Source organism: Staurois parvus, unplaced genomic scaffold, assembly GCF_062004578.1.
Source record: "Staurois parvus isolate SC_StPar_1 unplaced genomic scaffold, SC_StPar_1.0 ptg000001l, whole genome shotgun sequence".
NCBI lineage: Eukaryota > Metazoa > Chordata > Amphibia > Anura > Ranidae > Staurois > Staurois parvus.
In genome coordinates, this window is record NW_028317797.1 from 2,355,790 (window position 1) to 2,427,878 (window position 72,089).

Here is a 72,089-nt window from a genome sequence, read left to right on the forward strand (position 1 = left end):
TAGATACACGAGGATCAACAAGGTATTTATCCAAATATATAAGATGGAGAAAGAGAAGGTGCACAATATATTTATTTGTTTATTTATTACAGGTATTTATATAGCGCTGTCAATTTATGCAGCACTTTACATATATATTATACATTCACATCAGTCCCTAACCCTCAAGGAGCGTATAAATATATAAATAAATAGATAAAGGACACCATTATAAATATAAATACCAAGAGAAAAGTTTTGGGTTTTAATGAAAATTTTAAAAAATGACCTCCAGGGTACTATTTTTTAAAATACTTTCTGTGCCACAAGACAAACCAGAGAAGTACTGCATTGAAAAATAAGCAGTAAAGCACCACCACTATGTAGCACCATAAAGCCTGCATATGTAATGAGGAAATATTGCTGCTCCCATGTACAGTACATATGTAACTATATACAGAACAATGTTTTTTTTTTTTTCAAACATTGACACCATTATTTACATCAAGCGTATCTCTTTTACATGTACTTCTATAAAAGGATTCAAAATATAGCATGTTCCCTTTAAATGCTTATATTTTATTTATTCATACAATCTAAATGTAATTTACTACAAACATTTTTTTCCCAACAATATAAATAATCTAAAAACTTACAGACTTGTTTCCAGAAAGAAAATCCAATATTGTTTTAACTAATTAGGTAATAGGAAATGATAGTCTAGTCGGAAGAATGTTTGGAAAAATAAGCCAATTGCATACAGTATAAGTGAAATAAAGTTTGAGTTAAATCAGCTGCATGTTGTTGGTTGATGAAAAACATTTTGGCACTGATCATCTTCATTTGTTTAACAAAATGTCCCAAGATGTTGTAAAAACATTACTTCTTAACTTTGGGAAATCAGTTAATAATATGCAAGAAATTGGATATAAACTGACTACAAAAATAACTCCCTCAGCTCTGATCGCAGGTGGCAAGTCAATTAAAAGATACTGTTCCTGTTTACTCTAGCTGGTAAACTGAAGATCACATTTCACTGTTACTTATCTTCAATTCCTTTATGTATTATATGAAAAATTATTTGTAAAAGCAAATATTATTTTTTCAGTTTGGTATTTCTTCCTTCTTCAAAAGGTTGTTTGCAACTTTTGTTATAAAACGCATACTACATCTTAAGGCAAAAGTAAAAGGCAAAAGTAAAAATTGCAGGCATGTGTAAAATGGGGAAAAATAGAAAAGGCGCAAAAGGGATAATCACTTCCAAGATAATTAGTCCAATGTATTAATCCCAAAGGTGTAAGTATAATCCATCCAAAGTTAGAATTGTAAAAATGATTGTCCATCCACTAAGGGCAGCTTCTTGTAGGAGTAGAAGCAACTTCCAAGGGATGCAGGGTCCCTTTTAAGGACAGAATGGGGTTTATTTACTAAAGCTGGAGAGTCCAAAATCAGACTCCCTTCTGCATAGAAACCAATCAGCTTCTAACCTCAGCTTGTTCAATGAAGCTTTGGCAATGAAACCTGGAAGCTGATTGGTTTCTATGCAGAAGGGAGTCTGATTTTGGACTCTCCAGCTTTAGTAAATAAACCCCAATATGTCTCTCTATCAGAGAGCTTTTACATAACTTCCTTCCTTGTTTTTTATTGAAGCTTGCGTAAACAAGTACCAGGGGTGGACTGACCATTCGAGAACTCGGGCACTGCCCGAGGGCCCAGGGTCAGTAGGAGGCCCCATGAAATGCTCCTGGTACCTTTTATAGGCTTTTTTTGAGTGTGGGCAAGGACACAGGGGCCCCATGATCCCCTATTGCCCGGGGGCCCCATGAGTTGTCATTCCGCCCCTGATAAGTACATAGATAGACATCTTAAGTTCCATATTAGAAATGGTAAGAGGATATACTTGTCATATATAGTATTGAAGTATACAATCTAGAATAATCTGTACTTGTGTAAAATGCATCTCTTCATCAGTAAAGTTTAACCACCTGCCCTCCAGAGGATTTACTCCCCCCCCCCCTCCTGACCAGGCCATTTTTTGTGATACAGCGCTGCGTTACTTTAACTGACAATTGCATGGAAATAGAGCTTTCTTTCAGTGGTATTTGATCACATGTGGATTTTTTACATTTTTGCACTATAAACAAAAAAAGACCTACAATTTTGAAAAAAATATATATATATACAGTCATGGCCGAAATTGTTGGCACCCTTGATATTTTTCCTGAAAATCAAGTATTTCACACAAAAAAGGTATTGCATTAACACATGTTTTGCTATACACATGTTTATTCCCTTTGTATGTATTGGAACAAATATAAAACAGAGGCAGAAAAGCAAATATGACATAATGTCACACAAAACCCCAAAAATGGGCTGGACAAAAGTATTGGCACCCTTAACTTAATATTTGGTTGCACACCCTTTGGAAAACATAACTGAAATCAGTCGCTTCCTATAACCATCAATAAGCTTCTGACACCTCTCACCCGGAATTTTGGACCACTCTTCCTTTGCAAACAGCTCCAGGTCTCTCTTATTGGAAGGACACCTTTTCCCAACAGCAATTTTAAGATCTCTCCACAGGTGTTCAATGGGATTTAGATCTGGGCTCATTGCTGGCCACTTCAGAACTCTCCAGCGCTTCTTTGCCATCCATTTCTGAGTGCTTTTTGACGTATGTTTGGGGTCATTGTCCTGCTGGAAGACCCAGGATCTTGGACGCAAACCCAGCTTTCTGACACTGGGCCCTACAGTGCGACCCAAAATCCTTTGGTAATCCTCAGATTTCATGATGCCTTGCACACAGTCAAGGCACCCAGTGCCAGAGGCAGCAAAACAACCCCAAAACATCATTGAACCTCCACCATATTTTACCGTAGGTACTGTGTTTTGTTCTTTGTAGGCCTCATTCCGTTTTCGGTAAACAGTAGAATGATGTGCTTTACCGAAAAGCTCTATCTTGGTCTCATCTGTCCACAAGACGTTTTCCCAGAAGGCTTTTGGCTTACTCAAGTACATTTTGGCAAACTGTAGTCTTGCTTTTTTATGTCTCTGTGTCAGCAGTGGGGTCCTCCTGGGTCTCCTGCCATAGCGTTTCATTTCATTTAAATGTCGACGGATAGTTCGCGCTGACACTGATGCTCCCTGAGCCTGCAGGACAGCTTGAATGTCTTTGGAACATGTTTGGGGCTGCTTATCCACCATCCGGACTATTCTGCGTTGCAATCTTTCATCAATTTTCCTCATCCGTCCACGACCAGGGAGATTAGCTACAGTGCCATGGGTTGCAAACTTCTTGATAATGTTGCGCACTGTGGACAAAGGCAAATCTAGTTCTCTGGAGATGGACTTGTAACCTTGAGATTGTTGATATTTTGCCACAATTTTGGTTCTCAGGTCCTCAGACAGTTCTCGTCTCCTCTTTCTGTTGTCCATGCTTAGTGTGGCACAGACAGACACACAATGCAAAGGTTAAGTGAACGTCTCTCCTTTTTATCTGCTTTCAGGTGTGATTTCTATATTGCCCACACCTGTTACTTGCCCCAGGTGAGTTTACAGGAGCATCACATGCTTGTAACATTCTTATTTATCCGCAGTTGTGAAAGGGTGCCAATACTTTTGTCCAGCCCATTTTTGGAGGTTTGTGTGACATTATGTCGAATTTGCTTTCTTTCCTCCCTTTTTTTGTTTTGTCCCAATACACACAAAGGGAATAAACATGTGTATAGCAAAACATGTGTTAATGCAATACGTTTCGTGAGAAATACATGATTTCCTGGAGAAATATCAAGGGTGCCAACAATTTCGGCCATGACTGTATATTTTCGACTTTTTGCTATAAAATATAGCCAGTAAAAAAATTTTAAAAATCAAATTTCATAATAAATTTAGGCCAAAATGTATGCTGCTACATGTCTTTGCTTAAAAAAATCTCAATACGTGTAAATTAATTGGTTTACGTGAAAGTTATAATGTCTAAAAATGGTGGAACACTGGAATGTTTGAAAAACAATGTTAATACTAGTAATGGCAATGATCGGCGACTTATAGCGGGACTGCTGGACTGCGGCGGGCATTCTGACATTGGGTGGGAACTGACTAACTGTCACTGACATCCCCAGTGACACTAATACAGTGATCAGTGCTAATAAAAAGCACTGACAATAAACTAATGACACTGGGAAGGAAGGGGTTAACATCTGGGGCAATCAAAGGGTTACATGTGTGCTGTGTGCTATTTAACATAATGTGCTGTTTGTGTTTTTGTGTGCAGAGAAATACACAGCAACATGTTACTGCTGGCAGGAGAGAGACCTGTGTTGTTTACGCACAGGTCTCTCCCCTGTCACTGTTTCTCGGCAATCGCTGGGTGTCGGCTGGGAATCTATGGCCAGGACCCGGTGATCGACATCTGTAGCCGCTAATGGCACGCCCCCTACCCGGAAATGCAAATCACATATATAAATGTGATTTTGAGCAACCCTGATCAGTATTTCAGCCATAGGGCAGCGGAGAAGCAGTTAAACAGATGTCTGTAAATCCAACATTAAGAAACATAAAACAGTGAAATAATTATAAAGAAAGAAAAGAAGAAGATAGAAACTAATACCACCATCCAGATTGTTAAGAATTGTTGCTCCGAATCTTTTAAAGTAAAATACTGTTTTAAGGAGAAGTGTCTGGAACTTTTGTAACCCATGACTGCCATCTGTCTCTAAATTCAGTAATGGAGTGTATAGTACATGCAAAATATCTTTCATATAAATATTGGGATTTAACCCTATGTGTCACTTTTGATATATTAGGTGTATTAGAAGTTTTCCACTTTAGCCACTTGCCCTCCTGAGGATTTACCCCCCTTAATGACCAGGCCTCTTTTTGCTACTCTGCGCTGCAACTAATTCAACTGATAATTGCGCGGTCATGCAATGCTGCACCCAAACGAAATTTACGTCCTTTTTTCACACAAATAGAGGTTTCTTTCGGAGGTATTTGATCACCTGTTCGCTTTTTATTTTTCACACTATAAACAAAAAAAAGACTGAAAATTTTGAAGAAAAACGATATTTTTTACTTTCCGCTATAAAAAATATATAGTGAATTCAAAGTTAGTTATCATGCTTAGGATGAGTTTTCATTGGCATAAGAAGTAAAACATTTAGAAAATATGCAAAACATTTCCAAAACATTAGGAAAATGCACCAAATGAAAATGATAACAACTTTACCAGTTAAAGATATAGATTGTCTAAACTTATTTGAACTTATTTTATTTTACATGTTTTTATTCTGAGTGAGTTTTTAATAAACACCTTTGGTTTTAAATACAGAGAGCACTCTACTTTTCCTTTTTTTTCCTTGAGTTGCATTGCTGGATGTTTCCTTGCGCTGGCCACTTTAAAGCAGTGAATTCAACTCTCCATTAAGCTCATATTGGCTGTTCAAAGAACCACGCCTTTTTGATCTTATAAATATTTTAAAGTGTTACTAAACTCACAACAGTCAAATCAATCTGTATATGCAGTAAAGCATGCTTCTTATACGCACTGTGGAACCTAAGGGGTTAATCCTCTGCATTGTGTAGAAATGCAGTTTGATCCTGACTTCTACGATTCTCCCGTTCTTCCAGTGCCCCCCTCTTATCTCCTGATAAGACATATATTGTGTGGCGACACTCTGCAGAAACAGTGTGTATTTCTAGAAAGGTTTTTATTTTTCAAACCAATTATTAGCTAATATATTGACCTCCAGGCTAAAATTGTTTTTTGCCTCCCTATTCCATAGGGATCAGGCTGACTTTGTCCCTAATATCAAGCCAGACAATACACATAAAGTAATACATTTAATACATCTTCTTTAACACAAAAAACGGCAAGGCATGTTGTTGTCACTTGACATACACAAAGCTTTTGATACTATCTCCTGGAACTACCTATATTATATGCTGAACAGATGGGGTTTTGGTAGGAATGTTTTATAAATGATTAGATAACTGCTGTGGCCTTAGTCTGTGTTAAATATCTAAACCATCTCTCAACCCCATTTTCCACTGAGAGAGGGGCCTTGTCCTCACACTTGAAGCCCTGGTACACCTTATTAGACTAAACCCTAACATACATGGCATACTCTCTGGCCGTCGCAACCACAAAATGAGCCTCTTTGCTGACAATTTATTGTTAACTCTGACCCAACCTCTCTTCTCCCTACCCATCTTATTGTCTACTCTACGTTCATTTGCTCAAGTTTCAAACCTGCATGTCAACAAGGATATATCTCTGGCCCTCAACATTTCCCAGCCAAATTCCATCCTTCAAATTTATCTGGAACACTAAAGAGATAGGATATCTAGATATCCAACTATCTCCTCATTACTCTGAATTATATTTTGAAAAAATATTCGGTGATGCCCTGCGCAAAAGTATTGTGAACACAAACTCAGAGAGGTGCTGCTCTGTACATGTGAAACCACATTTGACAAATCAAAAAATTAATTAGAGATGCTCTTATCCATTCTATAAATCCAAAATTAAATATAAAGTGCTGAACATTACAATCAAAAGTGCATAGTGCCAAAAGGTGCAAATAATAGTATATAATAGTGTGACGGAACGGCTGTCACCCCAACTGGGTGATTCCGTCAGAGAACTGCTTCCTCACCACTGGGACACAGGACCAAGGTATTATAGCTGGGCATTGCACCCAAGACTAGATGAGACTAGCTTAGATGCCAAACAGGAGCTCTTTATTGAACAGAAAACACAGGTTTTTATACACTCCAGAAATAGGGCCCATTCCCTCATGAACAATTAAAAAAATATTGCACTTTGGGATGAACATCCTACACTGATTTAAATAATGATGTGAAGCTGACATCAATCTAATCCTATCATGTAGGCACCTCCAGAAGGACTTGCCAACAATTGATTTATGAACTCCATTAACATCGGGAATGCACACCTGGGAGGCACACAATGGGAGAAGATAGTAAACACATAACACCTTAATAAACAGATTAGTGCAAGAGTCCTCAGCATGAGGTTGCTTTGCTGATTATATCAACATCTTGTTGGAGTCTCTGAGTCTTGGAAGGAGGGGTTTGAAGCAGTCAATGCTAGTTTGGGCACAGAGCCCAAATTTGTATCTTGGTCTTCCAGTTTTCCAAGTCTGTGTGTTTTGGGGAGACAGGGACTTTTATCCAAAGTAAACTACTCCAAAGGTCCCCCCCCCAAGGCACACACCAAAGAATAGAGCCTCCCCACACGCCATGGCCATGATCAGTAGGCAAGAGGCTAGCCTGCAATCCCCTTCAAAAGCTCCTGTTCCAGTTGGGTCTGTCACAAATAGCTATTGCTGTCCTCTTTAAGAAAAGTGCAAACCATACGGTTCCAGCTTCATGTTCGCGTAGCATAATCATCATGCAAGATCTTTAGTAGACTGTTACCGCACATGATATCACCTGGAACCTTATAGGTGTGTTTAGTGTTCAGACCACAACAACAGCCGGAAGTCCGCAGATTATAGCCCAATAGCTGGAGGACTGTACTTTGATTTCGTAGGACGTTTCCATTCATTACCACATGATATCCTTGTTGAAATAGTGACAGCTTCAAATGAATGAGGAATCGTAAACTGTCCTTACCAGGGGCGGGCTGACAACTCATGGGGCCCCCGAGCAATAGGCGATCATGGGGCCCCTGTGTCCTTGCCCACACTCAAAAAAGCCTATGAAAAAGGTACCAGGGGCATCTCATGGGCCCCACTACTGACCCCGGGCCCTCGGGCAGTGCCCAAGTTTCCAAATGGTCAGTCTGCCACTGGTCCTTACATTCATTTATTTACAATATCTCTGTCACCAGCTACAGGATGGCATGCATCTTATTTCATCAGTCTTATATCCAGTCTCCCCATAGTTATGATAGAGGAACTGACAAATTTAGTGTTTATACACATTCTTGTCTGTCCTCTATAATTGTGGCCATCTTGTGTGTGTTGGTGCTTATTTGTTGTAAGACAACGTTGTCTAAGGGAGGGTCTGGCTGTGTGTTCACAATTTGTATAAATTTAATTAGTGACATCTTGTTGTTGGACAAGTGCTTTTAGAGATTTTGTATTTCAATAAATATTATTATTTTTTAATATTTTGGGTATATGCCTATTAGTTCATTAAGTAAGTTATTTCTCTTGGTGGGCACACATGTTGCCACCCTAATCAATTTCTTAGTTGTCTTTGTGGTTACAGTGAACTACACTTTAGTGGAGTTATGGCGGCCCAAAGAATATTATGTTATGCCTCTTTTCTGCCTCTCTTTTTCTAAAGAGGAACATATTCTTCTTAAATGGAGTGTATCAGTACTTGGAGGGCTTGATGAATTAGCACCAGACATGTTCATTTTGATAATACTGGGGAAGTTGAACTTTGCGTATTTACGGACTGGCAAAAATTTCAGCGCAGCTGCTTTAGTTTTAACAAACTAGCTTCATTGAGTCAAAATCTGAAAAGTTATGGTTCGTTTTCCCAAAAGAACCTACCTATCAAAGTTTGAAAAACGCTGTGCAAATCTACCTAGGAGAATTGATGCTGTTTTAAAGGGTTGTTTTTATGATTGTATTTTAACCTTCATGCTATTGTGTTGAGCATTAGCACCTGTTTGATATAATTGTTTAATCTTGCACTGGATCTTATGCTTGCAAAATATTTAACTGTGTGCAAGTGCACTTAGGGGAATTGATGCTGTTTTAAAGGCAAAGAGTGATTGATTTTATTTAGTTTATTTCTGTTTATGTACTTTGTAGGTTATTAAATTGATGGATAAAAATATGCATTGCATTATTTTCTAAGCATTTTTATTTTACAGCAATTGTTCACAAGCGCTTCAAACTTTTGATATATACAGTAGATATATCTACTATGATTATACAGGATTTATATAGCACCAACAGTTTGCAAAGTGCTTTACAATGTGAGGGCAAACAGTACAGTTACAATACAATTGAACACAGGAGAGATTAGAGGGCCCTGCTCGTTAGAGCTTATTTACATATATATATATATATATATATATATATATATAATTTTTTTTTTCTAATACACAGTTTTTCTTGTGCAATATTTCTCTCTTTTATCAGTGATAATATAAATTTGAATCATTGGGGTAGATTTACTAAAACTGGAGAGTGCAAAATTTGGTGCAGTTGTGCATGTTAGCTTCTAACTTCAGATTGTTCAATGAAGCTTTGCTAAACAAAAATGGAAGCCGGTTTCTATGCAGAACTGCCCCAGATTTAGCACTCTCCAGTTTTAGTAAATCAACTCCATTAAGTCCACTGCTTATTTTGAGGGGGGAGTGCTTTTGGGTTTATTGCCAGTAATGCAAACAAATATTACTAAAAATCAATTCAAGTAAGTGTATTTTAGTCCAAAATACCTAATATCAGAAAAATACATTGCAATATGTTTACACATAAATTTAAAGCATACCTATTTCCCTAAAACAGCTGTATTTTTAATAATTGCTGTATTTTTTTAATCTTGGGTTTTAATATCCTTTAATATTTAATACAGTAGTTTATATAAACAAATATGGGATAAGTTAGATACACGTGTAATAATGTTATGGATAGCTGTTTTTCATAAAGGACTTGATCTTTACTTTTATGCTCAGGTTTATGTGGATTGATTAGGAAAGGGCTGCCAGAGCAACGTATTTATTTATGCTGTAACCTATAGTATCTATGAAAGCACCTCTTGTAACAGTCACTCCCTCTTCACATGATTTTACAGTGAGCAAGTGGAAGGATTTACATTTTTTCAGGAGAACCTAAGAATGCATTTGCTACGATGCCTTATAACAGCAGTCTAAACAGATCCTACCCTATTCCTAATTATGTTCTGTATTTGGTATTCAAACTTTACTGCATAGCTTTAAATATTTGAATGAGTAAAGCTGTATTAATGTGTCATGAATTATTGCATTGCCAAGCCACCTGATTAAATCCATTTTGCTGCACATGGCAAAAATTTATTCACTAAGACATTTATGACACCATGTTTTAGCTGTGCCAATGGAAAATGCATTGGATGAACGCACATTCTATAATTATTCACTGAAAACTCAAGAAAACTTAGTAGCTAAATTTTATCTTCAAATACTTTATAGAACTAGAGACCCTGAAAGATAATAAATTGTTTTGATGAAAACAGGAAGTTTGGCCAAGTTACAAGAGCACAGCTAAATGTTGGCTACAGAGCTCATAACATCGTGTTCCACTCTGAAAGTCTTTTCATAAGTTGAACAGAAATACTGAGGCACAAAAATACATCTGGAGAATTTACTAATTGTGAAATGCATGGTTACTATCTCACTGTTGGAGTGATTTAACAAATTACATTAATTTGTGTTTTTCACAGGTACAACGATGAGGGAAAATCTTCGTATGTTTTCTTTATACCTACAGGATTTCTTCAGGATTAATGTACTTAAAGCTTTTTCTCCATGGCATTATCCAAAATGAGCTACATGCATGCATCAATACTTTCTAAGACTTTAAATAGTCCAGTACTGCTGACGGTGTTCCTTAGTATTCTTCAGTCAGCTATACTAATATATTTGCAAATATGACCATATTATTTATATCCTGTACACAATTAAAACATACATGCATTATTTTAAAGTTTTTTTTACTACAAAAGTAGGGAAAAAACTCCCTATTGTTCCCCACAAATATCACTATCTAGGATATAAACATACATATGCAACGGTTTGCATATAAAATATTATACTGTGAAGTGTTTTTTGCTTAGTATGCCTATCAAATTACCACTAGTAATGCCTATTGTGACTAGTAATTTTTCTGCCAGTTGTAGCTATGAATAAGCCAATACTTTTATGTTTTTAATTTAGAGAACCAGTTGGGTAGGACCATCAGCATAAATTGGTCAGCCTAATATGAAAAAAGCAGTTTATTTCCTTCTACAATTTTTTTTCCAGGATACAAAAGCACAGTTGCAGTAAACCTAAGGAGACAAGGAGGGAGACTGAAAAAGAAGACAAAAATATATTTTTTTGTTATTGGCAGAGGTCAGCAACACCACAACTGGATAGTTTGCCTAGACAAGAAAGGAAATTTTATTATGAAGACACAAAGACATTTTTTTCATTTTTTCCAAAGAGAAGTGTCCAAATCTTGGAACAACAAGGGAGTTCTATGATAAAGAAAAATACAAAAAATAATTTTAAAATGAAACAGCAGTTTTGTTTGCACCATTATCAAAAGATATAAGTCTGGTCTACAAGGCTATTGCTTATTCTTTGCCTAAATATATAGCCTGTCATCAACACTCCATATATTACTATATCCATAACATTTCCTGAGTATAAGAGCCAAAAGTGCAGCATTATTTAAGCTTAAGGGCCACGATATTTACTTCAGACCATGTAGTCAATTTATTGGGATGTTTGGACGGATGTTTTTGGTGTACAGGGTTGTTAGACTATATACTCCCACCTTGTCCCTATATGAAAACTAATTTCACTCTCTAACTTCGACCCCTAGTTATAACAGTGGCCCTGATTTACTAAATAATTAGAGTATTGCAACTTTACAAAGTTTTAGTCAAGTGTCTTATTTCTAGTAAGAATGAATGTACCATTAATAGTAACTAGTCTGAAAACTTTAATTTTCTGCACTTATAAAATAATATTTGACTTTGGGGTTTATGTATAATGCTTCTGCTAATGGTGAAGAACAAAAGATTCATTCTGTGTGTGTTGATGAAACCTTTCTGACTTTGCTGATTCAAGGAGACGGGTAATTCATATTGAGGGGATGTGATTACAGTTGGGAATGCCTGGGGAAAAAAACAAAAAAATTGCGGAACAAGATTTTTTTTCCATTTTTTTCAAAGCTGTTTTTTTTTGGGGGGGGGGGGGTTCTGGAAAAAATGGTTTAAAAAAAAAAGAAGTGTGGAAAATGTTAATTTACAATAAATCGTTTATATATGACATGGTATTCAAACTATGTAACATAAAGCCCATAATGAAAGATTTCTGAGACTTTATGTAAAGTTCTAAATTATTGCAAGTTCTCTCAGCTGAAGACAAGCAAACCCTGGAATACAATTCAAGTAACTCTGTACTTCCTTATGCAGTTCTCAAACAAGAGAAATATGCACATCTGCCACTAAGGAGCACTGCATGGGGAAAGGCTCCAGTTGAATTTGCTTGTGGACTCCATATTGTAAATCCTACAGTTGGCTGATTGTTGGGATACCATAGATTATTATTTCTGTCCTCTCAGATCCTAATTGACAGGTAAGAGGGTGAATTTTTGACAAATTATTTTATCTTTATAACCTTTAAATCAGGCATGTCCAAAGTCCGGCCCGCGGGCCATTTACGGCCCGGGGTCGGTTTAATACGGCCCTCCAACAGCCCTCCCTGCTCTGTGTAATGTGGCCCTCCCACGGCCCTCCCTTCTATGGTAGACAGTCTTCTGCTTGAGAGCAGAGGGCAGTGCGCATGCCTGACTGCGACGCGTTCTCCCTGGTCTGTGTAAATGCGGCTGTCGCACGGCCCTCCCTTCTGTGGCAGACAGTCTTCTGCTTGAGAGCAGTGCGCATGCGTGACTGTGCCGCGCTGGGAGCGACAGAGGGCGGTGACGTCAGGGCCGGGCTTCCAGCGTGAAGTGTGTTTCTCTTCCCCTCCCGGCTGCCGAGCAGAGACTTCAGCTCCAGCTACCTTTTTCACCCTTCACATTAGTGCAAGTAAGTTTTTTTTTTATTTATTTTCAATACATTGTGAAAACTCAGCTGTCAGTTGATCTTAATGTTATGAAATGAAAAGTATGTCGTTTGCAATTAACTTGGCATAAAATAATTTATTTGCATTTAATTGTAATGGTTCAAAGAATGTTTGGAAAAATGTTCGGCCCTCCACCATGTTCACTTCATCCAATCTGGCCCTCTTTGAAAAAAGTTTGGACACCCCTGCTTTAAATGATTCCTATTAATGTATTCCACCATCAAAGCATAGTGTTTCCCTATAGTCTGCACAGTAAATTGGTTTTTCTTTTCCTCCTCGCAGTAAAATGGTGAGACCAACGTCTAAGGTTTGGAAACATTTCCACAGTGCTATTTCTGCTGAGAGCAAAGCTGCATTTGCAAATATTGTGAATATTAATTTCCAAATGCTACAAGGATAACAAAACACATCCTTTCATGCTACAGGTGTGCTAAATACATTAACATATACTTTATGGAATGAAATGATAAGGACCAGAAAGAAAGTGCAAGTGGCTTTTCCCTCTAGAGTTCACATTCCAGAAACACTCTTTCTGCTGCTTCTGGATCATCACAAATTGTTTCTTCACTAGCAGCATCTTCATGGAAGGAAGTGTTCAAATAATGGCCTCCCAAAAAATACACAATCCCTTTATTTATAGATAAAATGATACCTGAAAATAAGGAGGACATTGTTCAAGCTCTTCATAGATCATTATATGCTTCTGGATCAGCATTGTCAATAACTGAAAATGAATATTGGCAGGAAGCTTTTGAATTATTGCAAGGGAAAGGGGGGTGGTTACCTGTTCTCGTGTATAGATGAAATGTTCTTGACATATACAATCCTTGTTATTCTGTTTGTAATAAAAAATAAAACTTTAAAAAGCAAGTTTAGTTTTGTTTATTGAATAAGCTATACTTTTTTTTTCAAGCATAATACTTTTATGTACAATGCATTTCACATTGCCAGTGTAAACAAACAACTTTTAATTTGTAAAACTACTCCACAATGATTTTTTTTTTAATTGTTCTAAAATTTCCATTTTTCTCCAGAAAAAAAACGTTTTTTTTTTCCCATGGCTTCAAAATTTCCAGAAATTTTACATCTCTAGATGTGATAAAATATATAATGAAAACACAAGCATTTGCACTTTTGTTATATTATTAATGTTACATAAAAATATGTATTTGTCTCTATCTATCTATCTATCTATCTATCTATCTATCTATCTATCTATCTATCTATCTATCCATTCTTTCATTCATATTTCTATCCATTGTAAAGTTGGAATTAAAATTATTTGTGTTTATTATTCATGGCAAAATATGTAATAGGAAACTTGGTAAAATTACTTTAAAATAAATACAAATGTCTTTTTTGACCATGTAAGAATGTTTTGTAGTTGAAAGTTTACTCTTCTAAACAGTATAATGCATATATACAAGAACAGGAAAAGATCTTACACCTGTTTTGAGCACTATGGAAGAAAAAACATACACATCTTTCTAGTGTTAGCATTGCTAGAAGAAAATATAGTCTAGCCACTTGAGCCCCAGAGGATTTACCCCCCTTAATGACCAGGCCTTTTTTTGCTGTTTGGCGCTGCACTAATTCAAATAATAATTGCGCGGTCATGCAATGCTGTACCCAAACAAAATTTACGTCCTTTTTTTCACACAAATAGAGCTTTCTTTTGGTGGTATTTGATCACCTGTGCGCTTTTTATTTTTTGCGCTATAAACAAAAAAACCACGAAAATTTTGAAAAAAAACAATATTTTCTACTTTCAGCTGTAAAAAATATATCGTAAACTCAAAGTTAGTCATAAATTTAAGCCAAAATGTATTCTGCTACATGTTTTTGGTAAAAAAAATCCCAATAAGTGTATATTGATTGCTTTGTGTGAAAGTTATAGCGTCTACAAACTATGGTATAGATACTGTAATTTATGCCTTTTTTTGCTATACAGCGCTGCACTAACTCAAATGATAATTGCGCGGTCATGCAATGCTGCACCCAAACGAAAATTACGTCCTTTTTTTCACACAAATAGAGCTTTCTTTTGGTGGTATTTGTTCACCTGTGCGCTTTTTATTTTTTGCGCTATAAACAAAAAAACCACAAAAATTTTGAAAAAAAACAATATTTTCTACTTTCAGCTATAAAAAATATATCGTAAACTCAAAGTTAGTCATAAATTTAAGCCAAAATGTATTCTGCTACATGTTTTTGGTAAAAAAAATCCCAATAAGTGTATATTGATTGCTTTGTGTGAAAGTTATAGCGTCTACAAACTATGGTATAGATACTGTAATTTATGCCTTTTTTTGCTATACAGCGCTGCACTAACTCAAATGATAATTGCGCGGTCATGCAATGCTGCACCCAAACGAAAATTACGTCCTTTTTTTCACACAAATAGAGCTTTCTTTTGGTGGTATTTGTTCACCTGTGCGCTTTTTATTTTTTGCGCTATAAACAAAAAAACCACAAAAATTTTGAAAAAAAACAATATTTTCTACTTTCAGCTATAAAAAATATATCGTAAACTCAAAGTTAGTCATAAATTTAAGCCAAAATGTATTCTGCTACATGTTTTTGGTAAAAAAAATCCCATGCATTAGCGGGCAAACTGGCGCTATCTAGGAGGGGCGCTAACACTATCGGAAGTCACCAGTGACACTAATACAGTGATCAGTAAAAATCTGTTCACTGTAATCAATGACACTGGTGACAGGGCAGTGAAGGGGTTAACTGGGGGGGGAGGGGGGCGATCAAGGGGTTAAATGGGATTTCTGGTGCACTAGCGGGCAAACTGGCACTATCTGGGAGGGGCGCTAACACTATCGGAAGTCGCCAGCGACACTGATACAGTGATCAGTAAAAATTGGTTCACTGATCAGTGACACTGGTGACAGGGCAGTGAAGGGGTTAACTGGAGGGGGGGGTGATCAAGGGGTTAAACAGGATTACTGGTGTACTGGCGGGCAATCTGGCGCTATCTGGGAGGGGCGCTAACACTATCGGAAGTCGCCAGCGACACTGATACAGTGATCAGTAAAAATCGGTTCACTGATCAGTGACACTGGTGACAGGGCAGTGAATGGGTTAACTGGGGGGGGAGATTAAGGGGTTAAATGGGATTACTGGTGTACTAGCGGGCAATCTGGCGCTATCTGGGAGGGGCGCTAACACTATCGGAAGTCGCCAGCGACACTGATACAGTGATCAGTAAAAATTGGTTCACTGATCAGTGACACTGGTGACAGGGCAGTGAAGGGGTTAACTGGGGGGGCGATCAAGGGGTTAAACGGGATTACTGGTGTACTGGCGGGCAAGCTGGCGCTATCTGGGAGGGGCGCTAACTCTATCGGAAGTCGCCAGCGACACTGATACAGTGATCAGTAAAAATTGGTTCACTGATCAGTGACACTGGTGACAGGGCAGTGCAGGGGTTAACTGGGGGGGGGCAATCAAGGGGTTAAACGGGATTACTGGTGTACTGGCGGGCAAACTAGCGCTATCTGGGAGGGGCGCTAACTCTATCGGAAGTCGCCAGCGACACTGATACAGTGATCAGTAAAAATTGGTTCACTGATCAGTGACACTGGTGACAGGGCAGTGAAGGGGTTAACTGGAGGGGGGGTGATCAAGGGGTTAAACGGGATTACTGGTGTACTGGCGGGCAATCTGGCGCTATCTGGGAGGGGCGCTAACTCTATCGGAAGTCGCCAGCGACACTGATACAGTGATCAGTAAAAATTGGTTCACTGATCAGTGACACTGGTGACAGGGCAGTAAAGGGTTTAACTGGAGGGGGGGGGGGCGATCAAGGAGTTAAACGGGATTACTGGTGTACTGGCGGGCAATCTGGCGCTATCTGGGAGGGGCGCTAACTCTATCGGAAGTCGCCAGCGACACTGATACAGTGATCAGTAAAAATTGGTTCACTGATCAGTGACACTGGGTGACAGGGCAGTTAGGGGTTAACTGGAGGGGGGGGGCGATCAAGGGGTTAAACGGGACTACTGGTGTACTGGCGGGCAAACTGGCGCTATCTGGGAGGGGCGCTAACTCTATCGGAAGTCGCCAGCGACACTGATACAGTGATCAGTAAAAATTGGTTCACTGATCAGTGACACTGGGTGACAGGGCAGTGAAGGGTTTAACTGGAGGGGGGAGGGCGATCAAGGGGTTAAACGGGATTACTGGTGTACTGGCGGGCAATCTGGCGCTATCTGGGAGGGGCGCTAACTCTATCGGAAGTCGCCAGCGACACTGATACAGTGATCTGTAAAAATTGGTTCACTGATCAGTGACACTGGGTGACAGGGCAGTGAAGGGGTTAACTGGAGGGGGGGGCGATCAAGGGGTTAAACGGGATTACTGGTGTACTGGCGGGCAAACTGGCGCTATCTGGGAGGGGCGCTAACTCTATCGGAAGTCGCCAGCGACACTGATACAGTGATCAGTAAAAATTGGTTCACTGATCAGTGACACTGGGTGACAGGGCAGTGAAGGGGTTAACTGGAGGGGGGGGGGCGATCAAGGGGTTAAACAGGATTACTGATGTACTGGCGGGCAATCTGGCGCTATCTGGGAGGGGCGCTAACTCTATCGGAAGTCGCCAGCGACACTGATCAGTAAAAATCGCTTCACTGATCAGTAACACTGGTGACAGGGCAGTGAAGGGTTAACTGGAGGGGGGGGGCGATCAGGGGGTTAAATGTGTCCTAGAGTGTTCTAACTGTAGTGTAGTGCTTGTGTACTCACTTTTTGGATGTCTTCTTCTCTGTCTGGAACGGAATGTGTCCAGGCAGAGAAGAATGACATGATATCCTGCCCTGTGTATGTCAACACAGGACAGGATAGGACAGGGACCGATCATCTGATTTCAGCCAGAAATCACTGGCTGAAATCTAATGATTGATCCCTCCTGGATCAAATAGTGTCACCCACGGGTCGGCGGGAGCGCGCGCGCGCGCCCCCTGCCGGCGAAAGTGTCGGGAGCGCGGAACCCGTTTTAAAACGTGGTTTTGCGCTCCACTGCCGCCCTGCACACGTATATACACAGTGGCAGGGCGGCAAGCGGCTAGAGAAACCCTTTAATATTTGGTATTTAACACATTTTACAAAGACTTTTAAACGACTTTGAGCTTTTTAATTTTTTTTTACTTTTGTATGTCAGTATATAAAAATCTCTATTTGCGTAATTGCTTTTCTTTTCATAGACGAGCATTTATTTTTAGTACATATTTGCATGTCTAGTGTACCCCTCTTCACATTACAAAGAACACTTTGCTCATGTTTGAGAATTGTTTGGTAACACAGCACTGGAACTTACAAATGTGCCTAAACAGAAGAGATGCTTAGAGCTAAGTCTCATGGGAAACTGCCATCTGCTTTTGTTACTTAATAATACCAAACAGGTATGTTTTGTTTAATTAATCCTCTGTTTGATTTCAGCAAGGGAAGTCAGCAGATTTTCAAATGCAAAGAAGTAATGCATCTGAGATCATAATCAAACCTGAACTGTGACTTCCTTCATAAATCCTGCCTTCCACAATCTAATTAGATGTCCACAATTCCCAAGTCATACCTCAAAAGGAAAAATGTTAGAGAAATGACTTTGCCCTACTAAAAAAATTTGGTTTCTAAATATGAAGATTCTTCAAGTAACTCAACTTGTTAATTAACAACTTACAGGACACTTTCACCCCCTTCCTGGACAGGCCCATTTTCAGCTTTCAGCGCTGTCACACTTTGAATGACAATTACTCAGTCATGCAACACTGTACCCAAATAACATTTTTATTATTTTTTGGGACAGATAGCTTTCATTTGATGGTATTTAATCACCATTGTGGTTTTTTATGTTTTTGCTATATGAATGAATGAAAAAATATTGAACATTTTGGAAAAAAATATTTCTGTTATAAAATGTTACCGATAAATTATCTTCTTAAATTAAGGCCAAAATGTATTCTGCAACATTTCTTTGGTAAAGAAAAAGAAAACTCAAACCAGTGTATATTATTTACTTATGAGTGAAAGTCAGAGTCTACAAACGATGGTAAATATATTTGAAAATTGATCAGTCCATATGTACTGATGGCCATACAATGACAAGACAGTACAAATACCCCAAAATAACCCCTTTTTGGAAAGCAGAAACCCAAAAGTATTTAGTAAGAGGCATTATGAATTTTTCGAAGTTGTAATTTTTTTGTCACAATTTTTTGGGAAAATGAAGAATCTAAATAATATTTATTTTTCACAATTTTTTTAAACTACTGTCACCAGAGCAGTAAAGTCTCACCATATGACTAGTGTGGCACTGATTATGGACACTGGTGACAGTATGTAAATAATAACTATTTTTTAATGATTTTTTTCACCCATTTTTAACCACTTGCCTACTGCGCACATTTCCCCCCTTCCTACGCAGACCATTTATCAGCGCTATTACACTTTGATTATAATTGCACAGTCATGCAACACTGCCCAAACCAATTTTTTTTTTGAGACAAATGGAGCTTTCATTTGGTGATATTTAATCACCACTGGTGTTTTTATTTTTTCCTAAACAAACAAAAAAAAGGCCAAAAATGTTGAAAAAAAAGGTTTTCTTAATTTCTGTTATAAAGTTTTGTAAATAAGCTGATAGGTGGCATTGATGGGCACTGATAGCCAGCACTGATGGGCACAGATAGCCAGCACTGATAGCCAGCACTGATAGGCACTGATAAAAAGCACTATTAGCTGCACTGATGAGGCTACACTGATGATCAGTGCCCTGAGGATCAGTGTAAATGTCCCTCTGAGAAATGCAGCTTACAAGCTCTCCTCTCCTCACGAGCATGAAGGAAGGACTGTCAATAACCGGCATTTCCTATTTATACTGTGATCAGCTGTGATTTAATACAGCTGATCACATGGTAAAAGGTGGCTCTGATTGGCCCTTACCTGGACACATGATCAGCTGTGTCCTAAGGACACAGTGACCACAGCTCAAGCATGGTGTGCACCCCATGGGGTGTGTGGGGGGTGTGGTTCACGGAGGATGTCCATGAATGCCCTCCCAGAACTAGCAGACTGTGCTGTAGCCATCTTTTGGCTATAGCACAGTCAGGAACTGGTCAAATATTTTTTTAATTTTTAAATTTTTTTTCTTGTTTTACAATTTGTTTTGCATACTGTCACCAGAGCTGTACAGTTTCACCCTGTACCATGTGATCATTGTGGCCAATCACAGAGATCACAATAGTGCACAATGGCTATAAATAAAAGACATTGTTTACAACTGACTGATTACATGGTACCATGGCTGCACACAGTGACCCTGTACAATGATCTGTGTTCCCCTGTGTTTGGTGGACACAGCAAGTCACAGATCATGGATATCATATGACGTCCACCCAGGATAAGACAGCATCCACCCAGTCATATTATTACAATAGGCAGGGTAGGAAGTTGTTAATGTATTCATGTATGTTGCATTATACAGTGATATTATAATATACATTTCATCTATCTATCTCAATACAAAGAAGGTCCCCAAAACACATTCAAGCCAAACATCTCAATAACAACTAACATGGCACAACTGATATAAAGTGCTGTAAAGAAGCAAGGAAGTTTACTTTGGAGTTTGTAGCAAAGGTAAACACCCAATTTTGACCACTCTTGAAAAGGAAGATATATGTTTTATTGACTTCTTCATATATGATTTATAAAACAAAACAACTCAGTAACACAAGCTGATGGAATCAAAAAAGAAACATTAAAATGAAAGTACTTAATAACATTAACAAGAAACTGTAAGAAATGAAGGCAAAAAATATGGTACTAAAATGAACTTAGGCTCCATGTACACATGACGTTTGGAAAACACTTCTGAATGATGGAAACTGACTGCTGGAAAATGTAAGTTAAAAGACGTCTGTTTAGCCATGTTTGCATACCGTGTTTATGCGTGTTTATGCATGTTTAGGAGTGTTTGCATTTAGAAGCGTTTTTTAAAGATAACCGCAGGAGACCTTCCAAAATGCCCAGAATGCACTGAAAAACAGTAAAAAAATCAACTGTTTCAGACATTTTGAGAGAAATAGAGAGAGCAGAAGCAGAGAGAGCAGCATTTGTTGAGATTAGCTGTCTTTTTTTTTTGTGGTGTTTGGATGTGTTCTAGCTCTACCAAATTTTCTTTCATGGGAAACCTCAAAGTATGGTGTACCAGGTCCATTTGAGTACTGGGATAACGCTTTGCATGCATTTTCATGATGAAAAAAGGCTATGGACAGCATCTGGAAAAGGAAGAGTTCGAAAAAATTTCCAAACGCAAATGCTTATAAATGCAGTTAGCCGCGTTTACACAAATTTACACACATTTACAAGAGTTTGGCATTTGAAACACTGATAAAATCTACTCCTGAACGCAGTTTGTTGCGTTCAGAAAAACGACTGTAAACTCGACTGCCTGTAAACGACTGTAAACAACTTGGTGTACATGGATACATAGGAAAACATTAGGGTGAGTTCAAGGGCTGCTGAAAAAAATGCAGAAAAGCTCCTAAACGTGCGTTTATCAACTACAGTGTACATGGAGCCTTACTCTCTAGTCATCCATGGGGTATGTCCTGCCTAAAAAACTGGCTGTTGTTTTGCAGTGACTCATGATGCACTGGTAGGGCTGCACATTACCTGAATTTTGATGGAAGAAATGCTTTTCCTGTTTCAGAATTGTTGTTTCTGGCCATGTGAATATTGGTGAAGTATCTGCTCCCGATTACAGTGCCTGATCACAGTGCCTCTTTTGTTGGGTATACAGATGTCACATACTTAGTTACTGGATGAAAGGTGCTTTTAATGTGCAGTACTGATAGAAACTTTATGATATACAAAATAGTTGGCTGTACTCTGGGTAATGATCCAATTTTTCCCCCAAAAAAAAGAAACTCTGAATTTCTACAATTTGAGGTGGACCTTTCCCCAAATTCTTCTTCAGGTATTCTTTTACTAAAGGTAAATACGCTTGCTAAAACATTTTACCTTACCTTATTGAATGAGGTAAAGCTCCGCTGACTTTCATCATTCAATCATGAGCAAGGAAAAAAAACTTTTTTACAAATGATTGGGTATTCTTTGCAAAGTAAATGTTTACCAAATTCCCTTGCAAAGCAAACAGCCTATTTTTACTTTATTAAATCAACCCCATTGGACCCAGAGTTTCCTAGACATGAAAGAACTTGTATGATCGATTCTGTATATACAGTACTGCAATACTAGAGTCACTGCAGTAGACAAAGTCAACACTGATTAAACATCTGTTATGTCAAATATAGAGGGCTAAAGAGAGCTAGAATGTCTCCCAGAATTGGCAATGAGATACTTGAAGTGGAAGATTTGTATGCAAAGTTTGATTTTTTCTGAAAGGTCACACTTTACCCCACCCCATCTCCCAAAGCTTTCCTAAATAAGATGATATTCATCCAAATAATATCAGAAAAACAGGAACATTTTTACAAAAAGAAATAGTATTGCTATATCTGCACCATAGAAAAAACAGGTGCTATATATACAATCCTTGTTCTCTTTAAAAATATTTGAAAAATAATATGGGCATAAATTGGATTTTTCAGTGATTAGATTACTCATTGACAAATGTTTAAACAATTTGATATGCAATTAATCCTTCGGCTTTTGACATTTGTGCCTATTTCTAAAAAATGAATTTGATTAATGCAAATTAAAGTGTTACTAAACACACAAGAGTAAAATCAGTCTTTATATGCAGCAAAGCATTCTTGTTATACTCACTGTGGAACCTAAGGGGTAAACCCTTTGCATTGTATAAAAAGGCCATTTGATCCTGACATATCTGCTCCTCCTCTTGTTCAAATGTCCACATCTTATCTCCTGATAAGACTGAACCATAGCTATTCTGCACATGCTCAGTTTACTGTGTATTGCTATAGAGGTTTTTTTTCTTTCTTGGGATAGCGCATGTGATCAGCACAGGGCCAATCAGCACTGTCCAGACAGAGGTCAGGGCTTTTGTATCCTCCTAGAGCAGAATGAAAACTCCTCCTACAAGCTTTAGCCAATGCTCTGCTGAACACTGATAGAAGTCACAAGACTGCTCTAGCTGCTGAGGAGAAAAGGTATATAGCAGTTTATATTTAGTAAAAAAATTGCACTTCCATGTTCTGTGTACTGTTGGAGACCAGATATCGTAAATACCGGATCCTGGGTTTAGTAACACGTTAAGTTACAGTATTGGGATTGTTGCATATCTTGACTGAATTTGGAAGCAAAGACATTGTATTTAATAAGTTTTATCTACAGTGTACGATAGAGATACTTATATTTTTCAGTAACAGCCTGGCTACTTCAGCAAAAATCAGTTTCTTGCCATTAAATGCCATATGGCTGCACTTATGTAATGTTAATGAGTTTATCTATATATTTAGGAATTTAGACTATGGATTTTAGGTGAGTAAAATAGTTGAGATCTGAGCTTATAATGCACTCTATGATCTACAAAAACAAAACCTCTAACCCCTGTTAAGAAATGTGATACCTTCTACAAGACCTCCAAGTGAGCATAAAGGAACAATTGCTATAATATAGGTGCAAGGTCCGCGAATTGTATGCTTTAATTACCTATCAAAAAGGCAAATATAAGGGGTTAAAGCTTAAAATAACAATACATATACAGAAAAGAATATATGTTGTTTTTCTGTTTTTTTATTTTTATGCAAGCATATTCTTGAGTCCCTTTTCATAATTTTACTAGATAAAGCACTAAAGTTAAATACAATAAAGTCATCTCTTATCTGATGCAGAGGGTGAAGGTCAGCAATAAAAGTATGATGCTCTTGGAAAAAGTGGATTGCACTTTCTAAGTTTCTGTGAAATAGCTGAAGTACCTTTATGCCATGTTCTCACATGATGAGTTATGGAAAAAAGAAAGAGATTTATAAGGACAATGGCTCAGTAGCTGCATCTTTGCAAATGTTGTACTTATCTGCATAGGTAAAGTGTGAGCTTTAAGCTCTTGTTTTCCTGTCAATAAACATCCCTAATCTCAGCTCTTCCTAACCTTCTCTTCAGTCTATTCCTCAGTTCATACAAGGTCAAACGCACTATCTGCTGCTGAGTGTAAATTTACAGTGCCTAACATTCTGGGGAAAGCAGGTGTTCAATCCAAGCACAGATGCGATGGTTGCTAGAGATGATGGTGTCCGTTCCAGATATGATTTTTCTACCTTTTATAAATCTTTAAGGAATTCTGTAAAGCATATACAGTCATGGCCGAAATTGTTGGCACCCTTGATATTTCTCCAGGAAATCATGTATTTCTCACGAAACGTATTGCATTAACACATGTTTTGCTATACACATGTTTATTCCCTTTGTGTGTATTGGGACAAAACAAAAAAAGGGAGGAAAGAAAGCAAATTCGACATAATGTCACACAAACCTCCAAAAATGGGCTGGACAAAAGTATTGGCACCCTTTCACAACTGCGGATAAATAAGAATGTTACAAGCATGTGATGCTCCTGTAAACTCACCTGGGGCAAGTAACAGGTGTGGGCAATATAGAAATCACACCTGAAAGCAGATAAAAAGGAGAGACGTTCACTTAACCTTTGCATTGTGTGTCTGTCTGTGCCACACTAAGCATGGACAACAGAAAGAGGAGACGAGAACTGTCTGAGGACCTGAGAACCAAAATTGTGGCAAAATATCAACAATCTCAAGGTTACAAGTCCATCTCCAGAGAACTAGATTTGCCTTTGTCCACAGTGCGCAACATTATCAAGAAGTTTGCAACCCATGGCACTGTAGCTAATCTCCCTGGTCGTGGACGGATGAGGAAAATTGATGAAAGATTGCAACGCAGAATAGTCCGGATGGTGGATAAGCAGCCCCAAACATGTTCCAAAGACATTCAAGCTGTCCTGCAGGCTCAGGGAGCATCAGTGTCAGCGCGAACTATCCGTCGACATTTAAATGAAATGAAACGCTATGGCAGGAGACCCAGGAGGACCCCACTGCTGACACAGAGACATAAAAAAGCAAGACTACAGTTTGCCAAAATGTACTTGAGTAAGCCAAAAGCCTTCTGGGAAAACGTCTTGTGGACAGATGAGACCAAGATAGAGCTTTTCGGTAAAGCACATCATTCTACTGTTTACCGAAAACGGAATGAGGCCTACAAAGAACAAAACACAGTACCTACGGTAAAATATGGTGGAGGTTCAATGATGTTTTGGGGTTGTTTTGCTGCCTCTGGCACTGGGTGCCTTGACTGTGTGCAAGGCATCATGAAATCTGAGGATTACCAAAGGATTTTGGGTCGCACTGTAGGGCCCAGTGTCAGAAAGCTGGGTTTGCGTCCAAGATCCTGGGTCTTCCAGCAGGACAATGACCCCAAACATACGTCAAAAAGCACTCAGAAATGGATGGCAAAGAAGCGCTGGAGAGTTCTGAAGTGGCCAGCAATGAGCCCAGATCTAAATCCCATTGAACACCTGTGGAGAGATCTTAAAATTGCTGTTGGGAAAAGGTGTCCTTCCAATAAGAGAGACCTGGAGCTGTTTGCAAAGGAAGAGTGGTCCAAAATTCCGGGTGAGAGGTGTCAGAAGCTTATTGATGGTTATAGGAAGCGACTGATTTCAGTTATGTTTTCCAAAGGGTGTGCAACCAAATATTAAGTTAAGGGTGCCAATACTTTTGTCCAGCCCATTTTTGGGGTTTTGTGTGACATTATGTCATATTTGCTTTTCTGCCTCTGTTTTATATTTGTTCCAATACATACAAAGGGAATAAACATGTGTATAGCAAAACATGTGTTAATGCAATACCTTTTTTGTGTGAAATACTTGATTTTCAGGAAAAATATCAAGGGTGCCAACAATTTCGGCCATGACTGTATATGCAACAATTAAAGTTAATCAAAAGCCCAAATAGTTTTTAGTATTAAATAGAGTATGAAAGGGTTATAAAGTTTATACTCTTTTTTAATAAATTGACCGCTTGATATTGAATTGTCCTTGAGTGGCGCAGAGTGTTGTTCAAAGGCTTGTACATCTGAAAAAAATGTATTTTTATTAAAAAAAAAGTTTTTTGGTTGTCACAGCTGAAAAGATTTACTATACTTGTAAAGTACAGTACGTGGTAGCCGGCTGTACAAAAAAGGAAGAAAAATCCAGAACTTTACAATTGTCCATAGAAAAATGGAAAGTATTATTATTATTATTATACAGGATTTATATAGTGCCAACAGTTTTCTCAGCGCTTTAAAATATAACGGGAGACAATACAGCAACAATACAGTTCAATACAAAATGGTTAGGAGGGCCCTGCTCCTTGGAGCTTACAATCTAAATGACCCAATTGGCTCAGCAGCTGCAATTGGGACACCTGTTCAGAGATTACTCACTACTACTAGGTTTAAATGTGCAGGAGACGTTGCACCCTTCTGAAAAGCAATCCACAGTGGTGAGTTTTTCAGAGGCATTTGACAGGCATGAATAGGTGATATGTCACCTTCTTACTGTTTTAACCCTATAAATGCTGCACCACAATGCTGCAACCATAAGCATTACACACAGTTGCAGGACAGGTACGGGGAGGTTGTAGCGCAATCACATTCACTTTCCTGGGTCGTATTTAGCAGCGGTATGTTCCACCAAACACGCCAGGGACTATGATTTTTGCCATGGCCCTGAAGCAAAGCATGTGTCCACCCCCTTTTGGTTGCCTTTACAGTTGGGGTTAGTAAAAACAAAGCTGAAGTGCCTGTTTTTACTGCCTCCCAACTGCAGTCTATATGAGCCCAAATGATATTTTCCTTTCAAGAGATTTTCTCTCACTTCCTGTTGTACACCCTGGACAGGAAATAAATGAAAATTCCCTAAATGTGACACAAACAAAAAAAATGAACAAGTTTTCTTTTTTTTAATTGCTTTAGATTGAGCATAATCTGAGAAAAGGGGGCACGGCATAATGTTCCATGAGCAATGGTCCCTAAATATGGCTTCGGGGTAATAATAATTTGAAATCTATGGTTACCTTAGATGATTTTGTTTAGAGAATCCTGTCTTGTCATTGGTAAGAATATATACAGTGTAACTTATTGTTTTTGCAAACGTGAAGAACAAATTCTGTAAAATAAGCAAAATAGATAGTTGTCATACAGGTAGTATTATTTTAACATTTTACTAGAATAAGGAGCTAGGACAGGACTGAATGAATTAAGGAAATATCCTGCTATACATCCATATGATACTTAAATGACAGTTGGAAAGTCTCTGCGAGGATTATGAATATACAATTGTATATTCTGCTGTATCTTTTCTTACCAGTGTAAGATGTCTATCCTGTAAATCAACATATTTATGAGGAAGATTCGTGCTTCCAAATGCTAATTATTAAAACTAATCAGTTTAATGATAGCTGTTGTTATGCCAAACATGATTAAAATCTGTATTTGAATCTTACAGAAGTTTGTTAGAATCCCTGCCAGGTTTAACTCATCCTTTACTGGATGTCGTTCTTGTATTTTAGTGATTTTGTTGACCGAATTGTGAAAACTGATTTTACTGCTTTTCTAAATATTTATCTGCTAAATAAATGGGGTTTTTTGAGGGGTGGAGATTAAACTTTGTACATGACATGATTTCAATTCTGCATAAACAAACTTATGGCTCCAAAGACCAGTACTTCTAGTGATGTTTACCTTATATTGGCCATAGATCAATCAATCAATCAATCATAGATTTGCTCCATTCAAACAAAATTATCCTTTGAAACAATAAGTGGAAAGATCACTTTAGTGTGATTCAATGTAATTGTTTTCTTTCATGCAAATCATTCTATTATTATGTCTATTGCCAGAATAAAAAAAGATCACTAGTACTAATGGTCTTTCCTAAACTAGCCATATAGTTTACATTCTTATTATACAATCTCCTTTATATTTACCAAATGTAATGTGATGGGTAATCCATTCAGTTTGTATCCAGTCAAGCAGGCCCATGGTGCAGTTTAGTCGTGGTTAGATCTAAAGTAGAATGTACAACTAGTTTGTAACATTTATGTAGAATGTAGAATTTTCTCATATTGCCATCTTATACAGCTAGTATAAAGGGAACTGATAGCCATTCAACTATATTTGAGATTCATTTTGCTATCTTTTTGCTATGTATTTTAACAGATTGGTTTTCCCACTTGCATTGTGAGGGGCTCCAGGGTACTTGTCTCACATAGAGGTTTATAAAACATACTGGTTGGTAAAATCTGATAAAGGACCTGCAGATTTCTTGGGTGGGATGAAGTTTCCAAACCTGGGTCCTGGGTTTCAGAACAACTAGCACACTAATTGGGCAGGTATGTGTTAGGATTTTAGTAGTGACCTGACTATTATTTTGAGCTCCACTCCAGCAGATAGAGGTCTGTGCCTGGAGATTTATTTGAGACTTGGGTGGGATGCATTTTCCAATCCTGGGTCCTGGTTTTCAAAACCACCAGCACACTCATTATACAGGTATGTGTTGGGCTTTTAGTAGTGACCTGATTATGATTCTAGGTTCCACCCCAGCAGATAGAGGAGGTTTCTGCCCAGGAGTCAGGAAGACACCATCTAAGAGAGACAGGTGGAAGTCAGAGCAGCAAGGAGCTGCTAAGTGTATGGATCCAAACTTGTGGGTGACCACTGTTTGTAAAGAGTAAGGCCAGAGGAGCATTGATGAATGTTTATGCCAGGAGGCTGAATGTTATTTTTTTGGATAGGAGAGCAATGCTGAAAACTCCTGCAAGGGAAACCGGTTGATTTTTTTTGTTATTTCTGGAAATGTGTTGTGCTTTCCTTTAATAAAATCAGGACAGAAAAGCCCTTAAAAAGAAAAAAAAAAGAAAAGTGAGTGGCTTTGTCCTTAAAAGCTTTATTATATATAATATATATATAAAATTAGCCCTGATGAAGCAGGCTCAGATTCCCAACATGCTCTGGCTCTTCTTGAACCTTAAATAAATAATCCAGCTTTCTAAAGATTGCCCTGGTATGAAGCATTTGCTTGGACATGCAAGCACAGTATAGTGCTTGCATTCCACATGGGGTGCTGTGATATGTAGAACACAGTGATATGTCAAGCAAGCAACCTATAATTTCTCCTTGACACAGAGTATAGCCAGCTCCCATAAGCTCCCCATTTTTACTACTGGGTTTCAAATGGCTGGCCTATATCAGTCCAAAAAAATGGTGTGACTCTAAACTTCTTTCTTTACACAAAGCAATACTGTACACCAGTGGTTGGGTTCCAGGTAGAAATCCCTAGTGATCAATATCAGCAGTAAGTTGATGGGGCTTTCCCACTTTTCTTCTATAAAAGACTAAAGCCACGTTAAATAAATTCAAACTAATGAATTCATTCCTTTTACCATTTGTATCTAAATGAGCAACAAAAGTATAAAATACAACCTGGTAGATAATTATGAAGATCATCAATCAATTCAATAGTCTGCATTTTTACATTTGAATTAAGTAGCATCTGATAGTTCATGCACTTGTTTACTAGTACAGCAACTGTAGCACAGAAACAGAAAGATGCATGAGAGTGGAACTCATTTTTCCTTATGTCGACTAATCTTTATATACTAGTGTTTAAGATGTATTTCTCTATTTTTCATCTACATCGTCTCTTGATGGGAATCTGTTGTATGAACCTCCATCTGTTAACCCAAAGTACCATATGTTTAATCTGACTTCTGCAAATGTCAAACTCCATAAGACATTTTTTTCTTATGTTCTGCATTTAGATGAATGCTTTGCCTTATTTTTCTGAAAGGTACTGATGACTGGAGTTCTACATTGAAACACATTGCATTCCAAACAATACCATACTGACCTATTTTTATATTTATTTTAACCTATCAAAATCCATTTGTGTTAAAACCCGTTGGTAGCACAAGCTCCCTTTGTGCATTCAAGTGACATTTTTTTTTAACTTGACTACAGAAGAATACAAACTATTTAATATTATTTGATTAAAGCAGATGTTGGCTACTGCTTATGTAATTGATATTTGATTTATTCAAGATTTATGCATGCTGTGCCTTAGATTTATTAATGATAATCCCTGGCTCTTGTGTTTAATATACTGGAACCAAAACATAATTTGCTAGGATCAGTCAAAAATGCATCAAAGTGATTAACTCTACATGTAAGTCATTATCCAGTGACATCCCCACTGTGCATAGGGGGAAAGGAGGTAATAATAGTGTAATTTGCTGCACTTAAGGATGTTGGGTAGTTGCTCAAATTGCTTCTGAATTCCTGCTCTTTTTCACCCCTTTATGTATATCTTTGCACATATAAATTTCAGAGCTGTGTGAGACAATTCAAGAATAAATATAATTGAATGAGCTAATATTGAAATTATATATATATATATATATATACACACATTATATAATATGTTCTAATATATGTTGAACTAATGTGGATAATATGATATATAAAAAGTAAAGCGTAAAAAATGAATATAAATTGCATAGTTAGTTTATACATTTTGCATTAGTGCAAATTATATTACATGTTCAGTATTAGCTCATACATTTATACTATAATATATATATATATTAAAGAGGTAAAGAGGTTAGGCATTCACAGCAGTTTATAGTCCTACCATTTATTTAGGCTTTTATTAATTTTCAGTGCTGATGGTGATCATTAAGGGTCCATTCATTACTGCAACACATGTAAGCTATATGAAGACGATAAGTAAAAAGTGAGCGCTAATTGATAAGCTGCTGGAAACACCAAAGAGATACCAAATACTCCTTCAAAATATAAAAATCATAAGTAGGCGGTGCAGCGCTGGAGCAATAGCAATATATAACAAAGAGATGACAATCATAAAGGTAATTCACCATATGTCAAAGTATAGGCCAATTACATATAAATTAAAGAGTGTTAATACAAAGTGACAATGTGCATTCAGGTATACATAAAACTCACATTAAAGTGATCACAGGTGCGTATAGGTGAAAACGTCCTTTTATAAACGTGAAACTCATAATCCAGGTGATCATGCAGAATTCTTCTGGTGTGACACAAATGATAAAATCACGCACTCACCAGATGCGCAATTATATAGCTCATGAAAAGATATATATCTCATGAAGTCAGCTGGATCATCATGGAAAGCACCAATCCCAAGATAAGGAACCGCTCCTGGATCATCACTGGCACCTTACACTCCTCGTACGGATGGATAAGCTGTGGGTAGTGGGACTCAAAACCCTAGGGTAGAGCCGCAGTGTCCGACACCATACTACCGAGGCCCATGCGGGTCTAGTGATTCTATTGGATTTCTTTGGCATGGTCAGTACTGCTGTCATATATACTTTGTTGTGCTTTATGCAAATAAAATTATTAGCAGTACTGCTCTATCCTGGCATCCTTTTTTGGGGGGCTCTTGTTTTGAGTCCCACTACCCACAGCTTATCCATCCGTACGAGGAGTGTAAGGTGCCAGTGATGATCCAGGAGCGGTTCCTTATCTTGGGATTGGTGCTTTCCATGATGATCCAGCTGACTTCATGAGATATATATCTTTTCATGCGCTATATAATTGCGCATCTGGTGAGTGCGTGATTTTATCATTTGTGTCACACCAGAAGAATTCTGCATGATCACCTGGATTATGAGTTTCACGTTTATAAAAGGACGTTTTCACCTATACGCACCTGTGATCACTTTAATGTGAGTTTTATGTATACCTGAATGCACATTGTCACTTTGTATTAACACTCTTTAATTTATATGTAATTGGCCTATACTTTGACATATGGTGAATTACCTTTATGATTGTCATCTCTTTGTTATATATTGCTATTGCTCCAGCGCTGCACCGCCTACTTATGATTTTTACATGTAAGCTATACCTTTGTACATTTACATGTGATATAGTCTATTCCAGTTACATTTATTGTTAATAGTAGCCCAATTCACAGCACAGAAGTTTCCATTGCCCAATGCACATACTGTGCTTTGCACTGCAGTGGCAAAAATGCAACATATGCATGAACTAGTCTGTTGAGGTATGTGGGCAGAGGTATGAAAGTTGAGCACACAGTATCATGCGTCACAACTCATGTACAGGCATAAAGGGGCCATAGAAGATATATCTATGTGACTGTGTGAATTCTTTTGCTACAAATTTCTAAATGCCTTATCTCTGCATCAGTATCTACATGCAATATGAGTTGCTTCCTGGTTGATTTATAGTAACTAATTGTATGCTAGTACCTTTTACTACCTACTACCTGCTACTATATAATGGATATTCTGCCTTGTATCTCTCTCGCTATTAAAAACACATAATGGAGAGAAAACAAACAAGTTGTTAAATTAGAAACTATATTACACCACATTTTTGACAAAAGAAAAAAAAATAATATTACAAAACACTTTTTTTTCAGTGATTCTGTTTTTATTCTTTATTTAAAGTGACAAATTATATTAAAATACAAACAATCATATTCCTTAATACACAAAAATGCCCATTTATTCAAATATACAATAGATTTCAAATGTATACAATATGATTGTCCATTAATGCATCATTATTACATAATAATGCAAAAATAAGACAAAATAAAAGAAAAAGCTAATTAAGTTATATATCCAGTGATTCTGCTCAGTTCAATACATGTATACAATATGATTGTCCATTAATGCATCATTATTACATAATAATGCAAAAATAAGACAAAATAAAAGAAAAAGTAAACTAAGTTATATATCCAGTGATTCTGCTCAGTTCAATACATCAGAATCCTTTACAGATTAACTACTATATTCAATTATGTTTTGTATTATAGGATATATGTTGTGGGGGGGAATGCAGCCCCCTCCAAAAAAAGTTTTTTCCTTTTTTTCAATAAGGGACCTAAGAGAAATAAGGGATGGGAGGAGAGAAAAAAAAACAAGAAAAAAGAGACAAAAAAGAAAAAAAAAATGGAAAAGAAGAGAAAAAAAAGAAAAAACCTTTAATACACTGTTGTATACCAGTGTATTTGCTTCCACTACATCTACAAATTTGTAAGAAACATCTGATATCTCGCAGTCAACATAAAGTGGACCCACAGTATCCAAGTTTTTTAAAAAGCGAGCTTCCTATCTCCTCAACAAAGCTGTACGTTCCTCCATGTCCATTATATCATTTACTGTTCCAATGTAATGGTGCACAGTGGGGGCAAAAAGGGATTTCCAATGTGCTAGTATACAGGCACTTGCTAGAAAATGTCAATATTTTTGCTTGGAAAGAGGGCTAAGGTGTAGCAAACAGGCTGCCGGATCATGGACAAGGGAAAGGACCGTAAGATCTTCAATCAAAGCACATACATCCTGACAGTAAGGTCAAATTTGAGGGCAAGTCCAAAAAATATGATAGAACATTCTCCTGTCTTCCCCACATCACTAGCAGGTGGGGTTGATAGTAGTAACACTATGTACAGTCTCTCTATACAATCTAGTCAGGAGCTCATAACCTGATTCCTGCAGTTTCAAAGAAATAGAATATTTGTGTATGAAGTAAAAAATAAAATCTGTTTGGTCTGTGGATAATGTCATACTTAGATATCTTCCTGTGCTGTAACAAAAAAATGGAAAAAAAGAGTCCATAGGAGCAACCAATATAGAGTAAGCTCTAGACAAGCCCCTTTGTATAGGTCAACCAGCAATACAGAGGAACCTAAAGATTGTAGGTAAGAAAACACTTTATAAGAGATTTATAAAGAACATTTCACAGTGCCTAAGTCAAAACATAACATAGAGGTGTAATATTTATCTAAAAATAGCTGATTATTAAAGTGTATATATAGCCTAAACTGTTTGTTTGTTTTTTTGTTTAAATTTGTGAACGGTAAAAAGCCCTACCAGTTTACCTTTTTTGCTATTTCTTGGTTGGGAGAGTGCCCTTCACTTGAGTGAGAGAAATTCCCTTCTTAGACAGTTGTTCTTTAAATTTACCATATCCTCCTGTTCTGGGGCCAATAGTAAAACGTAGTGTAATGATTGTGCGCATTGGGCACATGTAATGCTGTGTGCAGCAGCCATGTTGTTCGTATCCCAGGTCACCCATGCCATTTTGTCATAAGAAGAGACATAGCTGCAGTAACCTTCTTCCTCCCTCCTCCTTCAGTTCATACAATGCACAAACTGTTTGCTGATGACAGAACCTTATAATAGGATACTTGAGAGGACATATGCAGACTATCACACCTATTAGCCTGATCCACTCTTCAGTCTAGAAGCCCTTTTAAAACCATCAAATTTGCAAGCTTGAGCAACCCAGCAAACAAACAAATACCTGCCAGATCTCCCCTCATCATAAATACCTCAGCTTTAGTCTCTAGCAATAACAGTACAGCCACAATAAGGACATATTTACCTCCAAAAACCCCTATCTTAGATGAATTAGGAGCCAACGAAACACATTATCCCTCCTAGGAAAAGTAGACATCCGAAACCTGTCATATTGATATCCATTCTGAAGGTAATTCAATGCTGGACTATAATATGCAAGTTTGATGATTTTAATATGTAGGTGATTTTACATATGTAGGTAAAATGTAAGATGATTTAATACCTATAGAAAACTTCATCTGGGACATGATCATAACCACAGGGACATCCCAGCAGCCACACCTTAGACCAAATGTTTGGGCAAGTAATTCCTGTCAACATCCCTTCAAGGTACAGAAAAAGGGGACTGCAATCACAGTTGACAGCTCTCATTTAACATAATACCAAGAAACACCTGTCAAGTATTGGAGCCAATATATCACTTTGCTCATTGATTGTACTTTGCTGAAACCAGGAAATTATTAAGTATTCTCACCCTCAACTCATTTTTATTTCTCTATTGGTAAATCTCTGGGTATACCTGTCTGTGGTGACAGTATGTGTACAGACGTTTATTCAGATTCATAGTTGTCACTGTTGTTGTGAAGAGTTGATAAGCCCAAAGCTATCTAGTTGCAGCTTGGGATATTAGCACCTAGATTGGGGTCCAGCAAGTGCGAAAATCTTTGTGCAGGGTGAGGCTGAGAGTGTCATTGTTGTGTATCAGTGACAGCGCAGTGTGAGGCTGACCAGTCGTTTGTCACCAATTGGTAAAAAGGGCTGTGGTCTGACCCATTTTTGTCACACTCGGGATTTCCCATAATTTTCTGTTTTGGCATCAATGGTCACTAAGACAAATATTGAAGGTAACTCTACCCAGTGGTGACACTGCCAACAATAAAAATGTTACAGATGTAATAATTCATCTTCTCTCTATATTTCCTATGCTTACTAAGTAATACAGAAATAGCAACTACTCCAATTAATTTATTACTAGCTTTTACGGTGCCCATGGACAAGATGTTTCACAGAACAAAACAAAACAAAAAAATTTCCAGCACACTTACCAGCTAGTCAGCAGAAAAACGAATTATACATTTTTTCTATATTTTATGTTAAAATGGTATGCATATAATTTCATATATATGTTGAATCCATGCTGCCTAATCAAGGTCCTTTTGTGAATTGTGATCTCTAACTAACCTAGCAGTACTAATATCTTGGGACACTGAGGGCAGGTTTGCCTGGAAGTAGCCTATTCCTTCTTAAAGGTACAGAGATACACCAGAAGTCCAGCATAACACAATGACAGCTGAAGATCTCCAGTATATCTCTGCAAAAAATCCAGCAAAAAAAAAATTGCTACCACCCCTATAAATTCATTACTAGCTTTTTAAAGTACTGTGCACATGGACATTATTAGTGACTGTAAGTTCAACAATATGTTGATTATCATTATAGATCTTTATGTAATATTGTTCCATTCATAAGATGCCTGTTGTAAGTCCTAAGGTTTAACCTTACTAAATTGATGCTGCAATTTAGGCTTTCTCATACAACACTCCAAAGACTGTGATCATGACCTTATTTGTTGCAGAAGCTATTATCATTTGATGCACTATTATGTGTGTGTCTTCAATTCAACATACTTTTTTACACAAAAACTTAACAGGTAAAATGCTTCCGAATAGAAGCCAAAGCATAAGCACACAGTAGTGATTGCTTTTAAAAAAAACAATTTCAACACTTTAAATTGTACATCTGAAGAAGTGATCCAGCAGAGATGTCATATACCAGCTGTTATCATCTTTGCAATCCAGGCAGACTTTGAGGTTTCTTTTCTTTTTATCAGTGATATTGAATTGTTTTACGTTTGTAGGTACAGTGACAGGCTTTCAGCAACTACCTCTTTTAATACTTGAATAAATGAAGGGCCCACATGTCTCTGGATTTTGACTGGCACACAACTTAACCTCCCTAGCGGTCTGATTATGTCCATATTTCTGTGCTCAAAGCGGTACATTTTTTTGCATGAAAATATGTATTTTTTTTATTGTAGGCCTGTCATTTTTAGGAATAACTCACTGAAATCTGTCCAAACAAGAGTCTAGTAAACATCCCGGGTATGTTACAATTCGAAATACGAAATCATAAATTATAATTTAATAAATAATCATAAAAAATAATAATATAATAATAATAAAATTAATTCAATAATATAATCAAACCAAAAACACTGAAATTTGAAATATAGTGCCAAGTTCGCACATCACTGAGCAAAGTTGCAAAATCGTTTTCAGTGTTTGATGACGAATTTCCCCACGAATCATTATCACTCAATTCTGCAAGTGGTTCTAATTTACTATCGCTGTTCTCTAGCTGGTCTAAAACCGCTTTTGTCCTAAAGGGATGCTTTTTGGACACCATGGACATTTCTCAGTTTCCAGGCAGAAAGAACAGTAAAAATGCAGGCAGGGCACAGGACAAAGCACTAGGGACAACATGTATGTGAAATGGTTTGATACAGTAATGTTTTACTATGTGATTTTAGTGAATGTCACTTTTTGTCATTTTAAAATTTCCCGCCGTTCCGTCCCCATAAGTCCCGGCGCTCGCAGGGGATGGAACCCAGAAGACAGATGCCGGCATCCGCCGGAGGACATTACCGGGGACACTGCAGGAGGGACATTGCGGGAGCGCATGACAAGGTAAGTGAATAACAGATCCCGGAGCAGCACCGCATGGTAAGCCCGAGTGTAGCTCAGGGTTACCGCTTGTGGTACTGAAACTTTACCCCGAGCTACACTCGGGAATACCGCCAGAGAGGCTACAACTTCAGAGTATTTTCATTTTTAAAGTGAGCTCCAGGCAAGAGCACACTTTGGTTCTTGGCATAGAACTAATGTGAATACTACACTATAATCTGAACACATAAACTCCAAAATTGGCCCTTAAAATGTATAGGGGGTGTGACTATGAGCATTGGCACTGCTTGATTCGCAAGCCAGTAGCTTTTAAATCAGCACCTGGCCACACCCAGTCCTCTCCACTGCTTTCTGGATTGACAGTACTGCCTCTATTAATGAAATGCTCCCACTGCAGGCTGCAGTGTCTGGCAGGAGGAGCATGTGAGACAGAAATGAAGGAGGATTTATCTCAGTCAGGAAGGCAGATGAGGTTTGTGTCTGCTTAACTTGGCTTATACATTACATAGTAACTGGATTTGGGATTTTGGGACTCATTTAGCCTGTCATACAGGAGTCTATAGGCTTTGAGGATCCCTCCTCTACTTTACAAAGCAGCAGGAGTAGCACTTATTTGCTGATAGCACTAACTTGCCAGGTAACAAGACCATTGATAGGAATCATTGGTTTTTATTGAGGGTAATTAAAGAGTAGGTTCACCTTTTGGAACATGTAACATGTTCCAGCAGCTTCAGCCTGTCCCCCTCCCCCCCCCCAAGTGAACGGGGATCTTCTCTTGGCACCAGCTGTCACTATTTGAATATAACCTGTGATTGACTTGAACTACAAGCATCATCAGCCTTTGTGGCTAATGGCTTGTAATTCTGAATGGGCTGCAAAGTCGCTGATGACCTCATAGTTCATTCCTGCAACTTGTAAACAGTCAGCCCATATGAAGGTACGTGCGGAAAGCTGCAAGGGGTGCCTGCAGGAGACTGGCATTGCACCCTGATCACAAGTGCAATGCTTTTCAGGCTCCTTAGGGAAAAAAATAATAAATGCACAATTTGTTACCTGCAAAAATGGTGAATTTATCCTTTAAGTAACACATACACTAGCATGTCTATAACAGTTGCAGTTCCTGATGGCTTTAGTTTCTTTTTGCACCTCCCCTACTACCTATAAGCCCACTGTGTAGTTGATGCCAGTGGCTTAACTAGAACCTTCAGGGCCTGCAAGAAACCATAAAGGGCCCCCCTGCCCCTATTATTTTTTACAATTTTAGGAGCCCCGTTGGGGGGCTTTGGTGAAATATCAGGGGACTAAACAGACCTCTGATGTTCCACCTTTAAGACAGAGAAAGAAGATTGAGGACACAGCCCTCAGTCTCCTTCTCTGCATTCTCAGAATGAATGGACAGGAATAGCTCTGCACAGAGCTTCCTATCCATTCATAAATGGATGCATAGGAAACACAGTTTATTATGTTTCAGTTATAAATGGACAGAGTCAGTAATTGGTTTGGATCACTGACTGTCCATTCAGAAAAGGAAGGGGATGGTAAATTTACCTCAGCATTCATGGAACTGCCAATAATCCAGTAATCATGTCAGTAATCTATTCACTTTTTTAGCTCTAGGGACAAATTCTCTTTTTGATTTATTTTTCTAAAGTTATGACAATGGCATAGCATTTGAGCTACACTAAGTATAACTAAATAAAAAAATTCACATTATGAAATCAAATACTTTGCATGAAAAGAGGTGAACTTCTACGCAAGGCATAAAAGTTGAACTCTGTTTTCAGTCATTTGATGAATGCGCAATCTGGTTCCAAGAAGAGAAAAACATCAGGGCTGTTACACTGCAAGGATTGCATAATATGCTGGAAAAGACAAATTCCCTTCACTTGTTGTCAACAGACCAATGGAAAATGTCACGTAGGTAACTTGAAATGTGAGTATTTAATTAAGACCTGAATGAAGGAAAGCAGTGGATGTCACATACTGTCTGAAAATATTTGGCAAACAGCCAACATTGTGAGAGAAAGTGAGATTACTATGTTTGGTGCTGCTTCTTGTTTTTACAGCATTCAGACCGTGAACTGTCTGACATAAGAAGCTTATATAGATTTTTAGTTATAGAGTGCCAATCCCATTGTGAAGTTATAAATACACCATAAACACATTTCCATATGCCTTAATATTAACTGTTTCTTACTTTCGGTTTGTTGCAAACTATGGCACTTTAGATGCTTATTATATTAGGTTCAGCTTCTACTGTGTTTTTCTTTTAAACCTAACATTTTCCTTTTTTCCAGTGTCCCTTGCTTTTGTCAGACTCCTATTGCTTGCGTTAATTAGCTCATTTCATGATGTTCAAATCAGGAGGGTTGATAATTCTCACATTATTTATTCATATGAATATCTGTATGTAGATCTGTCTAATTCATGGGGAATCATGCAATTAAGGAATCTAGGAAATCATGTTCCATGAATTGTATTAGTCTCTACAGACTGAATTAATTCACATACATGCATCCACATGTCAGCCAACCAAAATATTTGCAACTAGCCTTTTTATCAGGTGTGCCAATTGCTTTATTCATTACTAGTCCCAGCTGCTTAAAGTAGAAGTAGTGATAGGTACTGCTCAAAGTGGACTTAAAGCTACACCACCCGTAGTAGGTGTCAACCCACATGGAAGAAAAATATATTTGAAATATATTTTAAAAATATTCTTCCCAAATATATTGACATATATTTGAACTACTAAAATTTTGGCCATATTCAATATATTTCAAAATATATTTCCATATATATATATATATATATATATATATATATATATATATATATTGTATGTTGAAATGCGTTTTTATTACAAAATATGTGAAAATTATTTTAAAAATACATTTTCAAATATACTGTATGTCTTTAAAAATACATTTAATCTACATTTTTGGAATGCGTTTACAAATATATGTAAAAATTCAGGTGTACATGACTTTTTTATTTGTAAAAAAAATCTGAAGAATATATTTAAAAAATATATATTTTTAAAAATATTTTTCATATACAGTCATGGCCGAAATTGTTGGCACCCTTGATATTTTTCCTGAAAATCAAGTATTTCACACAAAAAAGGTATTGCATTAACACATGTTTTGCTATACACATGTTTATTCCCTTTGTATGTATTGGAACAAATATAAAACAGAGGCAGAAAAGCAAATATGACATAATGTCACACAAAACCCCAAAAATGGGCTGGACAAAAGTATTGGCACCCTTAACTTAATATTTGGTTGCACACCCTTTGGAAAACATAACTGAAATCAGTCGCTTCCTATAACCATCAATAAGCTTCTGACACCTCTCACCCGGAATTTTGGACCACTCTTCCTTTGCAAACAGCTCCAGGTCTCTCTTATTGGAAGGACACCTTTTCCCAACAGCAATTTTAAGATCTCTCCACAGGTGTTCAATGGGATTTAGATCTGGGCTCATTGCTGGCCACTTCAGAACTCTCCAGCGCTTCTTTGCCATCCATTTCTGAGTGCTTTTTGACGTATGTTTGGGGTCATTGTCCTGCTGGAAGACCCAGGATCTTGGACGCAAACCCAGCTTTCTGACACTGGGCCCTACAGTGCGACCCAAAATCCTTTGGTAATCCTCAGATTTCATGATGCCTTGCACACAGTCAAGGCACCCAGTGCCAGAGGCAGCAAAACAACCCCAAAACATCATTGAACCTCCACCATATTTTACCGTAGGTACTGTGTTTTGTTCTTTGTAGGCCTCATTCCGTTTTCGGTAAACAGTAGAATGATGTGCTTTACCGAAAAGCTCTATCTTGGTCTCATCTGTCCACAAGACGTTTTCCCAGAAGGCTTTTGGCTTACTCAAGTACATTTTGGCAAACTGTAGTCTTGCTTTTTTATGTCTCTGTGTCAGCAGTGGGGTCCTCCTGGGTCTCCTGCCATAGCGTTTCATTTCATTTAAATGTCGACGGATAGTTCGCGCTGACACTGATGCTCCCTGAGCCTGCAGGACAGCTTGAATGTCTTTGGAACATGTTTGGGGCTGCTTATCCACCATCCGGACTATTCTGCGTTGCAATCTTTCATCAATTTTCCTCATCCGTCCACGACCAGGGAGATTAGCTACAGTGCCATGGGTTGCAAACTTCTTGATAATGTTGCGCACTGTGGACAAAGGCAAATCTAGTTCTCTGGAGATGGACTTGTAACCTTGAGATTGTTGATATTTTGCCACAATTTTGGTTCTCAGGTCCTCAGACAGTTCTCGTCTCCTCTTTCTGTTGTCCATGCTTAGTGTGGCACAGACAGACACACAATGCAAAGGTTAAGTGAACGTCTCTCCTTTTTATCTGCTTTCAGGTGTGATTTCTATATTGCCCACACCTGTTACTTGCCCCAGGTGAGTTTACAGGAGCATCACATGCTTGTAACATTCTTATTTATCCGCAGTTGTGAAAGGGTGCCAATACTTTTGTCCAGCCCATTTTTGGAGGTTTGTGTGACATTATGTCGAATTTGCTTTCTTTCCTCCCTTTTTTTGTTTTGTCCCAATACACACAAAGGGAATAAACATGTGTATAGCAAAACATGTGTTAATGCAATACGTTTCGTGAGAAATACATGATTTCCTGGAGAAATATCAAGGGTGCCAACAATTTCGGCCATGACTGTATTTTGGAATATATAAATGACGCATTTCAACATGCAGTATGTGTGTGTGTGTGTGTGTGTGTGTATATATATATATATATATATTGAATATGGCCAAAATTGTAGTATTTCAAATATATGTCAATATATTTGGGAAGCATATTTAAAAAATATATTTAAAATATAGTTTTCTTCCATGTGGGAAGGCTACAGAGGGTCTGTCCTTATCCCAAATACATCAGCTGGAAGTAAAAAAAAAAAAAAAACGCTACTGCTACATCCTCTCTCTTTTAAAAAAATAAAACAATAATAGGAATCTGTGCTTTACCAACAATGCCACCCTCCAGACCCTGCTCCTCCTTCTCTGACATACCTTACCCAAGAAGGGCTTAATCATTAAGTTTAATCTATGACTGAACCCCTCCTGGGTTGAAATGTGTTGAAGAAGAAGGATCAGGGTCTGGGGGATGGTGTTGTTGGTAATGTATGGTTCCCTGTAGAATAAAGATTATTGAAAAAGAAAAGAGAGGAGTAGAACCATTTCCAGGATATGAACATTCAAATATTGACATATTCTTAACAAGCAGTAAATAACGTTTTAAAGTTTATTTACAGCTTGTTAAGAATATATAATTATTTGAATGTCCAATGTTCACAGTTCTCCTTTCAAGTGGAAATAAGCCTGTTTGTGTGTACAGCGTACTTGCACATTATAAAAGAGAATGAAAAGAGAAGTGCCTCTAAGTGTAGGCATTCATTAAAATTTATTAATACATTTTATTGAATGTCTACACTTAGAGGCGCCTCTCTTTTCCTTTTCTTTTATGTGCTTTGGAAGTCATTTCTGCTTCTAAAAGAGGCTGCCCTTAGTGGATGGACAAACGTTTACTGTTATTTTTTGGATGTACTTTATCTACATCACTGGGACTAATATAATGTACTAGTTATTCTGAAAGTGAATATTCTTCTTTGAGCCTTTTCTCTGTTTTCTACTTGCACATTACGGCAGACTTACCTCCCACATTGCCCACCTCCAGCACTGACAGGTCCACACTCTTTGACAGCGTTACATTGCCACCACCTTCTCCAGCACTTTTTTCTTTCTGGTATCTTTTTTTCCTTTGGCCATTCTAAGTCATTCAACTCCTGTACATGTATGCTGGATTTACACTCTTCTGGCACCCATAATCATTCTGTAGAATGCCAGTAATGTACATTGCACTGCAAGCGTAGACCAAAAATTGCTAATAAGCAAATAAATGATTTATTTAAGAGACATACAAAGCCTCTTCTATGAAATAAACTACCTGTTTGCATTTTTTTCGACCTATATGCTTTTCCAAAGCAGTATTAAACCCCAAACTAAAAAGGTGAAGGCTGTGTTAGTTTTGTTTTTTGGGGCTTTTTTTACTCTGTTTTCACCTGGTGATCTGGCCAGTAACACACTCCAGGCAAATGTTTCAAATGTTGACTCCTCAGTCCAGAGCACGTGCTGCCATTTTTCTGCACCCTGGTCCTTATATTTTCATACATAGTTGAGTTGCTTGCATTAAAACATAGTAACTGGGGTACAGAAAAATGGCAGCAGGTGCTCTGGACTGATGAGTCAAAATGTGGAATATTTGGCTGTAGCAAAAGGCAGTTTGTTCACAAGGGGCTGAAGAGCGGTGCAATAATGAGTGTCTGCAGGCAACAGTGAAGCATGGTGGAGGTCTTGCAAGTTTGGGGCTACATTTCTGCAAATGGAGTTGGATATTTGATCAGGAACAATGGTGTCCTCAATGCTGAGAGATACAGGCAGATACTTCTCCATCATGCCATGGCATCTGGGAAGCTTGTGATTGGCCCCAAATGTATTTTTCCGCAGGACAACAACCCAAAACATACAGCCAATGTCATTGAAAACTATGTTCAGGGTAAAGAAGAACAAGGGGTCCTGGAAGTGATGTTTTGGCCCCCACAGAGCCCTCTCAACATTGAGTCTGTCTGGGACTTATATGAAGAGACAGAATAAGTTGTGGCAGCCTACATCCACAGAAGATCTGTGGTTAGTTCTCCAAAATGTTCGACACAACCTACCTGCTGTGTTCTTTCATAAACTGTGTGCATGTGTACCTAGAAGAAAAAAGGACACAAATTTCATTTATGTATAGCGTTGCATGACCGCGCAATTGTCAGTTACAGTAACGCGGCGCCGTTTCGCAAAAAATGGCCTGGTCAGGTAAATCATCTGGAGGGAAAGTGGTTAAACATTGGTTAAATTTTTTGCTGAAAATATAAACATTGGCAGGTGATAAACCAGTATACAGGTATGTACCCAACACTGAAATATTAGTTTTGAGTGGACTGATGCCTAAATATCACATTATTAGTAATATGAGAAACTGTTGAAAATAAATGTGTGGCTTCCCCTTTTGTTACCATCTATTGTATGGGAATTAATGGAAACAAAAGATGTGCTGCAGGATTAATGTTTAATATGTTCATAAATACAATTAAACAGTGCACATATAAATCAAATAAATAGTTTTTTGGAGAACATCCCAGATATAAAATATTAAATAGTTGCATATTTTCCTAATATAAAATATTAAATAGTTGCATATTTTCCTGGTCATGTGATCAGTTTAATCAGAAAAATGTGCCAAAGCAAAACTATTGCCAATTTAAAGATACACGCTAGCCGAGTCTCTTATCTCCTTGACCTGGCAGACAAGGCTGTATTCATACATCATGGTGCCTTAGTCACAGCTGACCAGGGGCGGACTGACCAATTGGAAACTCGGGCACTGCCCGAGGGCCCAGGGTCAGTAGGGGGCCCCATGAGATGCCCCTGGTACCTTTTTCATAGACTTTTTTGAGTTTGGGCAAGAAGACAGGGGCCCCATGATCCCCTATTGAGGGCCTGGGGTCAGTAGGGAGCCCCATGAGATGCCCCTGGTACCTTTTTCATAGGCTTTTTTGAGTTTGGGCAAGGACACAGGGGCCCCACGATCCCCTATTGCCTGGGGGGCCCCATGAGTTGTCAGTCCGCCTCTGCAGCTGACTGAGGCCCGTTTGGACAAGCTCTTGGAATACGCCTCCAGTCTGTTTTACATTCACAGATACATTTTACCGGGCAGGCCAACAAACACAGAAAGTGAGCAATGTTTTCATGTTCCTTAAACAATAAAGAGTCTTCTGACTCCTCTGGATAAGCCCTGCTCACCCAAGTACAAAATCCAAAACAACAAAATTAGAAAATTATTACCTGCACCCACTGCTCTAGGCATTGGTCCATGAGTGGCATTATGTTAAATAAAACCCTATGTGTTTCACCAATCTAAAAGAAAACCTCAGATGGTGATGACTTTCTGCCTTAAAATTGAACTTCAGGCAAACAACTAAATACAGATGAAATATATATATATGTAAGGCTCTGTTCACACTTTGAGACTCTGCTCATGATTCTGAATCACAGTTACATAGCTACATAGTTAGTCTGGCTGAAAAAAGACAAAAGTCCAGTTCAATCATAAAAAAAAAAAAGTTATATTCTGCTGGGAAAAAAATTCCTTCCTGATCCCTCGAGAGGCAATCGGATATTCCTTGGATCAACTTTACCTATAAATAGTAACTAGTTATATTCTGTCCATCCAAATCATGTGGCAATAGCAGTAAAATGTGTGCCATTATTCTTCAATGATAGAATTCTGCTGCAATTGTCACTTGAAAGGATCACGCGGCAATGGCAGCAAACCACGCCTTTAAAAACCACTTGAAGCCTGTCACCCAACAAGGAACAGGAGCTTCTTTTTGGGCAAAAAAATGCCCATAGGGCAAGTTGGACATATGTAACACCAGAATTGGGTGAAAATCGTGCTGTTAAAATGTGTACAGGGCCTAAGAGAACTGTTTTACCTGCCTAAAGATTTGTATTTCTGTCTAAACAATCTAGAGATTTAGGGCCGTTTCACATTATTGCATAGCAGGAATGAGTGTTTCTGCTATCTTGTCCCCCCAAAAAAACAGCTTCTTTTTGGGCAACAAATGAGCATAAGGCAGCCTATTTATGTGAATGGACTGTCCCTATGTGACACGCAGAATTGCCTGAAAATCATGCTATGCAATTTTGACAGCATGATTTTCATGTGATTCTGCATAGGGCAGCCTATTTAAGTGAATGGGCTGTCCCCGTGCAACACACTGAATCGCATGACAATCATGCTAAACAATTTTGACACTATGGTTTTCATGTGATTCTGCATTGGGAAGCCTATTTAAGTGAATGGGCTGTCCCCATGAGACACGCAGAATCGCATGAACATCATGCTGTCAAAATTGCATAGAAGGAAGGCTGATTCTTGCTATGCAATTTTGACAGAATGATTTTCGTGCAATTCTGTGTGTCACATGGGGACATCCCATTCACTTAAATAGGCTGCCCTAGGTTCATTTATTGTCCAAAAAGAAGCTCCTGTTTTTTTTTGGGGGGGGGGGCAAGAAGCTTCACACAATTTGTAAAGGCCCAGTTTGCTGCGATTGCCACACAATCCTGTCACTTGACAATCGTGGTAAAATCACATCACATTTGGGGTACCATTGAAGTATAATGGCACCTAAACGTGAGCTGCAGATTGCGCTGTGGTTGCCATGCAATTTGGAATTGCAGGAAGAATCGTGGCAATTCTGCCCTTAATTCCAATTTACAAAGTGGAAATGGAACCTTACACATCTCTGCCACCCAAAACAGATTGGCAATTGAGGAGACCTGTTTTTTTTCTATTTTCTCTCCTGCTATCATTACGTTCTTTGCACTTCAGCTTAACTGGCTGACTTCTCATGCAGCTTCTCCCTCCACCAATCTGAGCTCTGCTGTAAAAGAACTACAAAACACTACATCCAGGTCAAACTCAGGTACCTTAAATGCTTGCTAGAAAAAAAATGATGTAATTATGAAAATAGAACTGGATTAATTTGTGTCTTTTATATCTGCCTAGTGCTCAATGTTACGAAGTCAATTAAAAATATTATAAACAAATAAATAATTCATGTTCGTGGCTATTTTTTTTAACATTTAAAAGAAAATAAGATTGACGTGGTGTCACCAAGTGAAAACACACAGAACATCATCTATAAATCTGCTCACACTGAAATAAGTATTACCTTACAGCTTAGCCAGAGTAAACAGACAGAAAACATGTTTGGGGCACACTTGCTGTTTGGGGCTGAACTTCACTTCCTTCAAAAACATCTGTCTATATGGCACACAGAAAATATCATCGGTAAGGAAAAACAGGCTTTATGTGTTATAAATACGTTATTACCTCACCACTCTGAGAGGAAAAAATTGGCTTCACCAAACTAGATGACTTCATTAGCTGTCAGTCAGCCTCTCCCAGTGACAAGGCTACAAAAAGAAAAAGCTGAATAGTGGTTGAAGAACAAGCAAACGTATTAATGAGGCCATGCAAGAATACTACATTCAATTCACATTTTTTATCCCAACCTCAAAATGCTTGATGAGTCCATAGAAAGTGCAGTTCATAGCAAATGAGTCCCTCCAACGTATATAGCAGAGACATTTAGAACTGCAGAAATCACATAAATGAGAACTTTTAGCCTCGGTTCACCCCGGTGCGGTTTTGAAGCCGCGCTAATTCAATGAGATTTCAAAGCCACCGATCAGTGTGACTTCATGTGCGGCTTGCCAACATTTGTGCGACTTCATACACAGATGTCAATGCAAGTTGCACATGAAATCACACAAAAATTAGTGTTGGAAACTTTTTCAAAGTCGCTGTGATTTGCCATTACCACCAATGCAGGTTGGGTATGGGGGGGGGGGCAGTGGCAGTGAAAGTTAACCCCCCTATCCCCCAGCTGCATTGGTTTTCATGGCAGTGAATGTTATCCCCCTCATTCCCATCCACCTTGCATTGGTCTGCATGACAGTGACATTTTAACACACCATTCTTCTCCATTTCTGGTAATGTCAGTGAAAGTTAACATCCTTACCCCACATTGTTGGTTGTGGGAGGGGTTAAATGTAAATTCTACTGACCATCAACGTGGGGCAGGGGGTTAATAATACTGACACCTGTGCTGGGGGTTATTAATGCATTCACTGACATTAATCCTGGGGATTATCAATGCGTCTTCTGACACCTGTGTTGGGGGTTATTACTACATCCTCTGATATCTGTTTTGGCATTTATTACTGTGTCCTCTGATACCTGTGTTGGGGGTTATTAATGTGTCCTCTGATACCTGTGTTGGGGGTTATTAATGTGTCCTCTGATACCTGTGCTGAGGGTTATTAATGCGTCCAATAGCACCAATGCTGGGAGTTATTATGGCGTCCACTGACACCTATAATGAGGGTTATTATTGCATCCACTGACATTAATGTTAGGGGTTATTAATGCATTCACTGACATCAATACTGAGAGTTAATAATGCGTCCACTGAAATCAATGCTGGAGGTTATTATTGAGTCCTCTGATACCTGTGTTGGGGGTCATTGTGGCGTCTACTGGCACCAATGCTGGGAGTTATTATGGTGTCCACTGACACCAATAATGGAGGTTATTATCTCATACACTGACATCAAGCTGGGATATATTAATGCGTCCACTGACATCCATGCTGAGGGTTATTAATGCATCTTCTGATACCTGTGTTGGAGGTTATTTTGGTGTCCACTGGCACCAATGCTGGCAGTTATGGCGTTCACTGACATCAATACGAGGAGTTATTAATGAGTCCACTGACATCAATGCTGGATGTAATTTTTACATCCAGGAAAGGGGGGGGGGGGTACAATTTGGCATCTTCACCCTGGGCACTGATTGACCTTGTCCTGTCACTGATTAGAAGGGAAGGCTCCGGGAAGGTGAAGGGCTTTAAAGTAGGAGCAAAATGGCAGACAAAAAGCTTTAATCCACATTGCTGTTTCCCACCAAATGTTGGTTTGGATTAAAATATTTTTCTGCTATTTTCCTCCTTCTTTCAAGGAGTGCCATGAGTTTTTATCACTTTTTCGGTTCTGCAGAGGACCAAGGCAGTGGCACCAGTTTGAGTGACTCAAACTTACTGCTTTAATAACTTACATATATATATATATATATATATATAATATATGTATACTGTGTATATATATATATATATTATATGTTTACTATATACAGTATATATATATATACTGTATATATATATATATATATATTACCGTAATTAGACTGAATACTGATGTCAATGGCTCTGTGTACACTGGGGAGGTCTATAGAGGATATCAATGCTGACACCTTTTTATGTACCAACTTCAGTGAAGGACACATATTCTTAGAAATAGTAAAGACTGAGAAAATCCTTTAATAATGCCAGACACAGCCCAGAATACAGACTGCAAGCTTCACAACACCTCCTACAGAAAAATATATGTGTGGGGTATGCTGTGATTAATCTGTAGGGAAATGGTCCTTTTAATATATTTAGAAAATCTTTATTTTCATAGGCAGTCAAAGATATTCAGTTACTCATACAGAAACATACATTCTAATGAGAAATTATTCAGATGGGAAAAAACATAAGCTAGGACACATACCTCTTCTCAAGCACAGAATACTCAAAAGCATTCTAAGGTTTAGTAACTTTTTAAAATAATAATTACCAGCACCCCTAATGATGGGAGACAGTTTTTCTAGTATATACTGTATGGCTATAAGTATGTGGACAACCCTCCAAATTATTGAGTTATGCCTAGTTCAGATGGGCGCATACAGAGTGCATGGTGCCTTTGTTTTGGTGTCTGCATCTGTCCTGAGCTGTGTGCAGGTAGTCTATAAAAGTGGATGCAGATGCAGAGGTTGCATGGACACAGTTGAATTTTGAAATTTGGCAGGCATACAATTGCAGCTGTGGCGCAGCCCCAAATGCATATGTCTGCATTTGTGGCCGTGCAGTCTCTCCTGCATTGCTACCAGATTATGACCTGCATCTGTGTCTGTGCAGCCACTGCATCTCCATCCACTTCTATAGGGTAGCTGCATGCAGCTTGCATGGATACAGATGCCAAAACAAAGGCAACCTGCATGCAGTATACGTGTTAGTGACCATCTGAATGAGGCCTTAAGGTATTTTAGGAACTTAAATGTGAAAGCCCCAATCTATAAATGTAAAAAATGGATGTAGCAATATAAGGGCATGTGATAAAGAATAAAAGATAAAAGCCCCAAAACAGTATAACATAAATGATATAAAATAAAATAAAAAGCAAAGATCACTATGTACTGACATGATATAGGTGCCAAAGAGGTCACCAACACAAACAGCTTCCTGATGATGTGTGGGTGCACAAAATTAATTGAAGCTTGAGTCACCAATGTCACTTCCGATTCCCACTCCTATGCAATATCTGGTCTATGGAACGCACACCAGCTCTGAACCTACGAGCAGCAGTGTGAGGGATTGGATAACCTTAGTGAGCTGTTTGTGTTCGTGCCCCCTTTGGCACCTATATCATGTGAGTGCATAGCGATCTTTGCTTTTCATTTTCCCAATTTTAAATAAAATTACTGAACTATGTTTTACTGTCTTGTGGCTCCTGATTTATTTTTTATCTCATGAGGATTTTCCATTTATGACATTTATGTGTGGAGTGGTCTTGGTATGCTATGGAGAAGAGATAATCCCTTAGACACAGGACTTCATCCATACTGCCTGTTGGCTGCTTTTGTGGCCGCATTGATCTGGCATGTTGGCATTGCAACTGATCAAGTGGTGGAGCACATTTGGTTCATTTTGAAGAAGAGTTGGTCACTTTTATTTTCACAAAATACTGGTGATTTGGGACTCTTTTTTTAATTTGATGTGGACTTTTGATTAATCATGTTCAGATATATTGTTATGTGAAATTATTAATGTTTTATATATAATTATATTTATTTTTGTACATTTCTTGTTTGCACATAGATTTACAGGGCCAGTGCTTTCTTTTTAGCATACATTTTCTTAAGGTAATTTAGGAACACTCAGGGTTAACAAATGTGTAAAACAGTGTCAATTATACTATTTATTGATTCAGTGCCACAGAATTAGTATGTGGTCCATGAAATTGTTCAAATGGTTCCTTCAATCAGAGCTTTTTCACAAAGGTAGTTTGCTTTCTTCTAGAGTGACTGGATACTGTGTTACCTACATATATTTGTCACTTCATCTAGGGAAGATTCCAGCCTTGCAATGTATATCCTAATAGTAACATTGGTAACAAGACCCATTTTTAATGGCCAAGCTGGCAAAATGCTCACCCCTCTTGACTAGTCAAGCAATCTTTGTTTATTGATGATTCACTGCAGAACATAGAGGTTCTATATTTCACTTCGTTTTTTCACTACTTAGTGAGTCACTGACCTGGAACAAGCATATCAAAAGTCTCAACATGTTGTTCCAGTTTACTGAATTGCTACATGTTGAGCAATGGATAAAGTTGATAATCCCAGGGTTTACTCTCTTGGAAAATTCAGCAAAGGAATTCTCCATATTCCTATTCTGACAGGTACCTATGTGGGATTTGCAGACTACTATGTTGTACTTTGTTGTAGTGTTGTCATCCTTTCTCTTGCAGGTTTCAACTCTTTTAGACAAGCATGGAGCCTTCTTAACTGTCTCTAAAGACCCCTGATTGATGCCCTTTCCAGCCAAGTGGAAACGTTGAACAGTTAATAGGCAGGATGCTGCTCCTAACTGGCTCTTTGAAGTAAAAGTGGTAATAAGTACCTTAAAAATTACACAGATAGTTCATATGTGTCCACAGCAAAATGATGGTAAATTAATCAATTACAGTGGAACTACACTGCGTCTGTGCACCACGAACCAAAAACGCTATTTATGTAATTTTTAATATTCACAGCAAGCCCCCCCATCCATCAATGTCCACATGCTTTATTTTGCTGTGAAATCACTTTGAAAAATAACCCCCTAGCATTTCTGACCATGGCCATCTTAAGTAAGGGAAGCTTATTAATGTAGTATTTATTTAATGAAATCCATCTGCCCTTAGCTCAGACATGCAGGCAGGAGGGTGTGCTTAGTTGGGAAAACCCCTCCTTCTCTTCAGAAGACTCCTGGGATCATCATTTGCCTAGGCATGGAAACCAGGAAGTAACTGAAGAAATGTTGTAAAACAAGTAAATATTATCTGCTTTCCAATCTATTTATGAATTTCAGCAGAATAAGGGTTAAAAATAGTCAATGGTGATTGAGAGAGTGAAGTTCCACTTTAACCACTTGCCGACCACCTCAGGTATGAGTATGGTGGCAGAGCGTCTCTCCTGCATCGGATCACTTATCTGATACGATTATCTGATCAGTCACAGCACAAGCAGATCAATGATTGCCAGCCGGGACCCACTGATTGGTGAAGAGGAAGACAAGACAGAGCTCTGTGAATGTAAACAACACAGAGCTTTGTCCTGTCAGCATGGATATAGAGCAGGGAATAAAATCTGGCACATCCCTTAGTAAAAAAAAAAAAGCGCACAGCGAATGCACCAAACACTGATAGGCACACAGCTAACCCTTTGATTGCCCCTAGATGTTAACCCCTTTCCAGCCAGTGTCATTGAGTGTATATGTTTGAGTGTATATTATTAGCACTGATCACTGTATTAGTGTCACTGGAGATGTCAGTGGCAGTTGATCTGTTCCCACAAAGTGTCAGTTAGTGTCAAATTGCCATGCGTACTATCACAGTCTTGCTATAAGTCACTGATCACTGCCATTACTAGTATAAAAGAAAATAAATTAAAATTCCAGTATCTATACCATAGTTTGTAGATGCTATAACTTTTGACATTTGGGCTTACAGGAAACTAACTGAATGTCTTGGCTTTCATTCAACCTAGATTGTGGAAGACATCTCTTGAATGAACATGGGTATTGCAACATTTTTTTTTTTTTCATATTACAGTGCAGCAAATACACTAAAGCTCCTTCTTTCCAAGCTATAAAATGTCACTACTCTATGCAGCCCGGGCTTTCATACAAAGGCCAATGATTGCTATAATCTGTAAGGTATAATAAAAAGCTAGTTGATGTTACTAAGACAGTTCTCAGTGTGCTCCATCATCTATAGCCCTTCTACTATGTCTTTATGACCGATGGTTAAAACACTGTGATAAGTTCATAAATCTGCCTGCAAATGGGGAATATATTGTATATAGGTATTTTTATTTTCATGGAAACAGGTGCACTAAATTGTTAACTTGCCACTAGAAAAGGTAAACCTATTTTGGTTTCAAATGTGAACACCACACTACAAACAGAATTAATTAAGAAAAAAGAAAAGATACTAAATCAAGCAAGATAAATTTGATTGCCCAAGGGAAGCTTGTAAATGTGTGCTTGGCTTAATGCTTGAGACAAGATGGTAGTAATTGATCAAATGATTGCACTTGCACTCTGTTCTGCCTGCAGATAGAATCCTGTCTTTATCAGCTTGACCTGCACAAATGGATTCTGTTAAAATATGACTGCCACCAGGATTAGAACTCTTTGAAGACTTGCTAAATCTGTCTGAGCAGATGAATAATTTAAATGAAAAATAGATAATTAGAGCTGCTCAAACCAAACAGTCCTGCTATGTTTTTCCATGAAGGGACATCCTGTAGAAGGTAGTTGGTGCCATTATGTAGTTCTTTAGCTGGATAATGCATCTATACATTGAAAGAAGCACATGTTAAAGCTGGACAATCTAATGGAAAAGTAAGATAATATTTAAAAAGAGCATTGATAATTATTAACAATAAACAGTTAACACGTTTACCTACATTCATTGCAGAGAAAGTTAAACTTACAGTATATGGAGCTTAGAAGCAGACAAATGAAGAGTCCGCCCCCACCACTAAGCTATACCCCCCAGTTCACATAGAAGAGCAAAACAGGGGAAACCCCTATTGCAATATTGTTCAAATTCACTCAATTATTTATTTATGTATGCATATATTTATTTATATTACTTCCATGTGGCTGTTAGATGCATGCGGTGTCATAAGTGGTTTTTGTTTACAAGTAAAAATCAGTTTGTGAAAATTCTTAAGGTTTAAGGCTTTTGAGCAACAAGGTGGTAAATGCGCACAAATAAAAATACACTGCAGGGCAATGGATAGAACATAAATGGATTTAATCCAACTAAGCTAACATTCTATCTATAGTCAAATTACTCAAGGAATCATGTGAGCCCTCTAAAACTGGGTACACACAGGCCAATAATTGGCTGAAAATGGTTTGGTAGGAACTCGCTGACTTTCAGCTCGTGTGTAAAGCTGTCTGTTCTACAGAAACCACTCTTTTGACCAGCTTCTGTTGAATGGGAATGCTGGAAAATCAGCATCTGATCAGTGCTAGTAGATCATGCGTTCTGGTGGGGGGCAGTCCCACTGTCAGGACACAAGGGCAAAGTGGAGAAGATCACCACACTAACATCACTTGTGTTAGTATGGCAATCTTTTAGTTTTTTTTATTTAGCCCTCTGGGTTGAATTTAAAAAATGTCTAGTGTGTACCCAGCTTAAGGTAGTGTATCTATTTTAGGAACCATAACAAGCCACTTTTCAGGTCAACTGGTTAAAGGAGTGCAGGCCCAGCAACTCATCATTCAAAAAAATTACTTTGTTACATTGAGTAGAGTGTACAGGTAAAACTGGCTTACGTGTTATGGCTATGATTAAGGCTTATTGCCAAAATACTTAGGCCAGTTTTACCTGTACAATCTAATCAATGTAATAAAGTAATGTTTCAGAAGGATGAGTTTCCGGCTCATCACTACTTACTTTCAAGTTGCTTCAGTGTTGAGAAGACACTTTGAGCAGGAGCACCATCAGTCCACCTCCATGGGGAACCCATCTGTGTGTAGTATCTTTCTCTTTATGAAAGTTGTTTAACCACTTCCCGTCCGGCCCATGTATATAAACGGCCGGACACAAGCAGTGTAGGAGCACATTGCCGTTCGTAAACGGCGCCCGCATTTTCAGCCTGTGCGCACTCCCTGGGAGCATGTGGCACCGCGATGTGTGAGGTCCCGATTCATGTGATCCCTGATTGGCCAATTGTCACTTCTGATTGTCACTTCTGACATCATTGCTTACTACTTGTGAAATCTGTGAATGATCACATGGTACAAGACTATTCACACCAGCCTTGTACCATGTGACAAGCTGTGATCAATCACAGCTCTCACAGTATTTCTCAATGGCTGCAAGAATGCAGTCAGAGAGAAGGAGAAATGATTGTTTTTACAGCCTTTACTGGTGTAAAAGCAATCAGTATAAAAAAAAAAAATCTTCATCACCCCCCCCCCCCACACAAGTAGTCACTATGGTGACATTGTACTCCTAGGGTGACAGTATGTTAAAAAAATAATAATAATATAAAAAAAAAAAAAAAATGTAAACAAAAATTTAGAAAAATTATAATTTTTGGTTATAAACTAATTTGGGTTATTTTGTTTTTACTAAAAAGATAGCTGAATACATTTTGGCCAAGATTTATGAAGAAAGATTATTTATTTGTAAATTTTATAAGAAAAACACTTTTTTTAAAAAATTTTGGACATTTTCATTTACATAGCAAAAATATCCCAGTGGTGAATAAATACCACCAAAATAAAGTTTTATCTGTCTCAAAAAAATGCTAAACAGTTCATATGGGTACAGTGTTGCAATTGTCATTCAAAGCGTGATAGCGCCGAAAGCTGAAAATTGACCTGGACAGGAAGGAGGTAAAGGTGTCCAGACTTGAAGTGGTTAAATACCTTAATTTTTGCCTTGTAAATGTAGTTATTCAAGTTTTTTTTAATTTTGTTGTGAGTAAATGTTTAAGAAACACCTGTTAATCCTGCCATTTTCTACTTTCTTTGAGGACTTCCTTTAATACTATATTAACTCTGTCTCACCAATTCCCAATGGTGCAGGAGCAATATCACCTTCATGTAAAATCTACAGGCAGCCATGCTTTCATCCAATTGGCTTCGATCAACGTCTCCTGCTGGCTGATTGACAAAAGCCAAGACTGGGACTTCCTGCCTTTTCAATGCAACTGGCGACCTTTAAGCAGCTTCTCCCCTTCCACGGCCTGCAGAAATGGAATCACAGAGATAGCTGTTATGTGACAACTGAAAAAATCTACCAAAAATGGTATTTATTAATTTTTTTTTTCATTAAAAAAAACCTTCAAAGTTTTAACATTCCTACACTACATTACTGTGAAATTCAGGGTTCACAAATATTTTAATAATGTAAATCATATTCTAAAACATTGCTCCACATCTTTTCTTTAATTAATCCAAAGGAAGTTGATATCCTTTTGTATTAGGAAAATGAAACATATGGGTTTTTATTACTTATCCTGATCTACAATAGAAAAAAAGGGAACAATAGGAAACTAAAAGTGAGCAATTTTTTTTTCAGAACATGACAATTATAAAGCAACATTTAAGGCTGGAAAGGAATGGTAAAACTACTGGTTCCTCTCAGTCTTCTGCCAACAGCTCCAAAAGCTTCTTAATGAAACCATTCTGTTTGTGTGTATTGTGTACACAGCTAGTCAATTCAACAGTAAAGTTCCTACATCCACATCTGCTGCTGAATGAGAATTTGTGCACACCTGCTGAGAATTGACCTTCACTTCAGATTCTTCTGGAGCTCTTAAAAGAAAAAAAGATCAAGTACAAATAATCCAATCTCATATAAGTTTTGATTCTAACTGGGTAAGTTGATTGTAGCCATGTTATTGCACTTGCAACAACACAGTTGAGTACTGTCTGTGATATTTTTTTATTTGAACTAACAGTTAAATTTTTAGGACAAGCTGTTAGAGCTTCCATCCCCTTCTTCTCCATTTAAGTAGTACTAATTTCTGAAGGTATTGCATAATCTAATTTTCCTAAACCTTTATTTATTAGTACTGCTTGGAACAAGAAGAAGGTAGGACCCTGAAAGCTTTTCCTGAAAATAAAACTGTTAGTGATAATTGAAAAAAAATGTCAGTTCTCAACTATGACCTTCACTGGAGGTTTCCAAGTGATGCCGCTTTGTCTGACCTTTGAACTTTGTCTTTTTCTAACATCTATTATATATTTTATTAGGGTTAGGTGACTGATTTATGCAATGAAAATTAGTTTTTTCTAGCTGAGTGAATCTGGGCTTCAGTGTAGATAACAAAAAAATTGTAGTAAGAGAATATCGGACTTTCATTGATAACCTCATTTTAGGATTTCTAATTCCCTGGCTCTCTCTGTCTTTAATACTTTTTTAAACACTGAACTGGAACAAAACTGTAGATTAAGAAGTTAAAGTTTAAGTGCATCTATGCCAAAACTATGTACATTAAAGCATTTGCATACTCTGAACAAGCAGTAAAAGCACTTTAAAACAAGCTCTCACTGACCTCTCTAGCCGTAGGCATTGTAGATAAATATTCATATCCAAATTTCACAGTAGGGGCACCAAAAATATTGCACCTTTCATTTTAGCTTTTAGAGAAGCAAATACTTGGCAGCCTGCCAGCCTTCTATTTTAAATAATCAGCAAGAGCTGTTTGCTTACAATAGAAACCCAACTGATTGAAACCCAACTTCAGAGCCTGTAGTGATTTTTGGTGAGAAATTACCTCAGAGTATATGCAGACGTAATATATGGCTTTGAAAATGTATGTTTTGCTTGTTAAAATTGTATAAATATTTTATAGTCCATAGCCTGGGTATATGTGCACTTTAAAGTGATCCATTCCATGCCCCAATCAGGCAAAGCAGTGGCATCTTCCATTAGCTGCTTCAAATATTTTCCTTTGTTCCTAAAAAATTACCAGCTTAAAGTAGGATCATGGCCAGGCTATAAACTTTCATATATTTAATATTTTTAACACTGGCAAAAATGCTTTAAAAGAAGACCTCCCTGACCTCTGTCACTGCAGGCACCATGCAGCAATCGCAAACAAGAAAATGGAGGCATTTTCTTTTGCATTACTGTAGATTAGCATTGATTCAAAAATGCTCACTTTTAGTGTTGAGGAGGGAACAGGTGCTATTTTTTTTTTCCCTGCCTATGACCTCTGACCTCTGTACCACTTACTCTTGACCCTGATCTTTCATCACTTACTTCTAACCCTTGAACTCTGTGACACTTACTCCTGACCCCTGAACTCTGCATCACTACTGACCCCTGAACTCTGTCACTTACTACTGACCCCTGAACTCTGTGTCACTTACTACTGACCCCTGAACTCTGTGTCACTTACTACTGTCCCGTTATCTTTGCATCACTTACTACTGATCCCTGAACTCTGTGTCACTTACTACTGTCCCGTTATCTTTGCATCACTTACTACTGATCCCTGAACTCTGTGTCACTTACTACTGATCCCTGAACTCTGTGTCACTTACTACTGACCCCTGAACTCTGTGTCACTTACTACTGTCCCGTTGTCTTTGCATCACTTACTACTGATCCCTGAACTCTGTGTCACTTACTACTGTCCCGTTATCTTTGCATCACTTACTACTGATCCCTGAACTCTGTGTCACTTACTACTGTCCCGTTACCTTTGCATCACTTACTACTGATCCCTGAACTCTGTGTCACTTACTACTGTCCCATTACCTTTGCATCACTTACTACTGATCCCTGAACTCTGTGTCACTTACTACTGATCCCTGAACTCTGTGTCACTTACTACTGATCCCTGAACTCTGTGTCACATACTACTGACCCCTGAACTCTGTGTCACTTACTACTGTCCCGTTGTCTTTGCATCACTTACTACTGATCCCTGAACTCTGTGTCACTTACTACTGTCCAGGGGCGGACTGACCATTTGGAAACTCGGGCACTGCCTGAGGGCCCGGGGTCAGTAAGGGGCCCCATGAGATGCCCCTGGTATCTTTTTCATAGGCTTTTTTGAGTTTGGGCAAGGACACAGGGGCCCCATGATCCCCTATTGCCCGGGGGCCCCATGAGTTGTCAGTCCGCCCCTGCTACTGTCCCATTATCTTTGCATCACTTACTACTGGTCCCTGAACTCTGTGTCACTTATTACTGATCCCTGAACTCTGTGTCACTTACTACTGTCCCGTTATCTTTGCATCACTTACTACTGATCCCTGAACTCTGTGTCACTTATTACTGATCCCTGAACTCTGTGTCACTTACTACTGTCCCGTTGTCTTTGCATCACTTACTACTGATCCTTGAACTCTGTCTCACTTACTCTTAACCCCTGATCCTGCCATACAGAAAACAGGACCTGATGAAACAAACTGTAATCTTTTCAAAACAGATAATATACAATTTTGATCATTTACATGCTGGCTGTATCAGCCTCTAAATTTATGAAAGCAGGGTCCTTTGGGGTAGGAATGGGGGCAGAGTCTACTCATTTGTACGCTGCCAAGGAGTAAGGAAAATTATTATACTTCATACTGTTTTATAAATGATCAAACTGCACTTAAAAAGTCAATTTTTGCAGCACAATAAAATAGTTCTTTGTTCTTTTAAAATAAGCAAAAATTAGAACAATTATAAGTAAAACCTTTCTCACAAGTGTGACAAGCTCAGAAACATATGGCCTTGTATCTAAGATAAAGTTAATATTTTCTTTATAATGCAGTTCATATTTTCAAGATAATTTTACCAAACATCTTATTGGAACATGACCTACTCTGCATGCATGCAGTACTTGTGATGATGAATCCTCATTACATAAGAACAAGTCTCTTTCCATAGTGATGATAATATTGATGCTCTCTACAGTGCCAGCTCATTTCACCACTTATTATGGGCTTATTCATACTTCAGCTGTGTATTTTGGTAATGATGATCTGAAAGTACCCTTGTTAAGTTTTGTGAACATTCCGTGAACATTATCGAAATTCAGCAGCAACAGCAATCCAATATGTTTGATTTCCACCCCAAAAGTAGTGTGTAGTAGGTAGGGGCAATATAGATAGATAGATAGATAGATAGATAGATAGATAGATAGATAGATAGATAATGTTATTAACCATTTCCATACAGGGCACTTTTACCTCCTTCTCTCCCAGGCCATTTTTCAGGTCTCGGTGCTCTCACACTTTGAATTACAATTGCGCGGTCATACAACACTGTACCCAAACTAAAATTGTATCATTTTCTTCACACAACTAGAGCTTTCTTTTGGTGGTATTTAATCACCGCTGGGGTTTTTACTTTTTGCTAAATTAACAAAAAAGGACCGAAAAGTTTGAAAAAAAAACACGTTTTCTTTGTTTCTGTTATAAAAGTTATAAAATAATTGTTCTTCATAAATTTAGGCCAAAATGAATTCTGCTACATGTCTTTGGTGAAAATAACCCAAATTAGGATGTATTTTTTAGTTTGTAGGAAAGTTATAGAGTTCACAAACTATGGTATTGGTCTGAAAATTGATCAATCCTGAAGTAGTGACGGCCAATCTAATTTCTTGAGGTCCAAGAATGTCAGAACAGTACAGATATCCCCCAAATGACCCCTTTTTGCAAAGTAGACAGTCTGACGTACTTCATAAGAGGCATGGCGAGTTTTTTGAAGATGTATTTTTTTTGTCATAATTTTTCAGAAAATGAAAAAATAAAAAAAATTATTTTCACAATTTTTTTTTTACATACTGTCACCAGTGCAGTACAGCATCATCATATAACTGGCATGGTGGTGATCAGAGACACTGACTGGTGACAGTATGAAAAAAAAATTTTTATTTTTTTATTTTTTTATTATTTTTAATTTTTTATGACTTTTTTTCTTTTATCTAGGATTTTTTTTTCATATTTCACTTTGACCAAAGTAGTACAATGTTACCATAGTAACATTGTACTACTTTGGGGTAGTGATCAGTATTTTTTTTTTTTTTTACACAATTTGCTTATAGCAAATAATTACTTTGCTATAAGCAAGCATTTACCTGAATGACAGTGATTCATTCAGGGCTTTTTGTTTTTGTGCTTAGCTGTGATTTTGCCACGGCTAATCACATGACACAGCTGGGCTGTGATTGGCCCAGCTTTTGCATGTGATCGCTGTGACCATTCACAGCTAGGCACACTATTATACAATGAATGACATGAATGAAGCCATCCATTGTATATAACTGTCATGTGACCTGCTGTGATTTAACTTTCAATAATTCAATTGTACTTTACATTTGTGGGGTTAAGAAAAAAATATTGTCATGATTTCAGACAAAAACTTTCATCTTTATTAATGGGATTCCAATTTGGAGACAGAGTTTACTTATTTCAGCCTGAAATAGTAAAATAAATTGTATTTATATGCACACTGATAATATAAATTGTACATATTTTATGGAAAATAATCTAATGCTTTTTGAAATAAGGCAAATATGGAAGCAGAAAGTTGGCTTATGCGAGCCAGAAAATAAAACATATAATTTTTAGCACACACCATATAACTATTTCACAGACTTGATGCACATCGATGTTTTTTTTTAGAGAGACCTTACTTTTCAGCTAGCAACAGTCATTAAGACAAATAATCTAGAAATTGCATAGAACATAAAAGGTTCTTATCAGAAGCAATCTGAGAGAGGGAGAGCAGGCAGACTCTATCTGTAAATCCAATCCTGAAATCCAAATACGTGCTGGGTACAACAGCCTGAAAGGGCTTCAAACCTTTCCGGCCTCTCATTTTAACCTAGAATATCTACCCAGGAACCACTGCAACAAAAGACTGAGAATGTGTAAAGTCAGGGCACGTGTTTCAACTTTCCTAGCCAGAGGACAGAAAGCTGGTTTGAACCATTTTTGCACACCACCATTCCTGGCCAGTAGGCCTGTCTCTGCAGAGCTGATAGAATCTCTACTTAAGTGTGGATCCTGTCTCTTGGACATACTATGTGTGGCATGGTCATTGCATAGCCTCTTGAATGCTGAATGGAGACTGGTAGATCAGAGCATGACTAATTAGAAGGGAAAATTGAGGAGAAGGAGTAAGCGGAAGATAAGGTGGAGGAGTTAGAAGAGACAGCTCTGGCACCATCACCACCAGCTGTAAGGACAGCTGCACAAGCTCCAGTGGTGTGCCCTGTCTTGCATCCTTCCAAGCTGCCAGCAAAGTCCCCTAATGGACTGTGAATGGTATATAGCCTCCCTGCCCAAACTTGGTGGACTATGGGTCTGTGGACACGCGGAACCTACTGTTGACCATGTGGTCCAGTGATGTGGATACAATGCCTTCTACATGATGGTTGAATGGTGGCAGGCAACCTGTCCCTGTGGCATTCCTGAAAAACGGCGGAATCCAAAAGCTGTAAATGCAGAAATTTGGCCAAACTGGCATTTTGGCACTGGAGGAGCCATAATTTAGACATCTGACATGTCAATCCCTATCACTGGAGGCTGCTGAGAATACATTTTTGTATAGTGGGGGTAGATGTGGGAATAAAGGAGTTGGAAGGAGGAGTGAGGCCTTTTTCCTGATGACTAGAATTAAGTTGCTGTTCCCAATGAGCTAAGAGGACAGGTGTCTCTTCATACACTTGGTACCAGAATAGTCAATGGTATTGCCAAACTTGGTACCCAAATGGCTGATGGTATTGCAAAACATGATACACTGGAAGCATATTACATAGGGTGTACAACCAGACAATTAGGGAGCAGAATAAATGAACACATGAACAACATAAAAAAGGATCCGAAAAACTGTGCAAAAAAAAAAATCATAATAAGGATGCCAATCAATTCTTATGTTATGGTATTGATAAGGTCCAAGAAGACTGGAGAGGGCAAGATAAGAAGAAACAGATATCGAAAAATGAAACATAATGGATTAATTTATTAGACACTTTAACACCAGCAGGACTGAATATAGATATTGATCTTAATTGCTTATTACAAATGATTGAAATGCATGAAATGTATGCCACTGTCTATGGTAGGACATCATGATCGATATGTATAATGCATGGGTGTCATAATATGCATGAGGGGATGTGGAAAAGTTGTTTAGAGAGGTTTATTGGTGACTGAACCAGTTAATAGACAAATCAGGAAGCTGGGTCCCATACATGCAGAGATCGGCTGAACTGATAGAGGAGTAAACAAATGGTTAACGGTGCAGTATTTAATGCAGGGGATGAGGAATTCCTGCTGTGCCTCTTGAGAACATCAGAAAGCTGAAATGCTGCGATGGGGCATATCAGGAAGGGACATCATCCCACACAGTGACACTGGAAGTGATTAATATTAAGAAGGTGGCAGTGAGAGAGCGCAGAGCCAGATCCGTGTTATCCCTATGCTTATGATGTAATGTGTGTTTTTATTCTGGTGCAAGGGTATGCACCTAACAATGTGAGTGGGCATTGTGGAAATGATTTTTAATAAACAAAAGGTTTTAAAGATTTCAGACTATGGTAGTCTCCAGCCATCTCTCCCAACATGTTGTGTGAGACATTTAAAAGGAAAGCTGGCCCAAGAAGGAGATGATGGTGGTTATCCATGATACTAAGTGCTGTATAACTCATCTGTGACAGGTAGTCATATAAATCTGGTGAGTGTTCTGTTTATGGTGGAGGATTTCAGGAACACTATGGCACTGATTGTTGGAAATGGAGCACTTTTTTGAGCACGGACACTTTAATAAGTTTTAAGGTGTTGTGTATTATACTGTGAATAACTAAAAGCACTTGGGCACTTCATATGCAGAGAAGCACAAAAGACACTTTATTACCCACATGCCGCCCAGCCACTGTATAAATACGGCGGCAGGGCGGCACGGCTGGGCAAAACCACGTTTTAAAACGTGTGTTTTTAAAACAGGTAGGGGGCGCGCGCGGCGCCGCCCTACCTGTCCCGCCGATCACAGCCGCGGATGTCAGTCGCTGGGTCACAGCCGGTCTTTACCGGCTATGTCCCGGCGATTGGCGGCAATCGCTGACAGAGAGCAGGGCTGCAGTAGCTGTGCTTTCTGTCAGTTCCCTGACAGCTCCAGGACACGCTGATCAGGACAGAAGAGTTTCTCTCTCCCAATCAGCTGTGTTTCCTGCAGTACACACCCCCGCCCCCTAGTAAAACACTCCCCTCACACAGTTAACCCTTTCCCTGAATAATAAACTTAACCCCTTCCTCCCCAGTGCCATTAGTACAGTGTCAGTGTTTTTTTTTTGCACTGATCACTGTATTGGTGTCACTGGGGATGTCAGTGACCCCAAGTCAGTACCCCCCAATGTCAGAATGTCCGCCGCAGTCCCGCAATCCCGCCATAAGTCGCTGATCGCTGCCATAAATCACTGATCGCCGCCATAAGTCGCTGATCGCCACCATTATTAGTATAAAAAAAACTAAAAATCCCAGTATCTTTCCCGCCATTTGTAAACGCTATAACTTTCACGTAAACCAATTAATTTACACGTATTGGGTTTTTTTTTTAGCAAAGACATGTCGCAGAATGCATTTTGGCAGAAATTTATGACTAAATTTGATTTTTACATTTTTTTTACTGGACATGTTTTATAGCAAAAAGTCCAAAATATTGTTTTTTTTCCTCAAAATTGTCAGACTTTTTTTTTATAGCACAAAAAATAAAAACCGCACAGGCGATCAAATACCACCGAAAGAAAGCTCAATTTGTGGGAAAAAAAAGGATGTAAATTTAATTTATGTACCGTTTTGCATGACTGCGCAATTGTCCGTTAAACTAGCGCAGCGCTGTATAGCAAAAAAATGGCGTAAATTGCAGTATCTATACCATAGTTTGTAGATGCTATAACTTTCACACAAAGCAATCAATATACACTTATTGTGATTTTTTTTACCAAAAACATGTAGCAGAATACATTTTGGCCTAAATTTATAACTAACTTTGAGTTTACTATATATTTTTTATAGCTGAAAGTAAAAAATATTTTTTCTTCAAAATTTTTGGCCTTTTTTGTTTATAGCGTGAAAAATAAAAAGCGCACAGGTGATCAAATACCACCAAAAGAAAGCTCTATTTGTGTGAAAAAAAGGACGTAAATTTCGTTTGGGTGCAGCATTGCATGACCGCACAATTATCAGTTGAATTAGTGCAGCGCCGAGTAGCAAAAAGAGGCCTGGTCATTAAGGGGGGTAAATCCTCTGGAGGTCAAGTGGTTAAATCATGTTTAATTCTTATTTGCAGATATGAGCTTTGTAGAGAATATGCTTGTTTATTGCACATGTTTAAACAAAAACCAATAGCACTGTATAAAAGATCGTGTACACTGGAAGCATATCTATTACTAAGAGGCAATATTTTACATAAAAAATAGTAAATAAGATTGCAGTGAAAATATATGCCGAAGTACAAATGTGCAATAAAAAGAATTATAATACAATATAGATTGTCAAAGTAGAATTGTCAATAAACTGGTAACGCTGTGCCACAAATGGTGTTTACTAGTGCATAAATAAAATTAGTGGCCATATAATATATAAAATTTGGTGATTATACGATATATAAAAATATGTAAAAGTGCAAATAAAGTCCACAAGGTGCTGTAATAACAAAGTGCCACTCTTTCACCACCACTGGAAAAACCAACTCCTGTGCTCCAGAGTGCCACTTAAAAAAGTGCTCTATCACCAGATGCTATTGACCCCTCACATAACATAAGTAGGTCTATTTGCAATTGTGTTTGCCAGTTCCAATGCAAAGCTCCACCAAATATATAGATTCCATCCTTCACCACTTGTAAAATTACTGAGAGATCACAGGAGTAAACTGAGCTCATCCTCACAAGATACTCAGGCAGACAGAAATATAAAATAATTGTGCACTATATTAATAATAAAAGAATCCCATGTAATAAAGGTGTTACACTCATATGTGACAGTGTCCACCCTGGCATCCAAAATAACCAGCCAACCTATTCCTATGTTTTGCATTGCCCTGCAGCTAGCATGTGTTCCTGATAGAGGAAATTACGTCATAAGCCAGAAGTCCTGCCTGAACTCCTTTCGTCACATCTGGATGTCATCAGGAAGCAGTTCGACCACCATCTCCTCCTATACACTCACAGGCCACTTTATTATCTACACCTTGCTAATTCCAGGATGGGCCCATTTTTGCCTTCAGAACTGCCTTAATTCTTCATGGCATAGATTCAACAAGGTGTTGGAAATATTTCTCAGAGATTTTGGCCCATATTGACATGAGTTACTGTTGCCTTTCTGTCATCTCGAACCAGTCTCCCCAGTCTCCCAGTAGATCAGCAGTTTTTGAAATACTCAGACCAGCCTATCTGGCACCAACAACCATGCCACATTCAAAGTCACTTAAATTCCCTTTCTTCCCCATTCTAATGCTCAATTTGAACTTCAGCAAGTCATCTTCACTATGTTTAGATGCCTAAATATATTGAGTTACTGCCATGTGATTGGCTGATTAGCAATTTGTTTTACCAAGCAATTGAACAAGTGTACCGAATAAAGTGACCAGTAAGTGTATATGAATTTAGTGTTAACTCTCTCCGTGTCAATTAGAATTTGGTGGTCTTCTGAATATCATTCAACCCAGATCACTAGGGTTGTTCACACTGTATGACTTTTTTTGTCATGGGTCTTCTCTACTTTCACTACAGAGTACTCCTGCTTTCTACCATCACTGGCATTCCCTTTTCAGGATAGGTCAAAATATTCCTGGTCATGGGCTTGCACCTGCTCTTAGTTGACTATCTAATCTGCTGTCAGTGTACCTTTGACATTACTTAGGCAGTCAGCCTAAAAGATGCTTGGTGCACTTTATTAGTATCTGAGAACTAAGTTTCATGTCAGCTTTTGGCAGTTCCTAAGAGTTTTAGTATCCTTTCTTGACCATTGTTAAGGCTTGACATTTGTTCTCTTTCTACATTTGTCTGCTGCCTGCTATGATCGTTTGCTAGGCTTTGACTATGCCTTTGCTATATGAATTTTAACTTCTGCTGCCACACCAATCACCCATCTGGCAGAAAGCCTTCATCTACTGCTTATGTCAAAGAGGACTTACCATAACCTGTTATTGGTGTTCCTGCTGAAAGGAGGTATGTGTTTGTATTTTTTAGTTCTATTAAACATTTACTTTTTGAATATGTGAAATGTATCTCTTTTTATAAATCTATACTTTTATGGGCAAACAAAAGTTTTTCCTTCATTTATATTCTATATTTACATTTATACAAAATTATCAGATGATTACAAAATATCTTAAACAATGACCACAAGTATTGACTTTTAATGGCAAGAGGTCAGCTTATAGCTAAAGACCACAAATCCCTTGCCAGTGTCAGTAAATGGACTAACAACAGCATCTTAATTACCTCAAGACTCTTGAGTCCTGTATGTTATGTTAATTATGTCTTGGAGGCCCCAGGCTGTGTATAGCCACAGTCACTATGAAAGCCTGCTGACCTTTCTCAACCTCAGGTTCAAGTTTCATGGTTTCTGCCTGTATGTGGCGAGAGCTCTTGTTTACACATTCTTCGCCCTAGTACTAAAGCATGCATTTTTTAAATATCTAAAATGTCAAACCTTATATGCAACACTCTATAGATGATCTAAAAATGAAGCACAATGAACTAAATTCTACACACGTTGTGGCTAGTGAAGTTTCTCAGTGTGGACTTAGTGAAGTTTCTCAGTGTGGACTTTCATGGGTTATTTTTTTCTGGTAAACCAGAAAATACATGCTCATAAAGTTCAAACAAGCCCAGCCCCCCCCCCCCCCCCACACACACACCTTATCTAGAAAAGTGTCTAAAAACATTATTGAAGAAATGTGTAGCTTTCATAGAGTGTAGCCGCTTTTTTTTTTTTATGTATTGTTGTATTGGGAACACTGAGCTTGTAAGTAAAAAAAGTTCTCTTTGAAAAAGCAGCCACAGTATAGCATCTACAGAAGAGTTATTGCTGATAAAGAAATACAGGCTTTCTTCTTTTTTTAAGAAGAAGAAGAAGAAGAATTGCTGCTTAGAAGTAGCACTCTAAGCTGCTAATGAGCATGAATGCAATACAGTATGTTTTAAACCTTGTATGACTAGAGTTTTTTGAAGCCCAAATGCCCAGCGTTGGTATGTATTAGTTAACTTGACAATAACTCTATGACTCATTTTTCTGATTGTCAGTGGGCTTGAATACTAGGAATGCATATATTTGAATATTTTTAGTTCTCTGCTGCAAGGTTAATTAATGTTCTCACTGAAAGGAGAATTTTGCAGTTGGACATTTAAAGTTGTATTGCGGCCTCAAAGGGGTTACCAAAGCACCACCTCAAATTACAGCATCAAATAAGCATGCCTCCAACTTTCTGAGATGGAAAGAGCGATACCTATTAGCAAAAAGTATGTAGGAAAAAAACACACCCCTGCCACACTCCCCTAATACGAGAATAATAACCATTAAATGATAAACTCACAATTGTTTCTGGGTTAGTTGGACTGTTAACAACAAGGCAGCACCACATCCTCAAATGAACTAGAAAGATTTTTTTTTAGAGAAAAGAATAGATTTTTTGAGGTGCCACACTAAAACATTAAAATGCACTTTTATTTTATAGAAAGTATAAAACCAAGCATATTGAACATTAAAAAAAAAACCTATTTCAGACAGGCATGTTTCAAGCACCTACAAGAATTATTACTTTCACAATGGTACCCCAAAATTACAAGGTAACTTCAAAAAAGGTTTAGCTCAAGGCGTGTCCAAATGGAATGAGTAGACTCTCAATGTTTTTTGAACCCTGCTTCATCGGGAGAGAAGGTAACCTGGAAACTACATAAAAAGAAACTATAAATAAAACATATATGCATAAAAGACATATATCAAAATTATCATAAAGTAAATGTGGACATAGGGTGGTATTGGTTCACCGATCTCAATGTGTTTTTTTTTGCATCTTACCACTACTATTCCTTTATACTGGCTTTTGAAATTTACAATTGCAACAGTTTAGAATTTGGATGAAAGATTTAGCAATGTAATAGTTTTTTTGATAAATAAATGGTGCCTTTTTTATACAGGTCTATACATCAGACCAAAATAAGTTATACATGAAGAAGAAAGAAAGACAGAGGGACTTTATTTGAAAAGAGGGACAGTCCCTCCAAACCAAGTGTAGTTTGGAGCTACGTTATAAAACGTAACACCATCTACAAAGTTATGTAGCTAGCCATGCTTTTGTTGCTTGGGACAGGGCATATATCCACAAGGCAGCAGAGTAGAAGAATGTATTGTCTTGAAGCTCAAAGCAGAGCTCCAGTACCTTCAGTACTGAAGGGTATCCTCTTTTTTTCCATATATTCTTTCTTTCAGCTATTCCTCTTCTCCCCACTGCACTGATCCTATGTCTTGATTGCCCAAAATGGCTGCTGCATATTTCACTGAAAGGTATATATATGCAATAGGTTTCTTTGGTTTGTATTATCTGTCTGAGGCTGAAAAGGCCATGCAACTGAACTCCAGGCACCCAGAAAATGTTCTGTCAGTAGAATGCAATAATTTGCACCTATTATCATTTACACATTGCTTCATTTATACTTAATATTTTGCTTCTGTGGTGCTTTGGGTTTAAATGAAATTGGAGAATTACTAGCTACCGCTAAGCTGCAAATCCAAGGAGGTATAGTGCCAGCAATATTTCTGAAGAGGGGATTAGAGACACGGAATGGAGATATGAAAGGTTGCTGGTTTTTCCTACAAGTCCCATAAAGGGGACAGCTATTGTAGCACTTCCTTTAAAAATGATGTAGTGAAGTTCACCATGCTCAGATGGAGGCACAGATCACTTTAACTCTTTTTCTGTCAACTTGTTGAGTTCCTAGACTGGTCAGAGAAGATAGGTTTTTGTGCTTTCCTTCCTCAGTAGCTCAGTGAGGCCACACCTGATGAGGTAGAGGAAACTGGGCAAGTGATCTGCAGCCAAGCGAGATGCCCTCCACTGTCAGAAGTGATTTGCAGGCAGCTAGGCCAGAGCCTAATAGCACACAGATTCTCTAAAAGACCCTGATACTGTGCAGATCCCCTCACTGATTGCTTTCAGAGCACTCAAGTTGCAGTGGGGTAGCACTTTGTTCTTAGGCCTTGGTTCCCTCCAGCTGTTTACCTGTGTTATCAGAGCTACCCCGCACATCACTGTGAGAGATACTAACTATGAAGGTAGCCGAAAGTAGCTATATTCTACAGCACTTTACTGAAGTAGTGATTCTAACCTTGATTCCCTATTATTATCAAGTCTTATAGGAAACCTTTCTATGCAGCTACATGTTACCCTAATTTAGCCACATTGCTGTGAGGAGTCTTTGTGCAACTTTCATATGTTTGTGAATTATTCAGCAGTATATGCATATTTTTTTGCCATTCTGACCATGTTTTACATTATTGCTTCTAACTTTACACCAGTTTAACAAACTGCAAATTACAGTTATTCTTTCATTTGGATGATTATCCACTCTGTTAAAATATTACCAGAGATACTAAGTTAAAAGGGTGGAACCTGAAGGCACTGGCAGTCAAGCCAAGGGGCCCCAGTCAACATCAAAAGCAGAAAAAAGGCATACATGGCCTTTAGAGCAACGTTTGTTTTTTTTCTTTTGAAGAATCTGAACTGGTATAAATAACACTGCAATTTGAAATGGGCTCTGTAGATCCATATTTAGGTCAATACGAATGAATCTTGAACTGTCTATCTTCAGCAGGGGCATTACCAGATGTATATGGCACTGTATAAAGGATTCCACAGCAACTCCTATAAAGTATGAATGCATGACCAAGAGATGGCCAGATGTAGTATTTGGCTTCCATAAATATTTGCAACCAAAGCCCCACTTTCTATTGCAAACTCAAGACAAGTTTTAATGGTCTGCTTTGCTTCCTAATAGGTGTAAGGGCTGAGAATGATTGTATTTTGTACCATGCTTGTAGTGAATAACACTTTGCACTGTACATCCCTTAGCTAGCTACAAGCTCATTAAACCTCTTGCCATTTCATTTTTCTGATCTATAAAGGTAAACAATTTTATAGTGATTATCAGGTTCACCATGATACTTCTCCCCCATAGTTTTCTTGATTGCTTCTTTGCTTTAATTTAGGAATTGAGTTGTGAGCTGTAATTTACTCAGATTGTAATATCTAGACATTCTTATTCTTCTCAAGTCTTCTCAAGTCACTAGCTGACAATAAGGGAAACATGGGAGTTAGAGTAAGGGAGTTTTGCAATTGTAATGCATGCTGTAATTTTAGGTACTGATAGAACCATGATCTAGAAGTTGCTAAAAAGCTTTGAGACAACAGTTGACATCTACAGTTGTACTCAAAAGTTTGCATACCCTTGGAAAATACCATTAACCAGTTTTAAAGAAAACATGAGTGAGCGAGAAAACACATTTCTTTTATTTCTTATAGGATTCATATTCAGCTTTAGGTCATATCAGAATGGCACAATCATAAAACAAAACATGGCATAAAATAAACAAATTAAAAGACCCATATTCAAAAGTCTGTATGCCCTCTTAGTTCTTAATTTTGTTTATTGCCCCCTTTAGCACCAATGACAGCATGCAGTCTTTTGTAATACTTGTCTATGAGGGCCTGAATTCTCTGGTCAGCTTGCATGGACCGCATGTTTGAGATCTCCCCAGAGTGGCTTGATGATATTAAGGCCAGGAGACTGTGATGGCCACTCCAGAACCTTTATATTTTTCCACTCTAACCACAAGGTCAACTTGACCTTGTGATTACGGCCATTGTCATGCTGAAATGTCCAAGGGTGTCCCATGCTCAGCTTTCATGCAGAAGAATGCAAACTGTTTGCCAGTATTTTCTGATAACATGCTGCATTCATCTTGCAATCAATTTTCTCAAGATTCCCCATGCCAAGCTCATACACCCCAAAACATTAGTAAGCCATCACCATGCTTCACATGCTTTTTGTAGCTATAGGCTTTGTTGACCAATCTCCAAACATAGTGCTTATGGTTGTGACCATAAAGCTTTATTTTATTCTCATCATTCCAGATTACAGTGTGCCAGAAGCAGTAAGGTGTGTCAAGGCTTTCTCAGGCATATTGTAACCAGGCTTTTTGTGGCCTTAGCACAGCAAAGGCTTCTTTCTGGCAGCTCAAACATGCAACTCATTTTTGTTCAAGTATTGTCGCAATGGGCTCCTTGAAACAATGAAACCATTTTTTTCTGGAGCCTATATTTCTACTGAGGTTACTTGTGGCTTTTAATTTGTATCCTGAACAATTCTTCTGGCAGTTGTGGCTGCAATCTTTCTTGGTCTACCTGACCTTGGCTTGGTATCAAGAGATCCACAAATTTTCCACTTCTTAATAAATGATTGAACAGTACTGGCTGGCATATTTAAGGCTTTGGAAATCTTTTTATATCCTTATCTACCTTTATAAAGTTCCATTACCTTGTTACGCAGGTTTTTTTGACAGTTTTTTTTCTGCTCCCTATGGCTCAGTATCTAGCCTGCTCAGTGCATCCACGTAAGAGCAAACAAACTCATTGACTACACAAACACTAATTGCACCTTAA